This window comes from Takifugu rubripes, unplaced genomic scaffold, assembly GCF_901000725.2.
Source record: "Takifugu rubripes unplaced genomic scaffold, fTakRub1.2, whole genome shotgun sequence".
In the NCBI taxonomy this organism is placed as follows: Eukaryota; Metazoa; Chordata; class Actinopteri; order Tetraodontiformes; family Tetraodontidae; genus Takifugu; species Takifugu rubripes.
Window position 1 is genome coordinate 95,002 of NW_021821634.1, and position 69,422 is coordinate 164,423.

General features: G+C 44.8%; 4 protein-coding genes and 1 long non-coding RNA gene across 11 annotated transcripts in view; 2 read left to right on the forward strand and 3 right to left on the reverse strand.

The window, feature by feature from the left end:
- Positions 1-300, forward strand: part of LOC115248382 (uncharacterized) — a 2,441-nt gene extending 2,141 nt beyond the window's left edge. The window contains exon 3 of the long non-coding RNA XR_003887281.1: positions 1-300. This exon is cut by the window's left edge and continues 364 nt beyond it. This is a non-coding gene — a long non-coding RNA (uncharacterized lncRNA).
- hsf4 (heat shock transcription factor 4) overlaps positions 1-9,098 on the reverse strand; it is a 19,809-nt gene extending 10,711 nt beyond the window's left edge. Inside the window, exons 1-6 of the mRNA XM_029832095.1 lie at positions 8,385-9,098; positions 4,791-4,899; positions 4,583-4,710; positions 4,114-4,313; positions 2,207-2,282; positions 1,995-2,062 (exon numbers count right to left, since the gene is read on the reverse strand). Of these exons, the coding sequence (XP_029687955.1) occupies positions 1,995-2,062; positions 2,207-2,282; positions 4,114-4,313; positions 4,583-4,710; positions 4,791-4,899; positions 8,385-8,510 (707 nt within the window). The 5' untranslated portion in view covers positions 8,511-9,098. The remainder of the gene's footprint in view (positions 1-1,994; positions 2,063-2,206; positions 2,283-4,113; positions 4,314-4,582; positions 4,711-4,790; positions 4,900-8,384) is intronic.
- Positions 9,099-12,307: 3,209 nt separating this feature from the next.
- Positions 12,308-21,337, reverse strand: LOC101063839 (cytochrome P450 2F2-like). Its single transcript, XM_029832109.1, has 11 exons — positions 21,153-21,337; positions 20,059-20,221; positions 19,122-19,286; positions 18,885-19,045; positions 14,766-14,834; positions 14,584-14,688; positions 14,363-14,498; positions 13,509-13,594; positions 13,310-13,411; positions 12,782-12,923; positions 12,308-12,549 (listed from the first exon to the last, which is right to left on the reverse strand). The coding sequence occupies exons 1-11, from the start codon at positions 21,312-21,314 to the stop codon at positions 12,362-12,364; spliced, it is 1,479 nt and encodes a 492-aa protein (XP_029687969.1). The 5' UTR covers positions 21,315-21,337; the 3' UTR covers positions 12,308-12,361.
- Positions 21,338-25,641: 4,304 nt separating this feature from the next.
- Positions 25,642-55,633, reverse strand: LOC101065100 (hydrocephalus-inducing protein-like). Of its 5 annotated transcripts, XM_029832103.1 has the most exons (27): positions 53,767-54,302; positions 53,176-53,295; positions 51,128-51,262; positions 45,557-45,756; positions 45,359-45,483; positions 43,697-43,895; positions 43,138-43,312; positions 41,924-42,023; positions 38,792-38,910; positions 38,300-38,529; positions 38,154-38,221; positions 37,759-37,997; positions 36,714-36,814; positions 36,294-36,429; positions 35,027-35,191; positions 31,585-31,737; positions 30,207-30,445; positions 29,900-30,116; positions 29,687-29,830; positions 29,448-29,591; positions 29,268-29,360; positions 28,656-28,864; positions 28,332-28,461; positions 26,779-26,988; positions 26,190-26,408; positions 25,934-26,108; positions 25,642-25,776 (listed from the first exon to the last, which is right to left on the reverse strand). In XM_029832103.1, the coding sequence occupies exons 1-27, from the start codon at positions 53,794-53,796 to the stop codon at positions 25,766-25,768; spliced, it is 4,086 nt and encodes a 1,361-aa protein (XP_029687963.1). In that variant the 5' UTR covers positions 53,797-54,302; the 3' UTR covers positions 25,642-25,765. The 5 variants fall into 5 exon arrangements, with proteins under 5 accessions (XP_029687963.1, XP_029687962.1, XP_029687964.1 ...); XM_029832102.1 differs by lacking the exons at positions 25,642-25,776; positions 53,767-54,302 and adding an exon at positions 55,418-55,633 and having other exon boundaries at positions 25,783-26,108; XM_029832104.1 differs by lacking the exon at positions 25,642-25,776 and having other exon boundaries at positions 25,783-26,108; positions 26,779-26,910; positions 53,767-54,303.
- A 6,941-nt stretch (positions 55,634-62,574) lies between these two features.
- LOC105418536 (calretinin-like) overlaps positions 62,575-69,422 on the forward strand; it is an 8,537-nt gene continuing 1,689 nt past the window's right edge. Inside the window, exons 1-6 of one of the 3 annotated variants that reach the window (XM_029832100.1) lie at positions 62,575-62,881; positions 62,918-63,004; positions 66,108-66,184; positions 66,262-66,351; positions 66,678-66,758; positions 68,862-69,361. In XM_029832100.1, coding sequence (XP_029687960.1) covers positions 62,695-62,881; positions 62,918-63,004; positions 66,108-66,184; positions 66,262-66,351; positions 66,678-66,758; positions 68,862-68,903 — 564 coding nt within the window. In that variant the 5' untranslated portion in view covers positions 62,575-62,694 and the 3' untranslated portion in view covers positions 68,904-69,361. Of the gene's footprint in view, positions 63,005-66,107; positions 66,185-66,261; positions 66,352-66,677; positions 66,759-68,861; positions 69,362-69,422 lie in introns of those variants that run through there. The other 2 variants (XM_029832099.1, XM_029832098.1) reach the window with 2 other exon arrangements.

A 69,422-nucleotide genomic window follows, 5' to 3' on the forward strand; every position in this document is an offset into this window, starting at 1 on the left:
AGCTTCAGAATTTCTCAAGATTTTACTCAGCAGATATTTTACCAGCAGCGTGTGATTTAGTGACAGTTTTAACAATAAATTAAAGTCAGTGCTGGACTCAGTCACTCCACTTTCAACACCGAACCCTCTGTAGGAAAGACCAGAAGCTAAAGAACGGAAAAGAACAGACAACCATCTCCCACAACTTCAACGTGTAGCTGTGGAAATATGACCAAACCTACTGATTATACGCATAAAATACACGAAACAAAAATGTGAAGAATTTCAAATGAAATTAGGAGGCTCTACAGTTATCTAACCTGTCTCACCAGTATCTAATTTGTTGATGACTTGATTTGAAAATCGACCCCTTTGTATCAATTTTACAGTCTCCAGAAAACAGCTGTTTTCTATATTCTGAGGCATATCAAGTGAACGTCAGCTAGATAGCTTTAACATTTAGATAAATGTTCTAAATACTTTAAATGAGTGATGACTTGGGTATCAGATTGAACTTTTTATAACAAGAAATACTAAATTAAGGATGAATGCATTACAAAAGTAAGATGAGAATGTAACTTACTCTCAAGTTCAACAGCCTACCACAAACTCTGATCTTTTATTTGTCATTGTCAAAATTGTAATTATAGCCTACTATAGCACTTAAATTCATTAAAATAAATCACGGACAACTTTAAATAAAATTCATCTTTAAAATCTCGACTTCAAAAGGCCCTAAACAGTTAACATGACTCTCGTCTTGACTCTGATTATTCTTATCTATCTATTCTTATTCTATCTAGGAGAGAAGAGAACTGCTCCCTTGGGCTGCCTGCTGTAGCTTCTTTTCTTTTTCCTTTCCTTTCTAGGTATTAAACTGCAAATAGTAAATGAAAAGGGACCAACAGTAAAAATAAGACATTTATTACAGTGTTATTTAGCAAATAAATTGCTGCGAGTGTTCATTTATGCAGCCTAATGTAACCCTAACCATTAATCAATCATGTCAACATAGGCCACGTTCACATTTCAAAAAACAAACTTTAAATGGTCGATCCAGAGATCCAACTCTGGTTGATCCAGAGTGCACAAACCAGGTGCTCTGGCTCCACCAGGGTCTATCTGCTGCCTCTTCTGTTGTTCCTGAATCCTGCATTCACCTGATGCAGTTTTTTTCTGTCCTTTATGTCTTTTTGTTCTCTCACTCTTTGTCATGATTGCAGTCACTGGTTGCTATTCCCAGGTTAGCATAAATGCATTGTTTATTCACAATGTTGGCTTTGTTCAGTCACATGGTCAATCCTGTTCATATTTTAATTTTCTAAAAGAACCAGGTTAAAGCTCCTTCCAGGGTGGAGAACAAGTGCACGCTGAGTGGGGATGAACTTCACTGTACCCACGTTTAAATGCTTGTTAGAGGTGCAAGTTTTCCTGTTCAAAATACCCTGGTCATATGATTATGTTGTGAGTTTTGTTTCCATAAACACTCATAAAATAATCTTTCCCCCTGATTTGCGTAGAATAAACCCACAGGCTTCAACAACAGTGTCAGACCGGACAAAGGAAAGGATGGTCTGACAATGTTGGTGAATCCTGCCTGTGGGTTTATGCTACGCAAATCAGGGGGAAAGAACCCATGCATGACTGTAATTTAAGCATCTTTTACCTTTGCCAGGTGGCACATTGACTTTGGAACATGTGTTTCCCTCTCAGCACAAAGCTGAACCAGCACTTTATCCATACAGGCTGTCACAGTACTACTGCCTTTACTGGCTGTGAATGTGTGTGTGTGTGTGTGTGTGTGTGTGTGTGTGTGTGTGTGTGTGTGGGTGTGTGTGTGTGTGTGTGTGTGTGTGAATGTGTGCCTGACTGATTCAGCACTTGTTTCCATTCACACAGCTTTTTGAGTTAGATTGTTCCATCTGTCAGCTGAGCAAGCCCTTCCCTCAGGCCAACTCTGGCACTGTTTGTCTCACCTGTTTGTGTGTGTTTTGTGTGTGTGCACGTGTACTCACAATTTTCTCTTTATGCACACAGAGCTGGGAGTGTTGGGCTGAATCTGGCTGAACAGAAACTGAATCAGCTGGCAAAGATACAAAAAGACATAGGATGAATCAGCACACACACACACACACACACACACACACACACTCATGAGACCATTGACATAGAACAATCACAAATGGTCATGGGTGCAGATTGTGTATACAGTATATGGTAGGCAGACCTTGTTCATGACCTTCTGTTGCTGTGTGTGGTTTTGTCTCAGTGAAATGACCTCACGCCACAGAACCTCATTCTGCCTGCAGGGAGTAAAAACAGCATTAATGAGAAAGGGATTAAAAAGGGCGTTAATGAGAAAGGGATTTAAAAAGGCATTAATGAGATCAATGAGAAAGGGAGTAAAAACGGCATTAATGAGAAAGGGATTAAAAGGCATTAATGAGAAAGGGATTAAAAAGGCATTAATGAGAAAGGGATTAAAAAAGGCATTAATGAGAAAGGGATTAAAAATGCATTAATGAGAAAGGGATTAAAAACAGCATTAATGAGAAAGGGATTAAAAAGGCATTAATGAGAAAGGGATTAAAAAGGCATTAATGAGAAAGGGATTAAAAAAGCATTAATGAGAAAGGGATTAAAAAGGGCGTTAATGAGAAAGGGATTAAAAAGGCATTAATGAGAAAGGGATTAAAAAGGCATTAATGAGATCAATGAGAAAGGGAGTAAAAACGGCATTAATGAGAAAGGGATTAAAAAGGGCGTTAATGAGAAAGGGATTTAAAAAGGCATTAATGAGATCAATGAGAAAGGGAGTAAAAACGGCATTAATGAGAAAGGGATTAAAAAAGGCATTAATGAGAAAGGGATTAAAAAGGCATTAATGAGAAAGGGATTAAAAAGGCATTAATGAGAAAGGGATTAAAAAGGCATTAATGAGAAAGGGATTAAAAAGGCATTAATGAGAAAGGGATTAAAAAAGCATTAATGAGAAAGGGATTAAAAAGGCATTAATGAGAAAGGGATTAAAAAAGCATTAATGAGAAAGGGATTAAAAAGGCATTAATGAGAAAGGGATTAAAAAGGGCGTTAATGAGAAAGGGATTTAAAAAGGCATTAATGAGATCAATGAGAAAGGGAGTAAAAACGGCATTAATGAGAAAGGGATTAAAAAGGCATTAATGAGAAAGGGATTAAAAAAGGCATTAATGGGAAAGGGATTAAAAAGGCATTAATGAGAAAGGGATTAAAAACAGCATTAATGAGAAAGGGATTAAAAAGGCATTAATGAGAAAGGGATTAAAAACAGCATTAATGAGGAAGGGATTAAAAAGGCATTAATGAGAAAGGGATTAAAAAAGCATGAATGAGAAAGGGATTAAAAAGGCATTAATGAGAAAGGGATTAAAAAGGCATTAATGAGAAAGGGATTAAAAAGGGTGTTAATGAGAAAGGGATTTAAAAAGGCATTAATGAGATCAATGAGAAAGGGAGTAAAAACGGCATTAATGAGAAAGGGATTAAAAGGCATTAATGAGAAAGGGATTAAAAAGGCATTAATGAGAAAGGGATTAAAAAAGGCATTAATGGGAAAGGGATTAAAAAGGCATTAATGAGAAAGGGATTAAAAACAGCATTAATGAGAAAGGGATTAAAAAGGCATTAATGAGAAAGGGATTAAAAACAGCATTAATGAGAAAGGGATTAAAAAGGCATTAATGAGAAAGGGATTAAAAAAGCATTAATGAGAAAGGGATTAAAAAGGCATTAATGAGAAAGGGATTAAAAAAGCATTAATGAGAAAGGGATTAAAAAGGCATTCATGAGAAAGGGATTAAAAACAGCATTAATGAGAAAGGGATTAAAAAGGCATTAATGAGAAAGGGACTAGAGCAAATACGGAGTGATGAGCTGAGGTTAAATGGTGCAATTTATCCACAAACTCCTCTTTCATGAATCCCCATTAAACACAATACAAACTTTAGCAAACTATTTCTCAAAAATGAAAGTTTATTTAATATAAAATGAGGTTTGTTTGAATGTAAATGTGAAATGTAGAAGGTCAAACAATCACTTCAGCCCGACTTGTGATGTTAGTTCTGCTTCAAACGTGTGCACGTGCTGTCTACTCACTGTTTCATATCCTGCACCTGACATTCCATGTTGTCTTGTTGTGTTCTGAGGAGCTGAACTTCATACAGTAATTTGCTCAAGTCCTCCTGGCGCACTTTGGTCTCTTCACTCTTCACCAGGGAAACCTGAGAAGCCAAATTGCAGCCTTGTAGTGTCAAAGTCCACATTCCCGTGTTGTTGTGTGCACTGAGACTGAAAAGCTGTCATAACAAGAGTCAACGTGGGACCAGATTTGTGGCTTTTTTTAGTCCTAAAGGATAACAGCGTTACAAATCTTTGTAAATCTTCCGGCGCCAATATTCCTAGAGTTGAAAAAGACCTGGAATTTGTCTTTTTATTTGTCTGACTTCACATGAAAAGCCTTACATTAATGAAGTCATTACAACTTTGTGGCCTTTCCAAATTAAAAAAAAAGATTCTACAGTAAAACAATGACCATCACTTTGCCTTTTGTACGTCAGATCCATACCTTTCTTTTGATGTGCTCCAGCATGTGTTCGTGTCCTTGGAGAAAATATAGATGTTGGAACTCTGTATCATCCCTCTCAGGCTTCACCAGACCACTCTGCTCAATGTTTACCACCTTACGGAAGCCATCTAAAGGCACATCCGGCACATTCAACAAACCTGAAATACTGCACACTCAGTGCACGTTTCTGAGGACAGAAAATACTCACACATGTTGAGCTGTCGCACAAAACTGGCCATGTTGTTGTGTTTGAAATACTTTGGTAGAACCTCCTTAGCGAAGCGTCCTTGATCAAAAACATGGAAACTCGTCCCAGACTGAAAGAGATTACTTTGTCTTAAGTTCTCATTCATTTCTGAATGTCATACAGTACTTAAATGCATTTATTTAACAATGATTTCCTGATTTATTTAGACCCAAATTTGCTTGGTTTGCCAGTTACATATTTTCTATATGACTAACAGAATTAAGACAAGAGTTAACTCGAACAAAACTTGTGTTCTTCATGTAAAGTTGTGTGCATCAAGACTGAGAAGCTGCTGCAGCTCTGATAAAGGAGACGGAACACACAACAACTGCTGCTTGGATCCTTTGGTCGTCCAACATTTATGGGAGAGTAGCTGAAGATCAACCAGAAATTCCAAAGGTAACTGGAAGAAGGCTCAAAGAATCAAAACTTGCTTTCAAAGAGAACAACATCAGCATCATCAAGTCAAAGTGAATTCCAGCCAAAGTGTACTTAAGTAAGATACTGAAGCCAACAAAACTGAATGAAACCTAACTGCTTTTATTTAAAGTCTGTCACCAGTAGATGAAGGTGAGTGTTGGTGAATGTTGAAACACTCCAAGTGGTCAAAGATGCCTCCATAAATACATTCAATTTAACAAGATGATCCCACAGCTGCCTCAACCCTTTCAGAATAACGGAGAGGAGCCGTGTGCAGCTTTCTCTCGCGTAGTGCCAGAGGTAAACACCAGTTACTGCACTCCTGAGACTGTCTGAGGCTAGATCAAACACGCTAACCCACATTGTGACAGAGGTGCATCACACTACACGGCCATGCCTGTGTATGCATGCCCCCTGAGGTCTGCAATATTTGGCGAGTGCAACTATACGTCCTTGAGCCCAGCATGCTTCCTCAGCACAATAAGGCTGGAAGAGTGTGTTTCAGCACAGTACATTTGGTTAAACAGGCACAGAAACACAAAAAAGGGTCATTACAATTAGTCGGTCAACAAATCTTCATCTAAAATTGTGAATCTACATCTGCCGGGGTGGACAGTTCTCAGCCTGGACCCAATAAAAACCCAAAGACTTTAAAGTGTTTCGTGCTGCAGAAACCATGTATAAACAACAGCTAGAACCATGGCTTTGGACTATGTGTGTGTCATATATGAACGTGATGTGTCAGAGGTGTCCATGATGTGTATGTATGTTTGTGGGCATGTGGGTTAGGGTTAGAGGACATGAGGATTAGGGGGCGTGACGGTTAGGGGACGTGAGGGTCAGGGGACGTGAGGGTTAGGGGACGTGAGGGTTAGGGTTGGGGACGTGAGGATTAGGGGACATGAGGGTTAGGGTTAGAGGGTTAGGGTAGGGTTAGGGTTAGAGGGTTGGGTTAGGGGTTAAGGTTAGGGTTAGAGGACGTGAGGATTAGGGGGCGTGAGGGTTAGGGGACGTGAGGGTCAGGGGACGTGAGGGTTAGGGGACGTGAGGATTAGGGGGCGTGAGGGTTAGGGGACGTGAGGGTCAGGGGACGTGAGGGTTAGGGGACGTGAGGATTAGGGGGCGTGAGGGTTCGGGTTAGAGGGGTAGGGTAGGGTTAGGGTTAGAGGGTTGGGTTAGGGTTAGAGGGTTAGGGGACGTGAGGGTTAGGGGGCGTGAGGGTTAGGGGGCGTGAGGGTTAGGGTAGGGTTAGGGTTAGAGGGTTAGGGTTAGGGGTTAGGGTTAGAGGGTTAGGGGACGTGAGGGTCAGGGGACGTGAGGGTTAGGGGGCGTGAGGGTCAGGGGGCGTGAGGGTTAGGGGGCGTGAGGGTCAGGGGACGTGAGGGTTAGGGGGCGTGAGGGTTAGGGTTAGAGGGGTAGGGTAGGGTTAGGGTTAGAGGGTTGGGTTAGGGGTTAGGGTTAGAGGGTTAGGGGACGTGAGGGTCAGGGGACGTGAGGGTTAGGGGGCGTGAGGGTCAGGGGACGTGAGGGTTAGGGGGCGTGAGGGTTAGGGTAGGGTTAGGGTTAGAGGGTTGGGTTAGGGGTTAGGGGACATGAGGGTTAGGGTTAGAGGGTTGGGTTAGGGTTAGAGGGGTAGGGTAGGGTTAGGATTAGTAGGGTTAGGGTTAGAGGGTTAGGGTTAGAGGGTTAGGTTAGGGTTAGTAGGGTTAGAGGGGTAGGGTAGGGTTAGAGGGGTAGGGTAGGGTTAGTAGGATTAGGGTAGGGTTAGGATTAGTAGGATTAGGGTAGGGTTAGGGTTAGAGGGTTAGGGTTAGTAGGGTTAGAGGGTTAGGTTAGGGTTAGAGGGTTAGGGTTAGTAGGGTTAGAGGGGTAGGGTAGGGTTAGAGGGGTAGGGTTAGGGTTAGTAGGATTAGTTAGGGTTGGTAGGATTAGGGTAGGGTTAGAGTTAGAGGGTTAGGGTTAGTAGGGTTAGAGGGTTAGGGTTAGAGGGTTAGGGTAGGGTTTTAGGGTTAGGGTTAGGAGGGTTAGGTTAGGGTTAGAGGGTTAGGGTAGGGTTAGGGTTAGAGGGGTAGGGTTAGGGTAGGGTTAGAGGGTTGGGGTAGGGTTAGAGGGGTAGGGTAGGGTTAGTAGGATTAGGGTAGGGTTAGGATTAGTAGGATTAGGGTTAGGGTTAGAGGGTTAGGGTTAGGAGGGTTAGGTTAGGGTTAGAGGGTTAGGGTAGGGTTAGGGTTAGAGGGGTAGGGTTAGGTGACGTGACTGCAGCCTCTGTCTTTCTCTATTTATTTGAGAAAGACTAATGTGGACATGATGCTGCCACATGCATTCACATTACGTCTCAACATTTTCTCCATTTTTAAGCCGTCCCTGTTTTATGAATGTTATTGGAGAACTGTGAAAGCTTCACAATAAAACTTAACAATAATTTTTTTATTAAGAAATCTAAGCTCAACAGCTGGGATATACTAGTTGTTACGAATGAAGAGACAAATGGACAGACAAAAAAAGCAGATTAAGAAGTAGAGCTCTTCTCTGTGACAATCTTCCTTGAACAGAAAACCACAACACTGGAATATGACGAGTTGCATTTGTTACTTCAAGAAATAATGAGATAAATTCAAAAAGATTACAGACAAAGGCCCCAGGTAGAAAGTTACATTTGTCCTAATCACAGAATCCAAAAGGTCCTCAGCTTCAACAGCTGCCATACTGTCAGCTACTGCTCCTCAACATTAGGGCTCACTCACTTCTTCCTATTTTACATTTTATAGCATCTTTCCACCCATTTCCTGTGTGTTTGCCATTTAGTTAGCTTAATGAAGTTATTATCTTGTGTTTGCCCCCGATTGTTGGCTGATTATTGGTTTAAAAAGCACTTGGATTAATATGCAGAAGAGTGTGCTTTATAATGTTAATATTGCTCATCATCTTAGTTTAATCGTGATTAAAATTCAATTAATTGTCCAGCCGTATTGCACTTTGATCTTTGCTTTATGTTGCTTTATGTTGACATATGTTTTTTCAAACTATGGGACTAATCACACAGACACACACACACAGACACACACAGAGACACACACACACACAGATCAGTTCCAGCAGGCCATAACCATCTACATTTAACAGTTTGTAACTCACAGCACTCCAGCAGATAAGGTGGTTGGTCTCCGGATCCTCTACCAGGGTCCAGAGCTTGGTCAGAAAGGCTGGAACATTGCTGGTGTAGTTGCTGTCTACACCCATAGCCCCTGGAGACTCCTGCATACTCACACCTATATGACAACTCAGAAAACCAAGTGTGTGCTTGTTGATTGTCAGTTTAGTCCATGTTAGAGAAGCTCCACCTCTGATAAAGTATCACTGATATTTCCAATTTGTTTCCAGTCCCTTTGATTCCATTGTAGCCTGTCAATCTTTGGTCGATGTTCTGTTAATGTCACCAGTTTCTCAGCCCCTTGTCTTTTAATCTGGACTGTCCTTTTTCTTCTGTATTGCTCTGTCGGTCTTTCCTGCAGTAACAGTCATCCAAATGAATGTCACCACGTAACACCTACATCAGCACATGCGCGCGCGCACACACACACACACACACACACACACACTTGCTGTGCCCCCCTTGTCCATGGCCTCCATCAACACAAAAGCAACAAAACAAATCCATTGTCAAAGCACTGAAGACCTTTGGGTTAAACCACACTGTGCAACCAACAATGCAGCACGAATACCTGATTATTATGAATGGAGCACTAAAGGAGACACAAACTCTAAATATATTTAATGTTTTCGTGGTATCTATGATTGACACTTGGTACTATGTTAGACTGCTACACTCTAGTGTGTACTATGTTTGAGTGTTGCTGTAAGTGTTTAAAGCCACCAGTAAAGAGCAAATCTAGTTACTCGTCTCATGTCAGTTTCTAAATAAAATGATTGAAATCCAGAGTCTCAAAAGAAATCCATTAATGCAGTGACATTAAACCACAAGAGACCAGCGTGTTTCCCGAGTCCAAATTAAAATGTACACACTGCTAAACCAGAAATAAGAGGAAAACAAGAAGCCATGTCTCAAACCCAAACCCTAACCCTAACCCTAACCCTATTGGTATTTCTATTGTTACCCTTGAACCTGAAGTAGAAGGAGTAAGCTAATTTAATAACCTGTTTTTAAATGAAACTATTGGCTATACATGCCCAGTAGATGTGTCCCTTTGGGTCTTAGCCATCTAAGACTCAAACATTTATAAAACAGTTACCAATAATTAAAATATTAAATAAAACTTTAAAAAAAAACAATCTCAAGTCAGAAGGAAGGGTGTAGCTGAGTCTATCGGGGAATTGGGCTGAGAAATAGAGGGTTCTTGGTTGAAGCCACACACAAAAGTTAGAAAGTGTCCCAATAGCATGGGGAGGTTCCAGGAAACCTTCACAGCGATGCAGAGGTGCTCTTAAGCAAGATACCAACTCCCAAATGCTCACATGAAACTCCACAATAAGCTGTAGACTCCCGCCAAGAGTGTCCCCTGTCTTTGCCTGCATGTAGCTGAGATAGGCTCTCAGTCCCCTCCCCATGGCCCCCAAAGTGATATAGTGGTCAAGATGAAGAAATAGGAAAAAGTCTGTGCTCATGGCAGATCATATTTGGCACATTATAATTTTCACAAAGGTTTTTAAAATGTTTATTTCAGCTTCAAACTCTTTGTAACATTTACTTGTGTCTGAATTTCTCCACAAACCACCATTGTTAGTGCAGGGTTAGGGTTAGGGTTAGGGTTAACCCTCTCTCCCAGAGTAGTTTAGTCATATTTTGAGCCCGCTTATTATTGTGCATACAATGCAAGTAGCACCCACAAAATGCCTACTAATGACATTTTTACTTTGCCCACGCAAATTAGTGCTGAAATGCCTCCCCCTTCCTTTTGAGCACCATCCAGCCCGGTCCAGGAAGCCCCAAGTGCTCCACTCACTGCTGAACAGCCAATGCAGCTGGGGCCTGCCAGGTTAACGTTGGAGTAATAACACCGAAGAATCCCGGCAGGTGAGTGCCTATACTGTGGCCAAACTGCTCACTTCATTTTGGTTTGTTCGGTTTGGTCAAAAAGGTGGGCCTGTCAGTAGCACTGGGGGCACTGGTGGGACAGGAATCCATGGTAGACATGGTAGCCCAGGACAGCCTTCTGGATGAGGAATTGGCTGTTCAAGCTGGATGCTCGCTGGAACCTTTGCCATCACCCTGCACCACCACCGCCTTGGATGGCAGAATCACTGCTCAGGTCACACACAGGACGGTCCCAGTCACACTCCTCCCTTCTGGTAACCATTTGGAACAGATTTCATTCCTCATCATTCCAGCATTCAAGACCCCGATGGTACTAATTTACCCTTGGTTACGCTGCCATAACTGGATTGACTGGATACAGGGTTAGGTGGTGAGTTGGAGTTCGCACTGTCATTCGCTCTGTCTCAGATATGCACTGACTTCTCGAGGTTCGGTCACTCCACGTGCCCCACCAGCACCTCCCGATCTCTCAAAAGTGCCCGAACAATGCCATGATCTTGGTGTGGTATTCAGCAAGAAAAAGGCACTCTCCTTTCCTCCCCTTTGACCCTATGACTGTGCTATTGAGTTTCTGACAGGCACTTCTCAGTCGGTTATTTAACTTTTCACGTCCTGAGAGGGAGGCAATGGAAAAGTACATCGCCGAGTCCATAGCAGCAGGGATTATTTGACCGTCCTCTTCTCCTCTTGGGGCGGGGTTAAGTCCCTCTGACCATGCATTGATGATAGAGGCCTGAATAGCATCACCATCAAAAACGAATACCCACTACTACTAATATTCTCTCCGTTCAAGCCTCTTCAGGGAGCCCCGCTCTTTACCAAGCTGGATCTTCAAAACGCCTACCACTTGGTCCGGATTCAGAGGGATGATTATTGGAAGACAACAATACTCCTTTAAGGCATTTCTTGGTCATACCATTCAGACTCACCAACAGCCCAGCCATGTTTCAGGCCCTGGTAAATGACATCCTCAACCGGTTTGTGTTATTATATACATTCATTCATGGAGGAGCATGTGGGTCATGTGTGGCAGGTCTTGACAAGATTTTTGGAAAATGATTAGTTACTGTAAGTTATTTGTCAAGGCCGAAAAGTGATTTCCATACTGTTTCTGTCCCTTATTATCCAGGGTTGTAGTGTGAAGGCAGACCCGGAGAAGATCAGAGCCATGGAGGCCGATCCAGCATGGGTTACAATCAATATTGTTCCAAGGTGCTGTACAGTGACCCAGGGACTGACACCAACAAACAGAGGCAGCTAAAAACAACTCTTTAACAGGAAGAAACCTTGAGCAGGCCCAGGCTCATATGGTTGTAGTAGTTTGATTGTGGTTGCAGTACCAGCTTTTACCACAAACTTACATACTGCTCCTTCAAATGAGAATGTGTTTACTTAAGAGAGGACATGTGTGTATAATTAGCTGCAATCCAAAGTCTTGAGAAGTGCGAGACATGCAGTCTAAAGTGCTCCGGTATATCAACACAATTAGAAAATACTAATGTCACAAAAACACACCTTCTGAAGTGAAGTTCCTTTGTCAACAAAATAAATTGGATCATACCGTTTGTGACATTTCCATATCCATGTAGTTTTGAAGAATGACTTACACCAGAATTATACCTGCACTTTATTTGCATCCGTCAACTTGCTAAAACAGAATACCTGCACCTCCCACTCAGGTATTCCTCATGAATAGTTATGGAATTCTCAGACTTCTCCAATGAAAAAAAACATCTAATTTTATAGTTTTACTCTTTTTCAGGACCTGCCTGGTATGAGTATGTGTGTTGTGCTCTGCCCTTCCTACTCCTAATGGACTCAATTACCCTCATATGTCTCGACCAATTATAATTCCATAGTTGGAATCCTGTAAAACTTTAATTAGTGACAAGTGAACTTTGGCTGTACAAAACCTAGAGCTTGATATTGACTATATAATGCAGTTCTAACTATTCCTTACAGAAACACCACAGTCAGATACTACAAAAGAGAGAGACCTTGTCTTGTGTAGTTCCTGAAACATGTTTATTTGCTGTCCCAGCAAGGTTAGTTTGGCTATTTAACATCGTGATCTAACTTGGACCTTCAAACTGTACGGTTTTGGGGTCTGGGTGACTCCAAAAACAGGAGTTAGATCTGGTTCTTCTGCATCCTCAGGCCAGATGAATCTAAATTTTCTAAGAAGTGACACCAGGATGATGAAAAGCTCCATACGTGCCAGACCTTCCCCAAGACATACCCGAGGACCTGCAGGTCATTCAGTGAAAAGGAAAATTATCATCCACTCACCACTGTGTTGACGGCAAGCTAAGCAAATTATGTTGGTCCATAAACTATTAGACCATCAGAGGTTAAGAGAATTAGACCCAATTCCAAAATGTAAAGAGACAAGACCATAATACATGGTTATGAATACTTGACATAAATACTAGTTAGTTACCTTTGCCTACTAAGTTAATCTTGTCACTGCCTCACTTACCAGTAGAGAAAGGCATAAAAGCTTCTGGTTGTACAAACTCTCCGTTCTCATTGAGGAAGTTTTCAGGGTTGAATTCATGAGAAGATTTCCACTGTCCCTTTTCGTTCAGCACCGACGAAAGATTAGGGATGATTAAGGTTCCCTGAAGAAACAGAACCAAAAATGTCTATGTAGATGGAAAGAGTTGGACAAGATCCATTTGAGATCCTCTTTCGAGTGGTCTTGATGAGAGCACTTCTGTGTAAAGTCCTTTGCCCAATCATTTTATCTGTAGCCTCTCTCACTGATTTTTGACGTCAGTACTGCTTGTGCTGAATCTTCATGTTTTAGAAGGTTTGTACTGAACTTATTTAAAGGATTTCAACATTTACTTGTTAACAGATTTAATGGGGTGTGCAACAAATTAAAGTCTTTAGGATTCAATCCATTACCTTTAACATTTATACACATATAACTCAGTTGTAGGTTAATGAGTCTGAGGGTGATATTCATGTCTATTTCTACATTCTACAAAAAAAACAAACTTACTTTGGGTATGGAGTATCCCATGAGTTCTGTGTCTCTGGTAGTGCAGTGGAAAACACTCAGTGGAACAGTGTTAGCTGTCCTCTGGATCTCATGAATAACAGCCTACATTCACAGAAGAAGCAGATGGATGAATGTAGAAATGCAATATCTCATTAAGGAAATATCAAAAAGATCACCATGATTTGCTTCATCATCATACCTGCACATAGGGCATCTGCACTCTGTCTTCAAAACTGACTTCATTTTTACCCTGCATAACTTTGTCAATTTCTTGCTGACAATACTCTGAGGAATACAGGGACACAATATACATAAGGGTCCCAGTAACAAACGACAGCTTTGCTAAATGCTATTAAAGCTACAATGCTGTTCAGTGCGGTAGCACTTTCTTTGGACTCATAGGCAAGCTAATGCTATTGTAACAGCAGTGTTAACAAACAGCTCATAACTCATAAAAGGAATAGACAGAAACCACATTAGGAGCAAACAATAAGGCGAGATATTTCATTTGTTGTATAGTTCAAATAGGCCAAACAACTATACGAAAAATCGTGTTTATTTACTGTAAATGGATTGTGAAAAAATTGTGATCACAAAATTTAGATTGCCACAATGATAAAACGATATAGTACGAAGTAAACTCAGAAACACGACTGGATGCACTGCAGTTTGCCAAGAGACAATCCCTACACAGACCCCCTATAGGCAATGCAGACAGGGAACAGGACAGAAGACTATTCAGCTCTAACCCTCATTATTGGGAGATTTGGCACAAATCACAGTTGGGACCATATTAAGATATATAATAAATGTGCTCATTTTTGTTCTTTCTTTCTTTTTCAGTCTTTTTGAAGTCTTTAAGACTGCAAAGCAGAAAATGCAGGAAACAGTTTAGCCTAGCTTTAATTTGTTTAGTATATTTAATTTTGGGTTCTAGTGAACTGGCCATCTAGTACTGTAGATACTATGGCTAGTATTATTCCCCAATACTATACATCCCAGTGGAAGATTATATCTTGCGTACTAAAAAAAAAAGAATGGAATTCTACATACCTTGTATATGTGGATACTTCATGAGGTAAAGCAACCCAGAAAGCAGGGTGTTAGCTGTTGTGTCAGTCCCAGCAAAATGAAGATCCAAGATAATAGCACATAACTGGTCTTCAGAAAAGAAGGCCTCATCGCCCCTCTTTTTATTCAGAGAAAAATAGTGAATTAACAAAAACTGTACATAATTCATATCTCACTAGACAGGACGGCAACACAAAACTCACCTTTTCCAGCTCATCCATGTAGGCATCAACAAAATGTCGTGGTTTGCCCGGAACTCTTGTCTTTTTGGTTTCAACAAACATCTCCAAATATCTTTCATGGGACATCTTTTAAATAAAGTTTTCCAGTTATTTATTGTGAAGTTGGATATTAAGAGTCCTTACAATGACAAAGTGTACAGTACCTTGAACATCTCAAAGCCTCTCTTGAAAGGTAGAGGTAAGTAGCGCACAGCAGGAAATGAGTCATAAAGCTGCATGGAAGAAAACGTTTTTCAAATTGATTCAATACGATAGTAAAGGTTAATAGAATGTGGAATAGTATAGCAGCTAAGATAAATATTGTTGTTCAGGGTAATGAACACTCATCATTGCAGTGAAGTTGAGCGTCGACCAGACCCTTACAATTTTATGCAAAGCCTGTCCTGAGGCTTCTGTGTGTGTGTGTGTGTGTGTGTGTGTGTGTGCGTGCGCGCGCGCACGTGCGTGTGTGTGTTCAGTCTTGATACACGATCAAGCATATGAACTTTAACCTGGCTCAACAATGCATGTCTGAGTTACTGTACTTTCTTTTTTTGTGCCAAGACCTTCAAATTCACCAGGTTGCCATGGTTAGGTTGTTGAATGAAAATTCAAAATCTGGGCAATTTAACACCAGCCATATCTCTAGCTTACAAAACAATTTTTTACACACGTGCGCCAAGTTTCACACATTTAGGTGAATGCTGCCAACAGGCTGCTCTCTGGAATCTACAGTATCTGATGTTCATACATTTGGGTTAGGGTTAGGGTTAGATGGTTAGAGGGTTAGGGTTAGGGTAGGTTAGAGGGTTAGGGTTAGAGGGTTAGGGTTAGAGGGTTAGGCTTAGAGGGTTAGGGTTAGGGTTAGAGGGTTAGGGTTAGAGGGTTAGAGGGTTAGGGTTAGAGGGTTAGAGGGTTAGGGTTAGAGGGTTAGGGTTAGGGTTAGAGGGTTAGGGTTAGAGGGTTAGGCTTAGAGGGTTAGGGTTAGGGTTAGAGGGTTAGAGGGTTAGGGTTAGAGGGTTAGGGTTAGAGGGTTAGGGTTAGGGTTAGGGTTAGAGGGTTAGGGTTAAGGTTCAGGGTTTGGGATAAAACTTTTTTTTGCACTGGCCTACTGATCGGGAAAGTAGGGGAGTGCGGAGGGTGAGGGCCCCCCCGGGGGGGGAAGCAATATAAATAAAAATAAATTAGAAATAAAATAGAGAAAACGAAGTTATGTAATAAAAGCAGGGTAGAAGATAAATGAGTCGATCCATAGGTAGATAAGAGACTGGTTCGGCTTGTAAGAATATTAAGTTGTTTAAATTGGCTGACTGGGAAAGATAAGTTCTATGGGTGTTCATTGAGGCCATGTGGTGTCTTTGTGCCTAATCTGTTGATCCATATGCGTTCCGCTCTCCTCCTCTGTCCCACTGTCCAGCAGTTATTGGTTTCCAGCCCCGAGATAATAAGGTGGCTGACTGGATGCTCTTGGAAGTGCCGGACAAGGGTGGTGCCAAGTCGACTTCCTGCTATATTGTAAAGGTGCTGTGTTAGACGGGTATGTATGGAATTTTGTGTTTCACCTATATAATGTTTATTGCAGAGGGTGCATGTGATGATGTAGACTACGTTGGTGGAATGGATGGAAGTGAGGCCTAGCGTGGGGAACCCTGTACCAGTGTATGTGTTTTGAATGAATTTTCTGTTTCGGTAGTGTTGGCTATGTCTGGGTCGGGGTGTGATGAATTGGTCCGGGAATTTGGATGTGGTGAGTATGGAATGGAGGTTTCTGTTTTTTCTGTGTGCTAGGATGATCTTGTGGTTATAGAAGGCCGGATGTTGGTGTAGTATGGTTGAAAAGTTTTGTTTAATGGTGTACTGTAGGGTTGTGGTTCTATGTGAAAAAGTAGAAATGAATGGTATGATTTGTGGTTTTTGTGGGAAGGCTGAGGTCTGTGGGTCCGGGACTCCCCCTGAATTGCCCTCTATGTTTGTGGGTGTGTTAGGGTTAGGGTTAGGGGTAGGAGGGGGGTTGGGGTGAGGGTTGGGGTTAGGGTTAGGGTTAGGGGGGTTGGGGTTAGGGTTAGGGCTGGGGGTAGGGTTAGGGTTAGGGTTAGGGTTAGGGTTTGGAAAAGTGCTGGGTTTGGGGTTAGGGTAGGGCTTGGGGGTAGGGTTAGGGAAAAGGTTGGGGTTAGGGTTAGGAGGGGTATTGGGGTTAGGGTGGGGAAGAAGGTGGGGGTTGGGGTTAGGGTTAGGGAGAAGGTTGGGGTTAGGGTAAAGAGGGGTGTTGGGGTTAGGGTTAGGGTTGGGGTTAGGGTTTGGAGGAAGGTGAAGGTTGAGGTTAGGGTTAGGGAGAAGGTTGGGGTTAGGGTAAAGAGGGGGGTTGGGGTTAGGGTTAGGGTTGGGGTTAGGGTTTGGAGGAAGGTGAAGGTTGGGGTTAGGAGTGGTGTTGGGCTTGGGGGTAGGGTTAGGGAGAGGGTTGGGGTTAGGGTTAGGAGGGGGGTTGGGGTTAGGGTTAGGGTTAGGGAGAAGGTTGGGGTTAGGGTAAAGAGGGGTGTTGGGGTTAGGGTTGGGGTTAGGGTTTGGAGGAAGGTGAAGGTTGGGGTTAGGGTTAGGGAGAAGGTTGGGGTTAGGGTAAAGAGGGGTGTTGGGGTTGGGGTTAGGGTTAGGGTTGGGGTTAGGGTTTGGAGGAAGGTGAAGGTTGGGGTTAGGAGTGGTGTTGGGGTTGGGCTTGGGGGTAGGGTTAGGGAGAGGGTTGGGGTTAGGGTTAGGAGGGGGGTTGGGGTTAGGGTTAGGGTTAGGGAGAAGGTTGGGGTTAGGGTAAAGAGGGGTGTTGGGTTGGGGTTAGGGTTGGGGTTAGGGTTTGGAGGAAGGTGAAGGTTGGGGTTAGGAGTGGTGTTGGGGTTGGGCTTGGGGGTAGGGTTGGGGGTTAGGGTTAGGGTTAGGGAGAAGGTTGGGGTTAGGGTAAAGAGGGGTGTTGGGGTTGGGGTTAGGGTTAGGGTTGGGGTTAGGGTTTGGAGGAAGGTGAAGGTTGGGGTTAGGGTTAGGGAGAAGGTTGGGGTTAGGGTAAAGAGGGGTGTTGGGGTTGGGGTTAGGGTTGGGGTTAGGGTTTGGAGGAAGGTGAAGGTTGGGGTTAGGAGTGGTGTTGGGGTTGGGCTTGGGGGTAGGGTTAGGGTTAGGGAGAGGGTTGGGGTTAGGGTTAGGAGGGGGGGGTTGGGGTTAGGGTTAGGGTTGCGAGGAGGGTGGGGGTTAGGGTTAGGGTTGGGATTGGGGTTGGGGTCAGGAAGAGAGGTGAGGTTAGGTTTATGGGAAGGGATTGTGATGAGGTCAGTGACTGAGTGTAGTGGTAGGGATATAGGTGTTGTAGTAAGGTGTCCAGAATGAGTGGGAGCGAGAGAGGCCAGTGTGTCGTACTTGATGCTACGAAGGAGGCGTTTTGAGTAGGGTTAGGGTTAGGGTTAGAGGGTTAGAGGGTTAGAGGGTTAGGGTTAGAGGGTTAGAGTTAGGGTTAGGGTTAGAGGGTTAGAGGGTTAGGGTTAGGCTTAGAGGGTTAGGGTAAGAGAGGGTTTGGGTTAGGGTTAGAGGGTTAGGATTAGGGGGTTAGAGGGTTAGGGTTAGGGTTAGGGGGTTAGGGTTCGGGTTAGCCGTTCTTTAGGGTTAGGGTTAAGGTTAGAGGGTTAGAGGGTCTAGGGTTAGGGTTACCCGTTCTTTAGGGTTAGGGTTAGATGGTTAGAGGGTTTGGGTTAGGGTTAGCCGTTCTTTAGGGTTAGGGTTAGCCGTTCTTTAGGGTTAGGGTTAGCCGTTCTATAGGGTTAGAGGGTTAGAGGGTTAGGGTTAGGGTTAGAGGGTTTGGGTTAGGGTTTGCCGTTCTTTAGGGTTAGGGTTAGGGTTAGCCGTTCTTTAGGGTTAGGGTTAGAGGGTTAAGGTTAGGGTTAGGGTTAGAGGGTTAAGGTTAGGGTTCGGGTTAGGGTTAGAGGGTTAGAAGGTTTGGGTTAGGGTTAGGGTTAGCCGTTCTTTAGGGGCCTGACATCCAAAACCAGGGACCGTTCACGCAGTACATTTGCCTGACACCTCCTGATTTGCTATCAGCGGCCTGTAGGCCAACTTTAAGAAGAATCGACATTCTGCTCCATTTGTGCTAACTTCCTTGGGATGGACATTTGTGTCAGAAGTGGACACCCTGGACAACTCGCCAGTTCCTTGTAGGATGTTGGCTTTTCATATCAAACCAGCCTTTTCAGTTCAAACCAGAAATTTCTATTTCATCATGTCATGTAGAAGCCCCATAATAAACATATCCTCACCAGACTCCAGGGCCCATTAATAATTTGAGAAGTCTCTCGAAAAAAATTGGTAAAAAACTTCATGGAATCATCTTCATTGTCAAATCGCTTAGCAAACAGGACTTGAAAGATGATGTTGGAAGCTGCTTTGTGGAAAAGTGTTTCTGGATTAATGGGCTCCCCTAGAAAAACAAAAGATTGCAAAGATTACTCTGGTGTCGAGTATGTGCAGCGATGGTGGTTTTAGGTTCCAGTTACCGTCACTCTGCTCCAGGAACTCCATCACTCGACGCGTCTCTCCAAGAATTCTGTCCTCCATAGACTGTTTTCCTAAACCAAAGTTTCTGAGAGTCATCAGAGTGAAGCGTCGGTGCTCCCTCCAGCCAGAATTGTAGGGTGACAGCACCACTCCAGGAGCCTGAGCTGCAAGAACATTTGGAACATTCAACACTGTTGATGAGCTGCTCAGCAAACTGGCAGGAGAAGAATTCAGCTAAATAATCTGCTGACATGTTTACCCGTCTGTCTGCCCGTCTGTCTGCCTGCCTGCCTGTCTGCCTGCCCGTCTGCCTGCCTGCCTGCCTGCCTGCCTGCCCGCCTGCCTGTCTGTCTGTCTGTCTGTCTGTCTGCGTGCCTGCCCGTCTGTCTGCCTGCCTGCCTGTCTGCCTGCCTGTCTGCCTGCCTGTCTGTCTGCCTGCCCGCCTGCCTGTCTGTCTGTCTGTCTGTCTGTCTGTCTGCGTGCCTGCCCGTCTGTCTGCCTGCCTGCCTGTCTGCCTGCCTGTCTGCCTGCCTGTCTGTCTGCCCGTCTGCCTGCCTGTCTGTCTGCCTGCCTGCCTGTCTGCCTGCCTGTCTGTCTGCCTGCCTACCCGTCTGTCTGCCTGTCTGTCTGCCTGTCTGTCTGCCCGTCTGCCTGCCTGCCCGTCTGCCTGCCTGTCTGTCTGCCTGCCCGTCTGTCTGCCTGTCTGCCTGTCTGCCTGCCTACCAAAGATCTTATGATGCTTTAATGTGTTTATAAAAGTGGAGATTATTTAATGGTCTCAAATGTTCTCCAGACCTTTAAGGGGCTGAAACTCTTATAATCTACCAGAAGAATCAGCCTATAGGAAAGTGTAACATAACTATTATATATATTATATATATATTATTATTATTTCTATATCAAACCCCTGCAGAGAGACAGGAGAGCTTCTCCAACCTTTTGTGTGCGCAGCGTGGCGGACAAACAGATCTTCTGCTCTGTCTGAGAAGTCCGCTGACTTGTTGACTAAAGCTCGCTTTAAAGCAGAAACGCCGTTGATGACGACTGCGGGCCTCGAACCAAGAAAGAGGCCGTAGACGTTACCGTAGCGCTTGGCCAGCTAAAGAGACAGAACACACGTTACACACACGCACACACACACTCCCACATATGTGTGTGTGTGTGCGCAGCTGGAAGATGAAATAATTTGGAAAAGACAAAAACTGTGAGATCAGGAGAGTGTGAGGACCATGGAGAAACTATGATGCACCCCCACCAAGGTCGTTCAGTTAGATCCTGAGTGTGTTGAGGGTTATTAACCAGGTGACATTAGAAGCCGTTGGTTTTTCTACTTACAGGTGATTTTTCAGGTGATTTAGTGTTTGCTTCAACACTGTCAGAATTTCTTTGAATGATTCTTCTCAGACTGTGAAACCTGGCCATTCTTTACCCCCCCCCCCCCCCGAGGCTGATGGATCTACCCCCATAAATGACAAAGATCTGCTTGGAGAACAAAGTGCTCTTTTTGAGACTTGTTTCCAGCATCTTCAGGCTTCTCTAAATATTCTTTTGCAGGTTTCTAGAAAGACAGGAGGATTCTGGATAATGGAACTGCTTTGAAAATGGCATCAGTTCATAAGAACTGTGAGCAGATGATGCTAACAGGCTAATGAAGGTCTACTGATAAATTGGTCACCTGAGACCTCAGACCTCTGGGAGCTTTTATTCTCTCCTTTTTTACTCTACAATCACTCAGCTTGGACTTGCTGAGCTGTTGCTTCCCTTGTCTCCAACCCTAACCCTGGAGGTGGCTTTACTAGTAGGGTTAGGGTTAGTCAGCTTTGGGGGTTTGTTGATTTGAGAAAGCCACCATTCACTTATCAAATGTACATCAATAATATTTTGACTAACATCATGTTTCTCATGGGAGAGCTGTTGGTAACCCTAATTTAACTCATTTAACAGTAACAAAATACATTGGATATCATTTTTAAATCATATGCAATCATTTTAACAGACTAAAACAATAACTTTTTATTTTGGTACTTAACCCTTTCCAGGTCTGCAATGGGGTTATCCAATTGTATCTCCAGCAGGTTTCCGAACAGTGGGATGGGTGGAGGACCTGGAGGAAAGTTTTTGGGCCTCTGGATCTGAAAGAAGACCCACAACCCAAAGGCTGCCGCCAGGAGGAGAGCCAAGGAGACCAACATGTTGTGGTGGTGGGTTTGATGTTCTCCCACCATATATTGGGGACAAGCAGACACAACCTTTGCACAGCCATGTGATGTCGATCACCTTATATCATCACAAATCATTAACTATGCCCCTATCTATCCTATCAATGAACGTTGCAACAGGCATTCACAAAGACTCCTAAAACTAAATGTATTTCTTAGTGATTTCATTCCAAGAAAAGTTTTAGAATTCCTTGAATTTTAAGATTTTCTTTGAATTTTCTCTTTGTAAGAGAATAGGGTTAGGGTTAGGGTTAGGGCTAGGAAGACAGAAGGTATAGATTAGCCTATGGTCATCTAAAGGTAAATGTTTTACACTTACACAGGCTACTAATTTACATGTGGCCAATCTAAAGTGCCTTGAGTACTTGACAATGGCAGCAGCACAAATGCGACTCCAAACCTTTTCAAGATCAGAAATTCCAAGTGTGATCATCTTAATGTCTGCATTGCCATGGATACTTTCAGAATGACAAGTAGAATGATTAATGTTTGCATATAATGCTTTTTTTCTTTGTGGTCTTTATTTCTTAACGCACTTTAAGGTGTGCTCTGTTGTATGGAAACATGCTATACAACTACTTAATGACATTTGCTGTAGACCCAGACTGAACTACTTATCACTCCTGACCAGAACCTTGTGACCTGCTTTAACTGATGTTCTATCACCTCGGGACAGCAGGAGACAACCGGACCATCCCGTGACACCCCATCCCCTGTTATCTTATATGTTCCTTTTGTATGTATCATGCTTTGTTTCATCATGTGACGCTTACACTTACTGTAATCTTACATGTTGGTGTGCTAGTATAAGAATAAACCTCACCAGGGCCACACTGGTAGCTCACACTGCAGACTACATCGTGAGTGAGGTCAAGAATGACATTTTGGGGGTAAAAAGCAATAATATCCGGCTGTAATATCGGAACTTTCAGAAATATAGTTTTATATATATTGATAGTACTCAGAACATATAAAGTAAATGATGTCGATTACTTTCATATCCATGTTACAGCGACAATGCCTGATAAGTCAGCAGACAGAAAACATGTAGGTGATACTAAATAGTTTTGTGTCCAACGGTCCACTTTTGATCCTGTCCCTGGCCTCAGGCCTAACCCTAACCCTAACCCTAACCCTCTCTTGTGTTGCAGACAAGTTTGAGAATAGAAGTGAAAGTAGTAAAAGGTTTCTCTGTTTCGCCAGCAGGCTCAATAAAATGCTAGTTAGCTAAGACAAATGACTTCGCTAATATTTGTGATATTAGCATTGATCCACTACTGGATGGGTCATGCATCAACATGCAGCCATGTTCGGTCCCGTTACTCTGATGGTGCTCACAGTCAAAATTAACTCGCCAGAACCTGGATAAAAAATATTAACTGAAACCCTAACCCTAATATAAATAAGTGTATTTAAAAAGTCCTTTTCAGTAAGTTTATGGAGCAACAAACCACTTACTGGCTGAGATCTCTTTAACTATATAAGCCTATGGGAAAAAAAGCAAGTGACCAATACCTGAAAACAACAACAGAAAAAACAAATAAAAACAAACTTCTCGCATAAGCCCCTATAGACCCTCAGATATGTAACCATATCTGGTACACTGATATTTGTGAACATTATTTAACAGCTGTTCCTGCCCACGATGGTCCACCCAGCCATCTCCCACCGTCTCCACTCCACTGGATGAACCCAGGTCATCCCGTGACCACAGCCACAGCCCCCCCCCATCCGACCAAGCCATTAGAGATCCATGGACCTCCTGCACCACCACGATCCCCCCACACCAGCAAGGCCAAGCTGTCCAAGGCCTACTAGCTTATGGAAGAGATAATTGGGTACTGGGGAATTTCAAATTTTTCGAAGTGATTCTTGGAGATTGCTGATCTGCCTCCATCTGATAGCGCTACACGTTAGGCCATTCTGATACCGCTGATGCTGGAGTAACCCTTTGCCACAGACCTTTTTCATTCTCCAGTTTTAACTGCTGATCCCCTCTTTGAACCACAACCTTACTGTGGTGTAGGGGTTTGTGTGCCCGAATGAGCCTGGGAGCTAGAATGTCCAGGGCTATTATGCTCCTGTTAGGGCCTCCCGTGACAAATGGGTCCTAGGTGATGGGGGAGACTAAGAGTGGCTGGTCAACTCACCATGAAGATGACACAGTCAAAGTCCTTTATGGCAGCTGGATTGGCTTTACCGGGGGCCCCGCTCTGGAGCCAGGCCTGGAGTTGGGGGGCTTCTTCTGGTGGCTGGGTCTGTGCCCATCGGACCCGGCCGGGTGCAGTCCAAAATAGGGACGTGGGCGGTGGCGGACTAGTGACCCCTCTTACTCATAGCTCCCCAGCTCAGCCGCCATGTTTTGGAGTTCACCCCAGTGAACAAGAGGGTCGTATCCCTGCACCTTCGGATCGGGGACAGGTCTCTTGCTGTTGATTGTGTCTACGCGCCAGACAGCAGCACAGAGTACCCGGCCTTCTTGGAGTCCTTGGGGGGGGGGGGTTGATAGTGCCCTGATTGGGGACCCCAAAGTTCTACTGGGGGACTTCAATGCCCATGTGGGCAATGACAGTGACACTTGGAGGGGTGTGATTGGGAGGAATGGCCTCCCTGACCTGAATCTGTGTGGTGTTTTTGTTACTGACAGTTATGGTGTGTTCATCACCGTTTGCCCATAACAAACACCATGTACATGCATAAGGGTGTCCATCAATGCACGTGGCACCAGGACACCCTGGGCAGTAGGTTGATGATCGACATTGTTGTCATTTCATCTGACCTCTGGCCGTATGTAACAAGAGAAGGGCTGAGCTGTTAACCGATCACCACCTTGTGGTGAGCTGGATGCACTGGTGGGGGAGAAGGCTGCACAGGCCTGGCAGACCCAAACATATTGTGAGGGTCTGTTGGGAATGTCTGGCTGAGCCCTCTGCCAGGGAGATCTAAAACTCCCACATCCGGAAGAGCTTCACCCAGATCCCAAGGGAGGCTGGTGACATTTAGTCGGAGTTGACAATGTTCTCTGCCTCCGTTGCGGATGCGGCAGCTTTGAGCTGTGGACGCATGATCGCTGGTGCCAGTCACAGTGGCAGGCCCCGAACACGGTGGTGGACACCGGAAGTAAGGGACTCCGTCAAGCTGAAGGAGTTCTGTCGGGCCATATTGGCCCCTAGAACTCCGCAAACAGATGAATACCGGGAGGCCAAGCAGGCTGCAGCACGGGCTGTCTGGAAGGTGAAAACTCGGGTCTAGGAGGAGTTCAGGGAAGCCAAGGAGAAAGACTATCGGTCAGCCTCGAAAAGATTCTGGCTAAGCATTAGGTGCCTTAAGAGGGGCAAGCAGTGCTCTGCCAACCCTCTTCATAGTGCGGGCATAAACTTCTGATCTCAAATGGGGATATTGTCCAACTGTGGAAGGAATGTCTGCAGGGTTGCTGGACACTACCTGAGAGAGGGGGTGAGAAGCTCAATCACTCTGGAGGGGCTCGGAGTAAAGCTCCTTTGTTTCAAGGCAAGTCAGCTGCAGCGGCTCAAGCATCTGTTTTGGATGCCCCCTGAATGCCTCCCTAGGGAGGTGTTCCAGGCATGTCCCACCAGTAAGAGGCCCCGAGGAAGACCCAGGACATGTTGGAGAGACTGTCTCTCGGCCGGCCTCGGAATACTCCTGGAAGACCTGGAGAAAGTGTCTGGGGAGAGGGAAGTCTGGGCATCTCTGCTTAGGCTGCTGCCCCCGTGACCCTGTTTTGGATTAAGCGGGAGGAGACCAGGTCACCGATATTCTACCAACCAACGCCATATTTGCAACACCACGATTTGGCCAGCATGGTTTATGCTTCAAAATCAGAGGTGCTTCCTGGATCCAGTTGTTTTAACAGACCCATGACTGACACTGACCTACTCGCCAATTTAGTGGACGACATTTCTGTAGTGATGTTTCCACATTCAAGTCTCGCAGGCTTCTCCGCCATCCTGTACTCTTGTAATAGATTATATATGAATAAAGTTCAATTGAAAATTTACTGAAGTTTAACTTTAATATTCTATACATGCAATTCAGCAGTCCAAACCAAAAAAAAACAAAACCTAATTGGTTACAGGAGCCACTAGAGCCCAAAATGCTTTTGAAAGAAACAACACACATTCTTCTGGCAGTAACCATGGTAACATGGTAATCTTACATAGTTAACATGATAAAGTAGAGAAGGGGGAGATGTTTGCCATGGGAGCATGAGGATAATCAGAAATGCCAGTTAGCCGTTGGTGTTCTTTGGCTACTAGAAATGTGATCCCAAAGCTACATCTTGAAAGTCTTGAAGAATCTTTAATTTTGCTTTTCTCACCATGTATTGTCAGAAAGTACGTTTGGACACAATGTCTGATTAGAAGGTCCGCTCCTATCCCATAACTGCTGCTGCGTCACTGACGTTAGCAACGTGCTACAAGAGAATGACACCATTTCACTGTCTGCACTAGTTCAGTCAGCAGTTTATGTTGTATATACGAGTTCAATGTCTCTCTAATACACGAGTCATTATTCTTCCAAAGGGGAACATATGTTGGGCTGTGTGTATGTGTGTGTCTGCTCCAGCGTACACAGAGTGTGTGACAGGTTCAGCCTGACTGTTGGGGGGACGCCCTCCCCAGTCAGCGTGATGTTCTGTGCTGGGAGAGTCGCCACTTTCAGCTGAGCCTGCTTCTTAAATATCCCGGGAACACCTGGCAAATAGAACACACGTAGACGTTGTTCTGCACTGGCGTCTATGTGACCCTGGAAACATACAAAAGGAAACAGGTCAATAGGGTTAGGGTTAGGGTTCACCAATGAACCACCAACTCTAGCTGCACTCACCCTGTCGGGGATGAACAGAGGCTGGCCCGGTCTGATCCGGTTTCTGACTCTGCATTTGCAGGGTTCCTGCAGAAGAGGGTCCTGCCTGACCCCTTCATGGATCTTTCTGTGACTCTCTTCTGCCTCATCCCCTCTTTGAGGATGTCCAATGCAAAATTCAAAGCCTACTTTTCCAGTATTTGTCAAGGTAACTTCTGCTTCAGCTTCTTTATTAAACAGCTGAACGAATAGGATGAGAAACCAAATCAACACGACACTTGGCACTATATATTTATACAAAAGATGCTCATTTGATTGGACAGGAGATATTCTTCGAGTGCTAATAGAGACTGCAACAGTACTGGTACTTTATAGACAATATCATGCTGATGTACAGGTGTTCTAGTCACCAATAAATAATTCATTAGCAACAGTGTGTCGCTACCTCTCTCTTCTTGTATATTGCTATTAACTTTTTGTATAAAAGCAATATCACACTGGAGGTCATGCTAAATATTAGCACAGGTGTGTGGGAGGAGACCATCTAGCACAATAGAGGGACGGATAGACAGATCAATCCATCTAGATATCTAATATAACGCTATCATACCTGTAGGCCAAAGTCCACATGGGGGGAGTCAAGACTGTAGCTGATGACTGTGGCTTCTCCCACCAATCTGATTCCATATGTGGGGCCTCCTTCGATGTGGCAACGGGCCAACACGTCTTTCCTGGTGTTTTCCTGAGCGTAGAAGGACACCGTCACCTGCTGCCCTTTCCCAGGTTGTAGATGGCCACAATAAGGCACAATGTCAAATACCTATAGACAGAAAAAACCCAGATACCAACATCTTTTCTCTGAAATTACAGGAAGGAGCCTCGTGGATAAGAAGGGAAAGATCTTTTACTACGAGAAGTCCAGCTGAATTCTCCAAACCCTACTGCTGGGAATCTATTGTCTTTATTTGCAAAATAAACAATCTGACCAAATGAAATTGAAATTTTAAAAGCTTGTAGAAGGACCTTTACTGTTTGGGAGACTCCTGCCTCCCAGAAGATGCTGGCATGTGGTTCTCAGAGCTTTTATAGCAGATCCTAAACTCCCATCAGTCACTGTTGATGTGGAGGCGTCCCAATTTAAAGCTGAACTCTCCCAGGATGGGCCATCCAGCGAGACGCCTCATGTCGTCGTCGTTTAACTTTCCTTTATGTATCTTGAGGGCCTGTGCATGTGCATGTGCATGTGCATGTGCATGTGCATGTGCATGTGCCTGCAGTGGTATGTGTGAATGTGCATATTTAAAATGATCCTGACCAGTGAGCCCATCTACCATTGCTGATATGAACAGCCAGCACTTGGAGGGAACATCTAGTTTATATCTGGTGGTGGTTTTAGCTCCAAGAACAGAGAAGCGAGAGGCAGAGCAGCACCAGCAGTGTACAACACACAGTAGCAGCATGGAGCTTTCAGAGATGACCAGATAAACACGGGGATTAAATACTATCAATAAAAAGGGGAGAGGGTCATGTGAGCACAGCTGGTCTGGAACTGCCTGCTGCGAGTGGTCTGTCTGAACGAGACCCGCAGACTTTGCATCACATATGTCCAACAATCCCTGATTCTCACCTCTCGTCTCATCAGGTTGCACTGGTGCCTCAACACCTGATGCGGACCTTGTTGACCTGATGACTGAGCAGATGTGACTCCTGACTCTTTTGCATCACTCATCATCATGATTAAAGTTTAAATCAGCATTGAATCGGTTGTAAGGGCCGTGCTGGTCCCTCTGCCAAGATTAAAGCCCCTGACTGCTCTGGCGATGCCAAAGCCCATGCTCCCATGCTCCAGTCAGCTCAGTATTATCTACTGAGCTGACCAGCTGTAGGCCAGTCCTACCACTCCTTGGCTCTGATCATGGCAGCACAAGAGTGAAGCTGGGATCTACCACACCAGGTAAGATCCAAGATGCAGGCTGTGCAAGAGCCCCTGAGACATTCCAGCACATAAAAGCAGGGTAGAAGATGCTCACAGGAAAAGTGTAGAGGAACATCTGTACCAACTGTGGAGGTTAAAGTGGTCCACAGCTCCAACGGTGGTGGTGAACAACCATGCTAAGATCCTGAGAGACTTCCAGATATACACACAAACCCCAGTCTACTCACTTTTCCAGTGCTTTGTGTAAAGTGATCTTCATCTTCATCAAGCTGGATGGTCACAGAAGACCTGCACGTCTCTTCGCTCTCATTTTTGGAACCGTTTTCCTCCTCTGCTGCCTTTAGCATCTTTATCTCTCTATAAATAATAATTATAAATATGACGACATTAGAAATATGATACAAGAGAGGTTCATATATATCAAACAGCATCACAGATTCTATCATAGTTCATACACCAAAAAAGAAAAAGCTGTATTTTTACACTCTGTTTGCATATTTTATACACATAAAAACGTATGTGCCGCCAGACTTTGAGCAGTGTGGAGTTACCTGTTGTCATTGAGCTCCTTCAGGAAAGTCCAGCGGTAGGTGACGGCCAGAGGGGAGCAGTTCCTCATCACGATCTGTCTCTGAGTCTCCGAGTTGTTCAGCACGTAGCCAAAATCAACCATAGTGGAGGAGAAGTGCAGGTTGGGGAAGTGAAGCTCAGCGTGCAGCTTCACTGGCTCAGAGTATCCCAAGTACTGGACAAGAAGAACCTGGAAGTGGTGATAGGACTCTGACTCCTTTTGTGATGGTGAACGTTTATTAACTGCAAGTATGAGCAAACTACCGAGTTAACTTGGGGTTAGGGTTAGTTAGCGTTCCCTCCCTGCAACAAACAACTGCAAACAGGAAATGGAAAACAGACCATTCTGAAGGGATAAACGTAAGAGCGCGCATTCATTCACCCCTTGAAAACATGAAAATCAACTCCACTCAATGACGTGTGTAACTATGGTCAAACGGAGACATTTTTAAAAATGTTAGCTGTAAAGGAAAAATGAAGAATTGTACATATACAGGCCAGTAAAGTCTAAAGGTGGAAGGGTTAACTGCACCTAAACGCTCATGTTCATAGAAAGATTTCTACATTTCACTGTAGAAAATGCAGAGAGCTACCTCATCCAAAACTTGTGAGACCAAATCCAGACAGTCTGGAGGATTAAAGCATATCCACATCACAGTCTGCTCCCCCACACCCAAAGAAGCAGTCTGGAAAAAGAAGCAATTTCCTAGATGTGTGCCTGGTTCTTCTGATTGGAACCTGCTTGTGGATCATTGTTCACATATGAATGTTACTTTGGTTGTGGCTGAACTGCAGGCTCCTGGAGATTCACACAGAGAGAAGGGCTTCACCAGACACAGCTCCAAGGACAAGGACTGGGATGATACATTGTTCAGGACCAGCTTCTCGTACATGGGCTTCAGATTCTGGCCCAGGACCTGGAGAGTGATGAAACAATAGAAAAACAAGACATTTCAAAGGAGAGCTAAGAGCAGCAAGTCCTGCATCCCTGTCGCCTGCAGTTTTTACCAACCTTTTCCATGTAGAAATTCACCTTTTCAGGAAAAATGTTCAGGAGAGACGACCTAAAACTACAGGTAACATCCACAGAGTGAATGTGCTCATAGGAACTGTGGCCATCCACCATGGTGCGACAGATCAGACGCTCATGCACGACCTGGGGAGACAACATGGCGACGGGCTTACAGATATCCAACAGCCTCAGTGTCTCATCAAAGTGTCTCACCTTGGGGCTGTCTGATGACCCCATTAGAACCAGATCACATGAGGAACCTGGGAAAAGCTCCACCCGAGATGGAACGAGACGGAACACTGGCTTCCCTCTCAAATGAAGCGCAGATCTACGGCCCCTAATCTCTGGCTTGGAATCAGGGCCCCAGTATAACCGGCGAGTTTGCTGGCCGTGGTTAGTCAGTCTGAAGTTGTAGTGGCATGACCCAGGGCTTCAACAACAACATGGACCGCAAGAAATGACGAGTTAGATTGTCAACATTGTAACATTATTGTCGTTTATTACCATATTTTCTCAGTACCTTAAATGTGTGCCAAGATCAATACTGGGAGCAAAAGGTTTATCACTCATAACTGGGGAGCCGATGCCCGTGGCAGACAGGGCAATTGTGTGTGTTTGCCCATGTTGGACCGACACTTTTAGCAAGTCCTTGAACTTCAGTGTGTCGTTAAGGTGAGCCACAACCTTTAGCTCCAACTGGGTCCATGGTGAAATGTCTCCTTCTGCCGGCTCTACTCGCCATAAGGACTTTGTGCAACTCTGTAAAAACCAAATGTGAAGAGGTCAAAGCTACTTAAATCCATCATCACAGTGGTGCACCAGAAGGTACGGGCGGTGCCACTCGTGCTCTAGTGATCGGAGTAATGCCGGACACAATATACTCTCTATGATTAATAGAAATGCTTGTTTCCAGTGCTTGTATCAGCGGTGTAGAGGCCAGTATCGTCTCCACTTCCAGACATGCTGAGCTTTATGTACCTACACAAACACTCTTGGTAATACATCCTGTTGTCGTACAAGGGTACTTATATAATCTATATAAAATGCTTTACATTTACCTATAACTCTCCCTACAATCTACGATCAGCAACCATGTTTATATCGGCATTTCTTTCCTCAGATTTGAGGTCAGGTTTCTCTAAACTAAACTAAAGGAAAGGATGCTCCATCATTTGTGCCCTCACTCCAGTTTTGACGCCGGATGTTTGTCGAACTCCTGTACGCCATATTCTCCGACATTAAGCCTCAGAAATGAGTGTCGTGAACATTTGGTATATTTATTGGAAAACTGTTACTGTTCTCATATGAACTAAAGGTGTTAACGGACTCACCAAATGTCTTTAAAGTTGTCAGAAAAACAAAACAAATTTAAACTCAGTATCTGTATTTTGCTCCGAATGAGCTGTCATGTGTTAGAGAGAGGTTAAGGGTTAGGGTTAGGGTTAGGGGGTTAGGGTTAGAGGGTTAGAGTTAGGGGGTAGGGGGTTAGAGGGTTAGAGTTAGGGGGTAGGGGGTTAGAGTTAGGGGGTAGGGGGTTAGAGGGTTAGAGGGTTAGAGGGTTAGAGTTAGAGTTAGGGTTAGGTTAGGGTCAGAGGGTAGGGGGTTAGGGTTAAAGGTTAGGGGTTAGAGGGTTAGGGTTCAAGTTAGGGGGTAGGGGGTTAGGGTCACGCTCATACCAGGGTTAGGGTTAGGGTTAAAGGTTAGGGTTAGGGCTAGAGTTAGGGGGTTAGGGTTAGAATTAGGTTTAAAGGTTAGGGTTAGAGTTAGGTTAGGGTTAGGGGGTAGAGGGTTAGGGTTAGAGTTAGGGGGTTAGGGTTAGGACTAGAGTTATGGGTTAGGGGGTTAGGGTTAGAATTAGGTTTAAAGGTTAGGGTTAGAGTTAGGGGTTAGGCTCATACCAGGGATGCAGTGAAGCGTGCTGGAATAGGTGACTTGTTTGACAGCTCAAGGGTTCTTATCTTGTCCTTAAGAACCAGAACTTTGCCAAAGTCCAGAAGTTGATTCTGACTTTCAACTATTGGCCCCTGCCCAATACATGACACGATGACCTCCTGGAGGATGACAGAAAGTCAAGAAACATGAACATTCTAGAAGAGTGTTTAGTTTAACCTGAAGTTACATTCATGTGTTTAAAAGGTCTCATGTTTAACTTTGGTTTTATAATATAGCAACACACACACACACACACACACACACACTTTTCTGTCTTTTTTGGGACCCTCATTGACATATGACATGACCCATTTTTCTGCCCTAACCTCTTAACTAACCCTAACCCTAAAACATGACCCAAACCCAGTTCTTCTTAATCTCCAGACGACCCTACTCCATGTATTTCTTGCTAACCCTAACCCAATTTCAACCAAATAACTTACCATTCTTACATTCTGTTGTTTAATCAGTGGTGTTTGAATATTATTCACTACATTTAAAACAATTATTCTTAATTCATCTAACTTTCTTATTCACCAATATTGACCTCCTTTCACCTTAACCCATGTAACATTTCCTAACCATAACCTTCCCCGTGCTATACCCAACCCTTACCATTATCCTAACCCTCACAATCATCTATTTTTCCCCTGATTTCCACGATTATTCCTATTAATCTTCAGACATCATGATTCCTGCTATTTTATGCTAACCCAAAACTCCCCCACCCAATGCCTAACCAAGCATTATGCTTTATTCTTTTAAATGGGCTTCTTCACTGATAAAGTTCTAGCTATCAGAGAGAAAGCTAACCAGGCCATCCCAACAACTGGACCATCACCAGATGTGCCGACTGTGGGAACATACAGGTTCTCCAACGAGCCCTTAAACTCCTTCAGCCCTATATATTTTTCTGAGGCGTCTTCGCTAATTCAGAAATCCAAGACCACCACGTGTCCTTTAGATCCCATCCCAACACACCTGATGTGTTGGGATGGGATCCAATGATAGGCAGTTCTGTCCTGGACCAGATCAATGGTTCTTTAGTGACAGGTTATGGACCCCGGTCCTACAAGGTGGCAGTGATTAAGCCGTTGCTTATAAAACCATCACTGGATCCTGATGTCTGAGCAAATTATAGGCCAATATCCAACCTTCCTTTGATCTCTAAAGTTCTAGAGAAGGTGGTGGTGACTCAGTTACTGGAGCACCTGCAGAGGAACAGCCTGTTTGAGATGTTTCAGTCAGGCTTTAGAGCTCATCACAGCACAGAAACAGCACTTCTTAAAGTCACTAATGATCTTCTCATAGCTTCAGATCATGGACTGGTCTCTATGCTGGTTCTGCTGGACCTCAGTGCTGCTTTTGATCCAGTTGATCACAGCATCCTGTTACAGAGACTGGAACATGTGATTGGGATTAAAGGGACAGCACTAGACTGGTTTAGATCATATTTATCTGATAGATACCAGTTTGCTCATGTCCATGGAGTTCCCTCTTCCCTCCTCATACAGTAGGGTTAGCCATGGTGTTCCCTCTTCATACAGCAGGGTTAGCCATGGTGTTCCCTCTTCATACAGCAGGGTTAGCCATGGTGTTCCCTCCTCATACAGTAGGGTTAGCCATGGAGTTCCCTCCTCATACAGTAGGGTTAGCCATGGAGCCATGGAGTTCCCTCCTCATACAGCAGGGTTAGCCATGGAGTTCCCTCCTCATACAGTAGGGTTAGCCATGGAGTTCCCTCCTCATACAGTAGGGTTAGCCATGGAGTTCCCTCCTCATACAGTAGGGTTAGCCATGGAGTTCCCTCCTCATACAGTAGGGTTAGCCATGGAGTTCCCTCCTCATACAGTAGGGTTAGCCATGGAGTTCCCTCTTCATACAGTAGGGTTAGCCATGGAGTTCCCTCTTCATACAGCAGGGTTAGCCATGGAGTTCCCTCCTCATACAGCAGGGTTAGCCATGGAGTTCCCTCCTCATACAGCAGGGTTAGCCATGGAGTTCCGTCCTCATACAGCAGGGTTAGCCATGGTGTTCCCTCTTCATACAGCAGGGTTAGCCATGGTGTTCCCTCCTCATACAGCAGGGTTAGCCATGGAGTTCCCTCCTCATACAGCAGGGTTAGCCATGGAGTTCCGTCCTCATACAGCAGGGTTAGCCATGGTGTTCCCTCCTCATACAGCAGGGTTAGCCATGGAGTTCCCTCGTCATACAGTAGGGTTAGCCATGGAGTTCCCTCCTCATACAGTAGGGTTAGCCATGGTGTTCCCTCTTCATACAGCAGGGTTAGCCATGGCGTTCCCTCCTCATACAGCAGGGTTAGCCATGGAGTTCCCTCGTCATACAGTAGGGTTAGCCATGGTGTTCCCTCTTCATACAGTAGGGTTAGCCATGGAGTTCCCTCCTCATACAGCAGGGTTAGCCATGGTGTTCCCCTCTCATACAGTAGGGTTAGCCATGGTGTTCCCCTCTTCATACAGCAGGTTAGCCATGGAGTTCCCCTCCTCATACAGCAGGGTTTAGCCATGTGATTCCCTCTTCATACAGCAGGGTTAGCCATGGGGTTCCCTCTTCATACAGCAGGGTTAGCCATGGAGTTCCCTCTTCATACAGCAGGGTTAGCCATGGAGTTCCCTCCTCATACAGCAGGGTTAGCCATGGTGTTCCCTCTTCATACAGTAGGGTTAGCCATGGTGTTCCCTTCATACAGTAGGGTTAGCCATGGTGTTCCCTCTTCATACAGTAGGGTTAGCCATGGAGTTCCCTCCTCATACAGTAGGGTTAGCCATGGTGTTCCCTCCTCATACAGTAGGGTTAGCCATGGAGTTCCCTCCTCATACAGCAGGGTTAGCCATGGAGTTCCCTCCTCATACAGTAGGGTTAGCCATGGAGTTCCCTCGTCATACAGTAGGGTTAGCCATGGTGTTCCCTCTTCATACAGTAGGGTTAGCCATGGAGTTCCCTCCTCATACAGTAGGGTTAGCCATGGTGTTCCCTCCTCATACAGTAGGGTTAGCCATGGTGTTCCCTCCTCATACAGTAGGGTTAGCCATGGTGTTCCCTCTTCATACAGTAGGGTTAGCCATGGAGTTCCCTCCTCATACAGTAGGGTTAGCCATGGTGTTCCCTCTTCATACAGTAGGGTTAGCCATGGTGTTCCCTCTTCATACAGTAGGGTTCCCTCTTCATACAGTAGGGTTAGCCATGGTGTTCCCTCTTCATACAGTAGGGTTAGCCATATTCCTCAAACAGTGCTTTGAAGTTGGCAGGACCGAATAAAATGTCCTCTTTGCAAAAATGTTGTTACTTTGTTAGTAGGATCAGTATTTTGCCACTCAATATGTAGTTTCTCTCTCTCTCACACACACACACACACACACACACACACACACACACACACACACTCACCAAAGGTGGCTGGATACTGCCAAAAACAGCGATGCGTAGAGTATGCTGTAGTGTTCCAGTAGCCTTGGCTAGCAAAAGCACAGGAATCTCTAGTGAACTACCAGGACCAATCACTCCTTTCGGCTTTGAAATGTACGACAGCTTTAACTGATCCCCCTCATGAGCCTGAAAAAAAAAAAAAAAAAAAAAAATCATAGACAAATGTCAATAACTGAAGAGTGAAGAGTTCAAATAGTTCAAACTACCTAAAGTAATGGGGGAGAGTTCTAGTTTAGACTTTCATTGTAAACTTAACCCTAACCCTGACCCTGACCCTAACCCTAACCCTAACCCTGACCCTAACCCTGACCCTGACCCTGACCCTAACCCTGACCCTGACCCTAACCCTGACCCTGACCCTGACCCTAACCCTAACCCTGACCCTAACCCTGACCCCCTAACCCTATCCACCTTGGCCAGGACCTGAGAAAGGTCTGGAAACAGCTCTCATGAGTGGAGTCAGCCTTCCTTCAGAACATAAAGTTCAGATTCCTGGAGCAGAAGAATGTGCGTCTTTGCTAGTAACCCAGCAGTAACTAAAGCCAGAGCTGATCAAGTCAGTTGAGTTATCAGACATAATCAGTGATAATAAGGAATCAGGTGTTGGAGAGATATCAGGCCGAACTGACTCAGCAGAACAGGCTGAGAGAAGATGATCTAATCCTAACCCTAGTGCTAACCCAAACCCTAGTGCTAACCCTAACCCCTACTTACCCTAACCCTAGTGCTAACCCTAACCCTAGTGCTAACCCTAACCCTGTGCTAACCCTAACCCCTACTTACCCTAACCCTAACCCTGTGCTAACCCTAACCCCTACTTACCCTAACCCTAACCCCTATTTACCCTAACCCCTACTTACCCTAACCCCTACTAACCCCACTTACCCTAACCCTCTAATGCCTGGGTGGAAAAGCAGTTTTACTTCAATGGAATTTTATTTTAAATGCCTGCATTTTCTTAAAAATTGGCCCATCTGACTGAAAATGTGCCAACTCTAACCCTAATCCTGTGCTAACCCTAATCCTGTGCTAACCTTAACCCTGTGCTAACCCTAATCCTGTGCTAACCCTAATCCTGTGCTAACTTTAACCCTGTGCTAACCTTAACCCTAACCCTGTGCTAACCCTAACCCTGTGCTAACCCTATCCCTCACATTAGAGAAGCACATGAATGACTTCATCCTGCTCATAATAACAACAACAACAACAATGCCATCATGCTGCCCACCTGCTCCAGCACGCTGCAGCAGGCAGGCAGCTCACTGGTGTTGGTGAGGAGCACTCTCTGTTCACAGGGCTGGTTGAGGAAACATCGTTTAAAGTCCAGCCGGGGGGTGTCCAGGACAACATCGGGAACGCCACATCTGTTGATGGGAGACGAGCAGAGAGGAGGGTTAGTTAAGGTCAAGGTTAAGGTTAGTCCCAAAATGAGATTAGACCTCCGATTCTGCCTGAATCAGTTACTTTAGCTTCATGTGCTGCGGAGGCCACTTTAGTGTTGTTTACGTTGTGGAATACCATGAATAACCAGAACCAAAGGGTTAACCCTAACCCAAACCTGGTTAGGGTTAACCCTAACCCTAACTGTACACATACTGAGGAACGTACACGATGACATCATTGTCTCATCAAAATGAAGGTCTCTGACCTGGCATTGATAGGAAGAGTTCGGATCTCCTCCCCGACACCCTCAACGTCCACCACCAGCGCCAGCCGGTATGTCTTCAGGGTGTTGGCGCACAGCGTCACCTGCACACGTGACACACACTCACAATCTGCTAACCCTGACCCTGACCCTAACCCTAACCCTGACCCTAACCCTGACCCTAACCCTGACCCTGACCCTGACCCTGATCCTAACCCTGACCCTGACCCTAACCCTGACCCTAACCCTGACCCTGACCCTGACCCTGACCCTAACCCTGACCCTGACCCTAACCCTAACCCTGACCCTAACCCTATCTTTAGTTCGTCTGAATATGCTGAAGGGTGGCCACCGTTACACACACACACACACACACACACACGCACACACACACGCATGCACACACACACGACTGATGTCTCCAGCTCAACACAGGAAGACAACCAACCGTTCTCACTCACGTCCACACCTACAGGCAGTTTAGATTTAGCTAGTTCATTTGTCAGCCAAAGCACATGTTCGGATTGTGTGTGTGTGTGTGTGTCTGCGTGTGTGTGCATGCGAGGGGAGGGGGTGGATGCTGAAGCACCAGAAGAACCCCCAGGGGTGCGGGGAGCACGTGCAGTGTCGGGGGTGATTCTATAATGAGCTTCGTTAGCTGAGCTGCCCAGAAGACAGTTGAAAGGTCGTCAGGTCGTGAAATAAGAAGCCAAAGATGTGGAACTTGGGGACGTCTATTTAACCGCCCGTGTTCTAATGTTTTCAGTCAGGCTTTAGGGTTCATCATATAGGATGAACGCCTGCTTCACTTGGAAACGTATAGTAATTAGAAATAAGCACTCCATCAATTCATACTGTGACTAAGACTCATAGTATAGAATATATAGGCAGTCATACATGGTCACAGAGCTCTGCCTTGGACCCTTTGATCCACATTTAATTAAAATCTGTTGAACGTTTTGAGTTATTTGGCTAACAGGCTCTCACATAACCTCGCGAGAGGTAAAAATAAATATCTCATTAAAAAAAAAAGAAATCCAAACTTTACCTGAATTGTAACATGCGACTGTGGCGACACAGAACCTGAACTGGGACTGATGGTGAACTCAGCTGGTCCGACAGAAATCCGTTCAGAGGAAAACTGCGGATGGTTCCTGGAAACGTCAGACAAGTGCTCCTCATAGGACACGCTGGAAGAGCCGCGTCCGTCTCCCAGGACGCGCAGCGTGAAGGTCAAGGTCACACGGGAGGTGTTGAAGACAGAAAAAGATAATGTCTTTGGGAAGCCTGTAGAGAAAAGGGAGGGAGAAGCTCATGGAATATGACAGGGACAGAATAAATCAGGATAAAACAAGTAAAGTAAAATGGAAGCCTCACTACAACTCACAATATTTGGCTGACATGAGCAAAAACGGTGAAGTTATAATGAACACAGGAACTCACCAAAAGCTACAACTCCAAAATTTAGATCTGAGACACTGAGGTCAAAAGTGGGACCGATGACACGTCCCCTGGAAGACAATAAGGCCTCAGAAGGTTTGAATCATCAGTCCATAAAGTGGTGGTTCTGAACACACGGGATGACCTACCTGAAGGTCAACGAGGTGGCGTCAGGGTTCCCCATCACCGTTAACAGCAGCCGCTCAGAGAACGAGCCACAGGTGTGACTGAGGAAGGAGACCTGGACAGTGTGGCAGCCACCAGGGGGCACCACACCTTCATCGGGACGTATGGAGAAACAGCCACCAAAGCCAGTGGCGGGCGTTGGCACTTTGATGGTGAACGTGGCCTCGATTAGTCCAATATTGGACAGCTGCACCTGAAATGAGGAGAAGGACCGACTGATCCCATAAATAGCTCTGATATCATCATCGGAATCTTCCATAGGATGTTTGTCCCTCTTTAGCCCGTGGTTCTCATCCTATATGTGCAATGTTGCAAATATCTCACTTATGGAAACATCTGTGAGTGTTGGAGCTCTTATTCTGAAGATTTTAACACAATGGTCATTACAGGATCACATTATACCTACAAAGGTATAAAAAAAATGCAGTCGGCTCCTGTGGTTTCATTTTTCTTACCTCGTAGCAGTTGTTGCTACCCATGAATATATTTCCCATGTCCATCACACTGTAGTTTGGTTGAAGGTCAGGACCCATGGCGTCCCCCATTATGGTCAGAGCCAATGTGGATTCACGCCCTACAGCCAGACAGTAGAGTCGAAAAGGGATGAAGAGGACATACGCTGCACAACTACCATGTAAAACGTATAGCTAGGACTGAGTTCCTGCGTGGCCTTGAGATAATAACGTATAGGTAGGACTGAGTTCCTGCGTGGCCATGAGATAATAACGTACAGGTAGGACTGAGTTCCTGCGTGGCCATGAGATAATAACGTATAGCTAGGACTGAGTTCCTGCGTGGCCATGAGATAATAACGTACAGCTAGGACTGAGTTCCTGCGTGGCCATGAGATAATAACGTACAGCTAGGATTGAGTTCCTGCGTGGCCTTGAGATAATAACGTACAGCTAGGACTGAGTTCCTGCGTGGCCATGAGATAATAATGTACAGCTAGGACAGAGTTCCTGCGTGGCCATGAGATAATAACGTACAGCTAGGACTGAGTTCCTGCGTGGCCATGAGATAATAACATACAGCTAGGACTGAGTTCCTGCGTGGCCTTGAGATAATAACGTACAGCTAGGATTGAGTTCCTGCGTGGCCATGAGATAATAACGTACAGCTAGGACTGAGTTCCTGCGTGGCCATGAGATAATAACGTACAGCTAGGACTGAGTTCCTGCGTGGCCATGAGATAATAACGTACAGCTAGGACTGAGTTCCTGCGTGGCCATGAGATAATAACATACAGCTAGGACTGAGTTCCTGCGTGGCCTTGAGATAATAACGTACAGCTAGGACTGAGTTCCTGCGTGGCCTTGAGATAATAACGTACAGCTAGGACTGAGTTCCTGCGTGGCCATGAGATAATAACGTACAGCTAGGACTGAGTTCCTGCGTGGCCTTGAGATAATAACGTACAGCTAGGACTGAGTTCCTGCGTGGCCTTGAGATAATAACGTATAGGTAGGACTGAGTTCCTGCGTGGCCTTGAGATAATAACGTACAGCTAGGACTGAGTTCCTGCGTGGCCTTGAGATAATAACGTACAGCTAGGACTGAGTTCCTGCGTGGCCATGAGATATAACGTATAGCTAGGACTGAGTTCCTGCGTGGCCTTGAGATAATAATGTACAGCTAGGACTGAGTTCCTGCGTGGCCTTGAGATAATAACGTATAGCTAGGACTAAGTTCCTGCGTGGCCTTGAGATAATAACGTATAGCTAGGACTAAGTTCCTGCGTGGCCTTGAGATAATAACGTACAGCTAGGACTGAGTTCCTGCGTGGCCATGAGATATAACGTATAGCTAGGACTGAGTTCCTGCGTGGCCTTGATAATAATGTACAGCTAGGACTGAGTTCCTGCGTGGCCTTGAGATAATAACGTATAGCAGGACATAGTTCCTGCGTGGCCATGAGATAATAATGTACAGCTAGGACTGAGTTCCTGCGTGGCCATGAGATAATAACGTACAGCTAGGACTGAGTTCCTGCGTGGCCATGAGATAATAACGTACAGCTAGGACTGAGTTCCTGCGTGGCCATGAGATAATAACGCTACAGCTAGGACTGAGTTCCTGCGTGGCCTGAGATAATAACGTACAGCTAGGACTGAGTTCCTGCGTTGGCCTTGAGATAATAACGTACAGCTAGGACTGAGTTCCTGCGTGGCCTTGAGATAATAACGTACAGCTAGGACTGAGTTCCTGCGTGGCCTTGAGATAATAACGTTACAGCTAGGACTGAGTTCCTGCGTGGCCTTGAGATAATAACGTACAGCTAGGACTGAGTTCCTGCGTGGCCTTGAGATAATAACGTACAGCTAGGACTGAGTTCCTGCGTGGCCTTGAGATAATAACGTACAGCTAGGACTGAGTTCCTGCGTGGCCTTGAGATAATAACGTATAGCTAGGACTGAGTTCCTGCGTGGCCATGAGATAATAACGTAAGATTCCTGCGTGGCCATGAGATAATAACGTATAGCTAGGACTGAGTTCCTGCGTGGCCATGAGATAATAACGTACAGCTAGGACTGAGTTCCTGCGTGGCCTTGAGATAATAACGTATAGCTAGGACTGAGTTCCTGCGTGGCCATGAGATAATAACGTATAGCTAGGACTGAGTTCCTGCGTGGCCATGAGATAATAACGTATAGCTAGGACTTTGTCCCTCTTGTTGCCCCGTTTTCTGCCCTGCCGGCTCCCTGCCTGGCTTTGAGGTCCTGGTTTACAACCTCTGCAGATGTTACCGGGTGGATCACTTTTCCTGTGGGAAATAATCTGTTGATTACTTCTAATTTGGATTTACTTTTACTAAAGACTCCTGTTCGATTAAACGCAGGTTGTGTGTCTGTGCTGCATTTGGTCTAAAAGCACAATGGCCTTGGCTTCATATTGAGTCACACTACCTTGAGACGACCCCTGGAAATGGTCTCAGTCAGTGTCCGTAGGACTTGTGGGTCTGTGGACTGGAACTGGTACCTTAAAGACCAAACTGGTGCAGCTGGTTCCAATTTGGACATTTCAGATCCTTCCACAGCTGTTCAAATCAGACCAGGACTCTGGACCAGGACTCTGGACCAGGACTCTGGACCATGTTTCTGACATGGTGAACAGCACAAGTCAAACTGAGTCTGACATATTGGATTCTGATTCAGGCCACTTCCTAATGTGGTCTGAGCAGCCAGGGCCCGTTTGGGTGGCTTCCTGTCCTCCAATGTTCAACTGCAGGTCAGTAGACCAACCCGGTCCATCTGTGGGATTCCCACCAGTTATTGAGAACTGAAGGAGTCTGTTGGATTTATTCTCTTAAACCAAAAATGCTTTTTGACCTGGACTGAGAACATTCAGGGACGAACCTTCATTTTTGTACAGGTCGATTTCTTTTTAATGATTCAGTTGAACCAAAATTATAAAGCAGTGTATAAACTAATGAGAAATTAGTTCATTTTCATTATTTTTGTTACTTTTGTCCATTTTAAGCTAGATTTGTGACTACAGTTTTATTTCTTTTAAGTGAAGTCTATAGCAACACTGTTAATGTGAATTGAATTCATTAGTGAAACGTTAATTGGTAGGCAGGCACTCACCAGTGATGTCACAGTAGATGGTCTCCTGGTACAGTTTGGCCTCCTCAGGCTTGAAGACAATATTTAACTCTACTGGGATGTTGGGCCACACTTCTCCCTCCTGAGGAGGAGCATCAAACATGTTTAAATCCCAGTTACACTAATGAGCCCTGATTTAGCATCACCACGACAACCTGCCGGTTAGGGTCAGGGTTAGGGTTAGTTGTTAGGGTTAGGGTTAGGGTTAGGCCATTACACCTTAGGGTTAGGGTCAGGGTTAGGGTTAGACAGCAGCCTGATGCTAAGCTGTCATGGCCTTCGTGCATTAATGTGGAATGGCCTAACCCTAACCCTAACACTAACCCTACCCCAAACCCTCTAACCCTAACCTAACCCAACCCTAAAACTGACCTAACGCTAACCTTAACCTAACCCAACCCTAACCCTAACGTGTAATGGCCTAACCCTAATCTAACCCTAACCCTGACCCTAACCCTAACCCAACCCTAACCCTAATGTGTAATGGCCTAACCCTAATCTAACCCTAACCCTAACAACTAACCCTAACCCTGACCCTAACCCTTAACTCTAACATGTAATGGCCTAACCCTAACCCTAACGTGTAATGGCCTAACCCTAACCTAACCCAACCCTAACCCTGACCTAACCCTAACCCTAACGTGTAATGGCCTAACCCTAACCCTAACCCTCTAACCCTAACCTAACCCAACCCTAACCCTGACCTAACCCTAACCCTAACCCTAACCCTTAACTCTAACGTGTAATGGCCTAACCCTAACCCTAACCCTCTAACCCTAACCTAACCCAACCCTAACCCTGACCTAACCCTAACGTGTAATGGCCTAACCCTAACCCTAACCCTCTAACCCTAACCTAACCCTAACCCTAACCCAACCCTAACCCTGACCTAACCCTAACCCTGACCTAACCCTAACCCTAACGTGTAATGGCCTAACCCTAACCCTAACCCTCTAACCCTAACCTAACCCAACCCTAACCCTGACCTAACCCTAACGTGTAATGGCCTAACCCTAACCCTAAAGCAGGACGACGTGGGGCGCCCTCATATTGGATCTATTATTCCAAAAATCCAGTATTTTTCTTTTAACAAAACAATCTGAGGACAGTTGTGAGACTAGAATCACGATACTGCAGAATAGTGATCAATGTTGCAACGATTTGTGGTTAAAGGGCCGAATGTAACGAACACCCACCGCTGGTTCCACCGTGATGCAGCCGTGGGAACAAGACAGGCAGAGATCCTGCTCAGCCGGACCTGTGAAGCCCTGCGAGGCGTCGGGCAGCGCGGAGAGTCTTTGGAATTCTGTGGAGTCGGATTCATTTCTCCTTTCCTGTTGCTCCTCATGCTGCAGAAACTGGGAGCTTCTTCTGGAAATAAGAGCAGAGAAAAATACTGCAGAAACTACAAGTGAGTTTGAAGACGAGTAAATCAGTGAGCAAAGGTTCCCAGATGAAATGTTGGGTTAGGGCAGCGCTTCTCAAATAGTGGGGCGCGCCCCCCTGGGGGGGCTAGGGTTAGAGTTAGGGTTAGGGTTAGAGGGTTAGGGTTAGAGAAGGTTAGGGTTAGAGACGTCCCTCAGCCTGCAAACTCAGCACATCGTTTCGCAAATAACGGACTTTATTCCTCTCTTATTCTTTGTGCTAGTTTTGCTGTTGGTTTTGTATCTGTCATCATCATGCCTGGTGTTGTCCTTCCTGCGGTTCCTCCTGTAGAGATGGAGATGTTGTCCACCACTCAGCGCTCACACAAACCTCATGAGGTTCAGTTCCTGGTTGCTGCTCACTGTTGTCCAGCAGTACCGGAGGGGGACATTATGCTTGTTGATGAGGGACACGGTGCGATTGACAGTAGACAAGGAGATGTACGTCTGTGTCAGGTGCACCAAGTCCGGCTCCAGGTGAACGTCCACTTCCTCAGAAGAGCCATGGAGTCGGATGTGAACATCTTCACCTGGACAACAGAGAACCATCAGCTGACTGAGGAGACACTTTCAACATTCTTTAAGACGCAACACAATGTGACACAATCACGTTTAGATGCAACAGAAGAGAAGATGTGATGTCAGTACATTTGTTAATCTTAATTCTAAAGGATTTTCCTTTTGAGGAATGCCAAATGAGCTTTTTTGTTGGGGTTCTGGGTTGTGTCGGTCTTTGTCCTGCAGGGGGTGGTGTGGAGCACAATAGGTGGCAGCTGGCTCTGCAGGCAGGTGCACCTGAGGGCAATTTACATCCTGCAGCCTATTTAAGCAGGTGGTTCCTGCCCGTCAGCGCCAGAGTGTCTGTTCGTCTTCCTCATCGTGTGCTGGGTGTTTGTTTGGGTTCCCCTGTCGCGTGTTGGTGTTCTGCGTTCTGGAGGGCCGCTCCTGTTTCCGGGTTTCCTGGAGGGCTACCCTTGTGTTTCCCCCCCTGTAAATAAAACCTGTTGACCATTCTACCACTGTGTCCTGGCCTGCGTTTGGGTTCTGTTTTTAACCCCTCCAGGACTGCCGAGCACCAGGGAACACAGGAAACCGGGAACAGGAGCGGCCCTCCAGGGAACAGAACACCAACACATGACGATGGAACCCGAACAAACACCCATCACACGACGAGGAAGACAAACAGACACTCTGGCACTGACAGGCAGGAACCACCTGCTTAAATAGGCAGCAGGATGTAAATTGCCCTCAGGTGCACCTGCCTGCAGAGCCAGCTGCCACCAATTGTGCTCCACACCACCCCCTGCAGGACAAAGACCGACACAACCCAGAACCCCAACATTTTTGCTGGAGTCGGTTCTCAAACCTTAGTGGTTGATCTTTCTAGTTGAAATTATTTTATTTTCACCTTTACTGACAAGAAACTAAACACCATCCTGGCTGATGGAAAAAATCCTACTATAGGTGGTGTCATCACATCCATAGCCTACAGGAACAATAGCGCTTAGATGATACAAAAATAAAGTAAATTAAAGGAAAGCAGTTATTATCTTACAACATCATCGTGCTCAGGAGGTGGCTGACATGTAGGGTTAGCTGAAGCTTATTGAGGAGCTTTTCCCATCACCAACTAGGCTTATTTGGAATTCTGGTTATTCCCAATTAGGGTCTTGGGTGTATGAACACACTCCGGATTGGTCAATAGGGCACATAGAGTATTTACCCACACCCAGGGGTACTTTATAGTGAAAATGATTAGCATCATCTCATTTTTGGTGTCGCCTGGTGACTGGCCTTTATCGTCCCAGTATGATCTGGATATTGACCTTTATAAAATTATATTGTCAAGAACGAGGTGACTGCTGGATGCGTGATGGTTCTCAGAATTAAAAGCTAATAAACAAATGAAAAAGCATTTTTTTGCATGCTTGTAAATAGACTAAAACGCTGCTGAGGGTGTTTCATGGGGCTAATTTTGGTGTCCTTCCCTCACCAGTGTGGTAATGCAGGGTCAGGGCCCGGCTGTGCTCTCCGACTGTCATTGGGCTGAACACGACAGTCACCTGTGTGCTCTCAAACACACCCAGAGTCCCAGCAGGGGGCGTCACTGAGAATGGCCTGAAACACATTTGAAAGCCTTTATTCCAGCCAGGATGTGATGCAGCATCGTTAGTTAGGGTTGAACTCTCACCGCTGTGTCAGCAGGGTGAAGTTGGCCGGGCCGTTGCCAACGTTACGGACCAGATGGGTCATCTCTGTGGAGCCTTTGACAGCACACGTGGGGAAACGGTACTCCGTCTTGAAGTCAAGAACGGCCCGTGGTCCAATGGCAAGAACGGGAACCTCTAAGCTTTCTCTGTCTGTCACAAAAACCAGTGTGTGCTGGTAATCCTGGTGACCACAAGAATCAGGGAAACACAACACGTGTGAGACTTCAAAGTGCTGGTGACCAGCATATACGATGGGTTAGGGTTAGCATATTAGTATATGAGTTAGTATATTAGTACATGAGTTAGTATATTAGCACATTAGTTAGTACATTAGTGCATGAGTTAGTATATTAGTATATGAGTTAGTATATTAGTACATGAGTTAGTACATTAGTACATGAGTTAGTATATTAGTGCATGAGTTAGTATATTAGTATATGAGTTAGTATATTAGCACATTAGTTAGTACATTAGTGCATGAGTTAGTATATTAGTACATGAGTTAGTATATTAGCACATTAGTTAGTACATTAGTGCATGAGTTAGTATATTAGTATATGAGTTAGTATATTAGTACATGAGTTAGTATATTAGTATATGAGTTAGTATATTAGTATATGAGTTAGTATATTAGTACATGAGTTAGTATATTAGTATATGAGTTAGTATATTAGTACATGAGTTAGTATATTAGCACATGAGTTAGAACATTAGTACATGAGTTAGTATATTAGTGCATGAGTTAGTATATTAGCACATGAGTTAGAACATTAGTACATGAGTTAGTATATTAGTGCATGAGTTAGTATATTAGTATATGAGTTAGTATATTAGTACATGAGTTAGTACATTAGTACATGAGTTAGTATATTAGTACATGAGTTAGTATATTAGCACATTAGTTAGTACATTAGTACATGAGTTAGTATATTAGTATATGAGTTAGTATATTAGTACATGAGTTAGTATATTAGCACATTAGTTAGTACATTAGTGCATGAGTTAGTATATTAGTATATGAGTTAGTATATTAGTACATGAGTTAGTACATTAGTACATGAGTTAGTATATTAGTGCATGAGTTAGTATATTAGTATATGAGTTAGTATATTAGTACATGAGTTAGTACATTAGTACATGAGTTAGTATATTAGTACATGAGTTAGTACATTAGTACATGAGTTAGTATATTAGTGCATGAGTTAGTATATTAGTATATGAGTTAGTATATTAGTACATGAGTTAGTACATTAGTACATGAGTTAGTATATTAGTACATGAGTTAGTACATTAGTGCATGAGTTAGTGTATTAGTATATGAGTTAGTACATTAGTACATGAGTTAGTATATTAGTATATGAGTTAGTATATTAGTGCATGAGTTAGTATATTAGTACATGAGTTAGAACATTAGTACATGAGTTAGTATATTAGTATATGAGTTAGTATATTAGTGCATGAGTTAGTATATTAGTATATGAGTTAGTATATTAGTACATGAGTTAGAACATTAGTACATGAGTTAGTATATTAGTATATGAGTTAGTATATTAGTGCATGAGTTAGTATATTAGTATATGAGTTAGAACATTAGTACATGAGTTAGTATATTAGTGCATGAGTTAGTATATTAGTGCATGAGTTAGTATATTAGTGCATGAGTTAGTATATTAGTATATGAGTTAGTATATTAGTACATGAGTTAGAACATTAGTACATGAGTTAGTATATTAGTATATGAGTTAGTATATTAGTGCATGAGTTAGTATATTAGTATATTAGTTAGAACATTAGTACATGAGTTAGTATATTAGTGCATGAGTTAGTATATTAGTGCATGAGTTAGTATATTAGTATATGAGTTAGTATATTAGTACATGAGTTAGTACATTAGTACATGAGTTAGTATATTAGTACATGAGTTAGTACATTAGTGCATGAGTTAGTATATTAGTACATGAGTTAGTACATTAGTGCATGAGTTAGTGTATTAGTATATGAGTTAGTATATTAGTACATTAGTTAGTACATTAGTACATGAGTTAGTACATTAGTACACGAGTTAGTACATTAGTACATGAGTTAGTATATTAGTACACGAGTTAGTACATTAGTACACGAGTTAGTATATTAGTACATGAGTTATTACATTAGTACATTAGTTAGTAAATTAGTACATGAGTTAGTATATTAGTACATGAGTTAGTATATTAGTATATGAGTTAGTATATTAGTATATGAGTTAGTATATTAGTACATTAGTTAGTACATTAGTACATGAGTTAGTACATTAGTACACGAGTTAGTACATTAGTACATGAGTTAGTATATTAGTACACGAGTTAGTACATTAGTACATGAGTCAGTATATTAGTACATGAGTTAGTATATTAGTATATGAGTTAGTATATTAGTATATGAGTTAGTATATTAGTACATTAGTTAGTATATTAGTACATGAGTTAGTATGTTAGTATATGAGTTAGTATGTTAGTATATGAGTTAGTATATTAGTACATTAGTTAGTATATTATTACATTAGTTAGTATATTAGTACACGAGTTAGTATATTAGTACACAAGTTAGTATATTAGTACATGAGTTAGTATATTAGTACATTAGTACATTAGTTAGTATATTAGTACATGAGTTAGTATATTAGTGCATTAGTTAGTATATTAGTATATGAGTTAGTATATTAGTACATGAGTTAGTACATTAGTACACGAGTTAGTACATTAGTACATGAGTTAGTAAATTAGTATATTAGTTAGTATATTAGTAGATGAGTTAGTATATTAGTGCATGAGTTAGTATATTAGTGCATGAGTTAGTATATTAGTGCATGAGTTAGTATATTAGTATATGAGTTAGTATATTAGTACATGAGTTAGAACATTAGTACATGAGTTAGTATATTAGTATATGAGTTAGTATATTAGTGCATGAGTTAGTATATTAGTATATGAGTTAGAACATTAGTACATGAGTTAGTATATTAGTGCATGAGTTAGTATATTAGTGCATGAGTTAGTACATTAGTGCATGAGTTAGTATATTAGTACATGAGTTAGTACATTAGTGCATGAGTTAGTGTATTAGTATATGAGTTAGTATATTAGTACATTAGTTAGTACATTAGTACATGAGTTAGTACATTAGTACACGAGTTAGTACATTAGTACATGAGTTAGTATATTAGTACACGAGTTAGTACATTAGTACATGAGTTATTACATTAGTACATTAGTTAGTAAATTAGTACATGAGTTAGTATATTAGTACATGAGTTAGTATATTAGTATATGAGTTAGTATATTAGTATATGAGTTAGTATATTAGTACATTAGTTAGTACATTAGTACATGAGTTAGTATATTAGTACATGAGTTATTACATTAGTACATGAGTTAGTAAATTAGTACATGAGTTAGTATATTAGTATATGAGTTAGTATATTAGTATATGAGTTAGTATATTAGTACATTAGTTAGTATATTAGTACATGAGTTAGTATGTTAGTATATGAGTTAGTATGTTAGTATATGAGTTAGTATATTAGTACATTAGTTAGTATATTATTACATTAGTTAGTATATTAGTACACGAGTTAGTATATTAGTACACAAGTTAGTATATTAGTACATTAGTACATTAGTTAGTATATTAGTACATGAGTTAGTAGATTAGTGCATTAGTTAGTATATTAGTATATGAGTTAGTATATTAGTACATTAGTTAGTATATTATCACATTAGTTAGTACATTAGTACATGAGTTAGTAAATTAGTATATTAGTTAGTATATTAGTAGATGAGTTAGTATATTAGTGCATTAGTTAGTATATTAGTATATGAGTTAGTATATTAGTACATTAGTTAGTATATTAGCACATTAGTTAGTACATTAGTACATGAGTTAGTATATTAGTATATGAGTTAGTATATTAGTACATTAGTTAGTATATTAGCACATTAGTTAGTACATTAGTACATGAGTTAGTATATTAGTATATGAGTTAGTATATTAGTACATTAGTTAGTATATTAGTATATGAGTTCGTATATTAGTACATGAGTTAGTATATTAGTACATGAGTTAGTATATTAGTACATTAGTTAGTACATTAGTACATGAGTTAGTACATTAGTACATGAGTTAGTATATTAGTACATGAGTTAGTATATTAGTACATTACTTAGTACATTAGTACATGAGTTAGTATATTAGTACATGAGTTAGTATATTAGTGCATTAGTTAGTATATTAGTATATGAGTTAGTATATTAGTATATGAGTTAGTACATTAGTACATGAGTTAGCATATTAGTATATGAGTTAGTATATTAGTACATGAGTTAGTATATTAGTGCATTAGTTAGTATATTAGTATATGAGTTAGTATATTAGTATATGAGTTAGTACATTAGTACATGAGTTAGTACATTAGTACACGAGTTAGTACATTAGTACATGAGTTAGTATATTAGTACATTAGTTAGTACATTAGTTGTTTGCATCCAGGCTGGGTGGAGCTGCGTCCCGCCGCCTTACCTGCAGCTCCTCATCCTGTTAGCTGCCATTTAAAAGCTGCTCTCCTCCCCATGAGAACCCTAACCCTAACCTTAACCCTAACCCTCTCACCCAAACCCTCTAACCCTATCCCTCTAACCCTATCCCTCTAACCCTAACCCTAACCCTCTCACCCTAACCCTCTAACCCTAACCCTCTAACCCTAACCCTAACCCCCTAACCCTCTAACCCTAACCGTAACCCTCTAACCCTAACCCTAACCCTAACCCTCTAACCCTAACCGTAACCTTCTCACCCTAACCCTAACCCTAACCCTCTAACCCTAACCGTAACCTTCTCACCCTAACCCTATAACCCTAACCCTAACCCTCTAACCCTAACCCTAACCCTAACCCTCTAACCCTAACCGAAACCTTCTCACCCTAACCCTATAACCCTAACCGTAACCCTCTAACCCTATCCCTCTAACCCTAACCCTAACCCTCTCACCCTAACCCTCTAACCCTAACCCTCTAACCCTAACCCTCTCACCCTAACCCTCTAACCCTAACCCTAACCCTCTCACCCTAACCCTCTAACCCTAACCCTCTAACCCTAACCCTCTAACCCTAACCCTAACCCTCTAACCCTAACCCTCTCACCCTAACCCTCTAACCCTAACCCTCTAACCCTAACCCTAACCCTCTAACCCTCTCACCCTAACCCTCTAACCCTAACCCTCTAACCCTCTAACCCTAACCCTCTCACCCTAACCCTCTAACCCTAACCCTAACCCTCTAACCCTAACCCTCTAACCCTAACCCTCTCACCCTAACCCTAACCCAAACCTCTAACCCAACCCTCTAACCCTAACCCTCTCACCCTAACCCTCTAACCCTAACCCTCTCACCCTCTTCAGATTCTATCTCCCCCGTCTCCATTTTGGCTGCCTGTCACACGTGTGACACATTTTCTATTTTCGGCCTATTTGAGATGTTGTGTTCTCAACACTATCGTCTGATCCATCACTGAATCGATACCTTGTGTTCTTGGGGGGTGAAGCAGATGGTGTAGGTCGCTGCCATTCCTGGTGCAACTTTCCTACCAGCGTTCTTCGGAGGAACCACCTTGAAGAACTGCGACTCCTGGAACTCTGGCTTCACTTGTCGTGAAACCTGGATGAAAAAACCCAGTTCAGCACATGGTTGAATAAACTGTTACGATCAGGACCGTCTCCAGAGTCTCAGACCAGCACCCAGACCAGCACTCAGACCAGCACCCAGACCAGCACCCAGACCAGCACCCAGACCAGCACCCAGACCAGCACTCAGACCAGCACTCAGACCAACACCCAGACCAGCACCCAGACCAGCACTCAGACCAGCACCCAGACCAGCACTCAGACCAGCACTCAGACCAGCACCCAGACCAGCACTCAGACCAGCACTCAGACCAGCACTCAGACCAGCACCCAGACCAGCACTCAGACCAGCACCCAGACCAGCACCCAGACCAGCACCAGGCTCTTCTGAGAGGACCGTCCTGCTGATGGGACGAAGGAGACGAGGAGACGAGTCCATCATGTCCAGCTGCATTAGTTTAGTTTAGGATGCAGAACTTAATGTGGTGGGTTAGTGTCACACACATATACGTTTACTAGCAGACAGGAGTACACACACACACACACACACACACTCACACACACACTTACACACACTCATACTCTAACCCTAACCCTCTCACCCTAACCCTCTAACCCTAACCCTCTAACCCTAACCCTCTAACTCTAACCCTCTCACCCTAACCCTCTAACCCTAACCCTAACCCTAACCCTCTAACCCTATTAACCCTAACCCTCTCACCCGAACCCTCTAACCCTAACCCTATTAACCCTAACCCTAACCCTCTAACCCTAACCCTCTAACCCTCTAACTCTAACCCTCTCACCCTAACCCTCTAACCCTAACCCTAACCTCTAACCCTAACCCTCTAACCCTAACCCTATTAACCCTAACCCTAACCCTAACCCTAAAACCCTAACCCTCTAACCCTATTAACCCTAACCCTAACCCTTTAACTCTAACCCTCTCACCCTAACCCTCTAACCCTAAACCTCTAACTCTAACCCTAACCCCCTAACCCTAACCCTCTAACCCTAACCCCAACCCTAACTCTAACCCCAACCCTAACCCTAACCCTAAACCTAACCTCTAACCCTAACCCTAACTCTAACTCTAACCCTAACCCTAACCCTCTAACCCTAATCCTCTAACCCTAACCCTAACTCTAACCCTAACCCTAACTCTAACTCTAACCCTAACCCTAATGCTAACCCTAACCCTATAACCCTAACCCTAACCCTCTCACCCTAACCCTCTAACCCTAACCCTCTAACCCTAACCCTAACCCTAACTCTAACCCTAACCCTAACCCTAACCCTATAACCCTAACCCTAACCCTCTCACCCTAACCCTCTAACCCTAACCCTCTAACCCTAACCCTAACCCTAACCCTAACCCTAACCTTAACCCTCTAACCCTAACCCTCTAACCCTAACCCTAACCCTAACCCTAACCCTAACCTTAACCCTCTCACCCTAACCCTATAACCCTAACCCTAACCCTCTCACCCTAACCCTCTAACCCTAACCCTCTAACCCTAACCCTAACCCTAACCCTAACCCTAACCCTAACCTTAACCCTCTCACCCTAACCCTCTAACCCTAACCCTCTCACCCTCTTCAGATTCTATCTCCCCCGTCTCCATTTTGGCTGCCTGTCACACGTGTGACACATTTTCTATTTTCGGCCTATTTGAGATGTTGTGTTCTCAACACTATCGTCTGATCCATCACTGAATCGATACCTTGTGTTCTTGGGGGGTGAAGCAGATGGTGTAGGTCGCTGCCATTCCTGGTGGAACTCATACAGACTCACACACAGACACACTCACACAGACACACACACACACACACACTCACACACACACTGACACACACACACACACACACTCACACACACTCTCACACACACGCACACACACACACTCACTCTCACACACACTCACACTCACACACATTCACACACACCTTATCATTGTTGTGCAGCTGTAGCTGTAGTTTATAAGTGTGTGTTGGTGTGAAGTTCCTGAAGATCAGCTCAGACGGGTCGGGCTGGACCAGCGGCTTCTCCATATCTGACCAAGAAAGCTGGAACATTCACACACATTAGAATTGAACAAAAAACATTTCTGACCTTGCACAATTCCACAGAAATGGTCATTGTGTGCTTCTGCCTCGGACCTGAGGCCTCGGACCTGAGGCCTCGGACCTGAGGCCTGAGGGGAGGGCTGGCCCGAGGCCTGACCTGAGGCCTCGGACCTGAGGCCTCGGACCTGAGGCCTCGGACCTGAGGCCTGAGGGGAGGGCTGGCCCGAGGCCTGACCTGAGGCCTCGGACCTGAGGCCTCGGACCTGAGGCCTGAGGGGTGGCCTGAGGGGAGGCCTGACCTGAGGCCTGGCCTGAGGCCTGAGGGGAGGCCTGACCTGAGGCCTGACCTGAGGCCTGAGGGGAGGGACCCTGGAACAGGCTCAGATTGTGGCCCCTCCAAAAGAAAAACATCAGTGTTTCCACCTTTTGTGCAGGGGTCATTTGTGGTCAATATCTGCCCTGGAGTCTTACCTTGGATTTTGCTTTTTGTTTGGTGTCCATACTTGTTGGCAGGGTCAGAGGTCACAGACAGGACTGGAGGCACTTGTTAAACAAGTGAATATCGTCACAATGTTGCTTTGAATCAAATCTTGTTTATCATGAAAGCTCTTTGAGCCTTTCATCTTTCTACTTGTTTGATCTGATCTTTGAGTGACGTTAGTTAACACATTAGCACATTAGCACATTAGCACTTTGCTATTCACTCCTATCAACACAGAATCTGCAAAAATCTGATTCCCCAGAAACTGAAACATCCACTTGAGCCACATGTTTTGGAGCCACTCGGACCAGAGTCCTGGAAAATGGCAAAATTAGTGCTGGAATAATTAAAATGAGGAATTATGGTAACCTGAGGCCCTTGCATTTCATACACAGCCATATTTCCTGTTTCCTGTGCTAATTTATTCAACGTAAGTTTTGTTATTGTCACATACGGCTGCTTTTCTGTCTTAGGGTTAAGGTTAGGGTTAGGGTTAGGTTAGGTTAGGTTAGGTTAGGTTAGGTTAGGTTAGGTTTAGGTTTAGGTTAGGGTTAGGTTAGGTTAGGTTAGGTTAGGTTAGGTTAGGTTAGGTTTAGGGTTAGGTTTAGGTCAGGTTTAGGTTTAGGTTAGGGTTAGGTTAGGTTAGGTTAGGTTAGGTTAGGGTTAGGGTTAGGTTTAGGTTAGGTTAGGTTTAGGTTTAGGTTAGGGTTAGGTTAGGGTTAGGGTTAGGGTTAGGGTTGGGTGGTTGGGTTTAGGCTTAGGGTGGTTGGGTTAGGGTTAGGGTTAGGTTTAGGTTAGGGTTAGGGTTAGGGTTAGGGTTAGGTTTAGGTTAGGGTTAGGGTTAGGGTTGGGTTTAGGCTTAGGGTGGTTGGGTTAGGGTTAGGGTTAGAGTGGTTGGGTTAGGGTTAGGGTGGTTGGGTTAGGGTTAGGGTTAGGGTGGTTGGGTTAGGGTTAGGGTGGTTGGGTTAGGGTGGTTGGGTTAGGATTAGGGTTAGGGTTAGGGTGGTTGGGTTAGGATTAGGGTTAGGGTTAGGGTTAGGGTTAGGGTTGGGTTTAGGCTTAGGGTGGTTGGGTTAGGGTTAGGGTTAGAGTGGTTGGGTTAGGGTTAGGGTGGTTGGGTTAGGGTTAGGGTGGTTGGGTTAGGGTTAGGGTGGTTGGGTTAGGGTGGTTGGGTTAGGATTAGGGTTAGGGTTAGGGTGGTTGGGTTAGGGTTAGGGTTAGGGTGGTTGGGTTAGGATTAGGGTTAGGGTTAGGGTTAGGGTTAGGGTGGTTGAAACGTTGAGCTTTGATTCTATATTCCTACACCTGAAAGTGTTCTCGAGCATTGGGAAAAAAATCTGGGGTTATTCTGAAAAATTGTCCATTCTAGCCTTTTTGTAAACTAATCGACAGTCTTTCCAGGCTACATGGTAGCTGTCTATTTTACAAGAATGCCACTTCCTTTCTAGTCTTTGCCCTTTCTGCTTGAGGGCCCTGATGTGTGAATTATACCAGGGGGCCACACCTCCTCTGATTTACTATTTTCTTTTTCGGGGGGCAACAGAATCAAGCGTGATTCTCAGTGAGGTTGCTGCACCTTCAGCAATAGAGTCAACCTCAGCAGGGCTAAGATTATAATGATTGATCCCTGGGGAAACGCACGGTGGTCCTGGGATCAGCACACGGTGGTCCTGGGATCAGCACACGGGGGTCCTGGGATCAGCACACGGTGGTCCTGGGATCAGCACACGGGGGTCCTGGGATCAGCACACGGGGGTCCTTGGATCAGCACACGGGGGTCCTGGGATCAGCACACGGGGGTCCTGGGATCAGCACACGGGGGTCCTGGGATCAGCACACGGGGGTCCTTGGATCAGCACACGGTGGTCCTGGGATCAGCACAGGGATCACTTCCTTAAACTTAGCTACAGCATTATCTGAAAGACATCTGCTATAGTGAGACTGCATATTATCTTCATGTTCCATTTAAGTATTTAACAAATATTTTCTGATGGCAAATTCTGTTGCAAATATCCTAAAAGCAACCAAAAAGTCACACCACCCTTTTGAACATAGTTTGAAGCTAAATCGCGACAAAACGTTGCCTTTTTATGCTGCCTGTTGCTCCTTCTTTGCTCCTTCATGACAGCGTTCCTCCCACCATTCTGCAGATTTTACTGCTTTCTATGTGTATAACTCCATATTTGAGGATGACATAATTAAACACATAACTCTCAATTTAACATAACAACATTCATATTTACTGCCATGAGTTGTCTGTGGCTGCCAGACTTAAACTTACCCTAACTAAGCTTCCATTACCGGTACTGAACAACTCTCTGTCTCTCTTATCAAGTTCTTTGTGTTTTTATCAGTGTTTTGTTCCAGACCTGAGTAAACTGGTGCATGAGGGCAAATCCGATAGAGAACTAATCATCCAACACTGATTATTCTTATCTAAGACCCAAACATCACACAGATGTTAAACAGGACAGATGGTTCTTTTCATGCACATCAATAAAGGCTCAAAATCCAAACCTCAGAGTTGCAGGTTGCTGTGAGTGCAGACAGAAAGTTGCTCAGTGTTGCTCTGCAGGTCGTTAGAAAACAAGCAACGAACCGCTGATCTGAGGCGTCACACACCCTCACTGTCTTTGTTGCTCCATGTTGCCATGACAACGAGCTCGGCGTCTCCGGTGGATTGGATGTCTGATTGGCCACCACATCTGAAAGCAGCTGCACATCGGATGGCTGTTTTTTCCTCCTCAGTTTCATCAATCTATGAGGCGAGAAATTAGCTCCACTTCTCTGTCGACCGTTGCTCCGCTGTGGGAGGCTACGGACGTCGGTACCCCGGACGTCGGTATCCCGGACGTCGGTACCCCGGACGTCGGTACCCCGGACGTCGGTACCCCGGACCCCGGACTCCAGACACTCAGCTGCACATGTTGATGCCGAAGCTGCGATCGCGGTGCTCCATCTTTCCATCTGCTACCGCTTTTTCCGGCGGTTTAGGAACTTTTATCAATACAAAAATGCATGAAAACTATACGCATTTAAAACACAATAAGTCATAAAGAAAATGAGTCTCGTTATCAGTAAAATAATTTAACAAATGTATTTATTGTATGGGAAAAAGCAAAATAAACTACTAATTATCATGTCAAAGTGCAGCTTTCTTCAACAGACAATTGACCACGTGTGTCCAAAAGCTAATAGGAGGTGGATCAAGATCCAGTTAGAGGGTTAGGGTTTCCCCTAACTATTAAAGGTTATAATAGTTAGAGGGTTAGGGTTTCCCCTAACTATTAAAGGTTATAATAGTTAGAGGGTTAGGGTTTCCTCTATTAAAGGTTATAATAGTTAGAGGGTTTCCCCTAACTATTAAAGGTTATAATAGTTAGAGGGTTAGGGTTTCCCCTAACTATTAAAGGTTATAATAGTTAGAGGGTTAGGGTTTCCCCTAACTATTAAAGGTTATAATAGTTAGAGGGTTAGGGTTTCCCCTAACTATTAAAGGTTATAACAGTTAGAGGGTTAGGGTTTCCTCTAACTATTAAAGGTTATAACAGTTAGAGGGTTAGGGTTTCCTCTAACTATTAAAGGTTATAACAGTTAGAGGGTTAGGGTTTCCTCTAACTATTAAAGGTTATAACAGTTAGAGGGTTAGGGTTTCCCCTAACTATTAAAGGTTATAATAGTTAGAGGGTTAGGGTTTCCTCTAACTATTAAAGGTTATAATAGTTAGAGGGTTAGGGTTTCCCCTAACTATTAAAGGTTATAACAGTTAGAGGGTTAGGGTTTCCTCTAACTATTAAAGGTTATACAAGACCTGGTGCACCGACTCCGCTACTCTGAGGAGACACTGCTCAGCCAACGTGGAGTTTTTAATGGTTAAATGTAGACCGTTTTATCTGCCTCGGGAATTCACATCCGTCATCATAACAGCAGCTTACATTCCCCCGGATGCTAATGCCACTCTTGCGATGAATGAACTTCATGCGGCTATTAGCCAACAACAGTCCGCCCACCCGGAGGCTGCATTTATTGTTGCGGGTGACTTCAATCATTCAAACTTAAAAACTGTTCTTCCAAAATTCCACCAACATGTTTCCTGCAATACAAGAGGAAACAAAACTCTGGACCATGTCTACACAAACATGGCTGGTGCCTATACGGCAACACCCCTCCCCCACCTAGGACAATCAGACCACCTTTCTTTGTTCCTCACCCCCAAGTACTCACCCCTCATCAACCGCGTCAGGCCATCAATGAAGACCATCAAGGTGTGGCCGGCGGGAGCAGACTCCGTACTCCAGGACAGGTTTCAACACACGGACTGGAGTATGTTTACGCCCCAGGGCAGCTGTGGCTCACACACACACACCGACATTGACAATTTCACCTCCACTGTTCTGGACCACATCACCACCACCATCGACAGCATAACCACCACAAAGCGGATCACCACATACCCCAATCAGAAGCCATGGATGAACAAGGAGGTGCGGCTCCTGCTGAAGGTGCGCAACACCGCCTTCAGATCAGGAGAAGCCCAGGCCTACAGCACAGCCAGGGCTAACCTGAGGAGGGGCATCAAAAAGGCCAAGCACACCTACAAACGCAAGATTGAGGGTCACTTTTCCAGCCCTGACCCCAGGCGTATGTGGCAAGGCATCCAGGCCATCACCGACTACAAACCCAACAACTCCAGCCCCACAGTCATGGACACCACCTTCCTGAACGAGCTTAATACCTTCTATGCTCGCTTCGAAAAGGACGACAAGGACACTGCCACTAGGACCCCTCTCCCAGCAGACCACCAACCCATCACACTATCATCTACCGCCGTCTACACAGCCCTCAGCCGGATCAATCCACGCAAGGCTGCTGGTCCTGATGGCATCCCTGGACGTGTGCTCAGGGCATGCGCAGAACAGCTCGCCGGGATTTTTACGGACATCTTCAATCTGTCCCTCGCCCACGCAGTGGTCCCGTCTTGCTTCAAGGCCACAACTATCGTCCCAGTTCCGAAGCATTCCAGACCAACCTGCCTCAATGACTACCGCCCGGTAGCACTCACCCCCATCATTATGAAGTGCTTCGAGCGACTGGTCCTGGCTCACCTGAAGGACTGCCTCCCAACCACACTCGATCCACACCAGTTTGCCTACCGCAGCAACAGGAGCATAGATGATGCAGTCTCCATAGCACTGCACTCTGTGCTCACACACCTGGACAACACGAACACTTATGCACGATTGCTGTTTGCTGACTTCAGCTCAGCTTTCAACACCGTCGTCCCCTCCAAGCTGATCACCAAACTTGGAGACCTGGGCATCAACCCCTCCCTCTGCAACTGGACTCTGGACTTCCTGACCGACAGACCACAGCGTGTTAGGTCAGATCACAGCTGCTCCACCACCATCACACTCAGCACCGGTGTGCCACAAGGCTGTGTGCTGAGCCCGTTCCTCTACTCTCTATTCACCCACGACTGCAGACCTGTACATGGATCCAACTCCATCATCAAGTTTGCAGACGACACAACGGTGATCGGTCTCATCAGCAACAACGACGAGACAGCCTACAGAGAGGAGGTAGAGCGCCTGACCACATGGTGCGCTAACAATAACTTGGTCCTCAACACCAGCAAGACCAAGGAGCTCATCGTGGACTTCAGGAAAGCAAGAGGAGGCACACAGGACCCCATCCACATCAACGGGATGGCCGTCGAGCGTGTCTCCAGCTTCAAGTTCCTGGGGACCCACATCTCAGAGGACCTGTCCTGGACCACAAACACCTCCAGCATCATCAAGAAGGCTCACCAGCGCCTCTTCTTCCTGAGGACACTGAGGAAGAACCAGCTATCCTCGGCTGTCCTGGTGAACTTCTATCGCTGCGCGATAGAAAGCATCCTGACCAACTGCGTGTCAGTCTGGTATGGAAGCTGCACTATCGCTGAGCACAAGGCCTTGCAGAGGGTGGTGAAAACTGCCCAACGCATCACAAGGACTACACTCCCTGCCATCGGAGATGTCCAGAGGAAGCGCTGCCTGCATCGAGCACGCAGCATACTCAAGGACTCCTCCCACCCCGCCCACAGACTATTTTCCCTCCTGCCCTCTGGGAGGCGCTACAGAACCCTCAGGACTCGGACCAGTAGACTGAGGAACAGCTTCTTCCCCAGAGCGGTGTCCCTGTTGAACTCCTGCTGACCCTTACACACTCCACACCTCACTACACTACAGCAGTTTACACAACAACTCACTAGCTTAGTAACCAATGTAGCTACTGTTTAAACCTGTCCTGCGCACTCATGCACTTTATCATCTGTATACACGTAATTTATAATTTGCACATCTCCTCTATCTTATGTAAATAGCTAAATAGCTCCTGCACTTATAGTCCAAGGCATTTAATGTAAACACCATCTGTAAAATATGTTTATAGCACAACCCGGTAAACAATTGTAAAATAACCGCCATACTGTATTTATTAAGTTATTATCCTCACTTGCTGCTTCTTTTGCACTTCTGGTTAGATGCTAAACTGCATTTTGTTGCTCTGTACCTGTACATGTGCAATAACAATAAAGTTGAATCTAATCTAATCTTATAACAGTTAGAGGGTTAGGGTTTCCTCTAACTATTAAAGGTTATAACAGTTAGAGGGTTAGGGTTTCCCCTAACTATTAAAGGTTATAATAGTTAGAGGGTTAGGGTTTCCTCTAACTATTAAAGGTTATAATAGTTAGAGGGTTAGGGTTTCCCCTAACTATTAAAGGTTATAACAGTTAGAGGGTTAGGGTTTCCTCTAACTATTAAAGGTTATAACAGTTAGAGGGTTAGGGTTTCCTCTAACTATTAAAGGGTTAGGGTTTTAGGGTTTAATATTAACTAATAGTTAGAGGAAACATCTCCCAGTTCCCACTACAGCGGTCTTCTTCCTGTGTGCTGACGTCACTACGTGCGCGAGGGCATTTTCTTCGCAGGTGTCAACCAGCCTTCGGGCCCATTTGCGCCACCTGCCGGGAGGAGTGTGTAGCACCACCGCAACTGCTCACAGTCTAATTTTGTGTTCCTTTACATTTCTGCTATGGCTGAGAAGTGCAACACAAAATAACATTCATGAAACACAAATCTTGAAACTAGTTTTAGATTCTATGAAACTGTCACGGGATATGATAAAACAAAGTTGCAGAACACTTTGATCAAGTCTAAAACAAAATAACAAATTGCAGCTGGATGACTGAAGTCGCCCGTGTGTTATCGTATCGGCAGCGTTGCCACCTAAGAGCAAAACGTTTCTTTTGTTTTGTTGTAAAAAGTAAATGTTGTGTCCTGTGCCTTGTGTTGTTCACCTCTCAGTGTACCACATGTTCTGTGTTGCTTTAGTGAGTTGAACTTTTGTCAGAAACCTTCAATAAACCAGTTCCAAGAGGCTGCTCTACATGAGCGACGGAACATTTTTATGGAGGCAAAACTCCAACAAAATCTGACAGTATTATTATATAGCTGAAGCTTTCTCAGACTTATAATATACATATTGTTACGCTCGAGAGGACTGGCGGTCAAGTGTGGCGGAACCCCAAAGAAGGCAGACAGACACGGGAATTAAAAAAAGTAAACTCTGAAGGTTTAATGAAGCAAAAAAACCAGGAGGGAAGAAACAAAATGAGAGAGGCCGAGACAAACTATAGGTGCGTGATGCGGCAGACGAACCAAGTTCGAGATCCAGGGGCGAGAGTCTGTGGGAGAGTCCAAGTGTCCAGAGGATAGGAGAAATCCGTCCGAGGAAGGGGAAGAGGAAGAGGTCAGAGGAAGAGGGGCTAGGAAGGTTGCAGAGGAGTCTCTGGAAGACGCAGGGAGTCGCTGGGGAGCCTGGAGAGATGCTGGGTCCACGGGACGTGTTGCCAAAAACATCAGTAAGATCAAGCACTGGCCTGAGTGCATAGGGGCCTTTTATGGGTGCAGAGTCGTTTGGGCGGATTGGGTGCAGCTGCAGGAGAGGGCCCAGGTGGTGGTGGTTGAGCTGATTGCCCAGGAGGAGGTGGGGCCAGAGTAGGAGTCACAACACATATAATAACATAATAGAAATCATTTGGCCTATTTGTTATTAAATTTTACTTACCAGAGTAGTTTTGTGTGTTGACATGCTTGAAACTGTGTTTAATCACAACACAAACTGGACAGACACACATACAGCCTGCAGCCTTTGCAGACTTGGTTGTGTCTTATTCGTGGATCTGACTGCTCTGACTGTTCTGTTCTGACTGTTCTGACTGCTCTGACTGTTCTGTTGTGACTGCTCTGACTGTTCTGTTCTGACTGTTGTGACTGCTCTGACTGTTCTGTTGTGACTGCTCTGACTGTTCTGACTGTTCTGTTGTGACTGTTGTGACTGTTCTGTTCTGACTGCTCTGACTGTTCTGTTCTGACTGTTCTGACTGCTCTGACTGTTCTGTTCTGACTGCTCTGACTGTTCTGTTCTGACTGTTCTGTTGTGACTGCTCTGACTGTTCTGTTCTGGCTGTTCTGACTGCTCTGACTGTTCTGTTGTGACTGTTCTGACTGCTCTGACTGTTCTGTTCTGACTGTTCTGTTCTGACTGTTCTGTTGTGACTGTTCTGGCTGTTCTGTTCTGGCTGTTCTGTTCTGACTGTTCTGTTGTGACTGTTCTGACTGTTCTGTTCTGACTGCTCTGACTGTTCTGTTCTGACTGTTCTGACTGTTCTGTTCTGACTGTTCTGACTGCTCTGACTGTTCTGTTCTGACTGCTCTGACTGCTCTGACTGTTCTGTTCTGACTGTTCTGACTGTTCTGTTGTGACCGCTCTGACTGTGGGAGGCAGGTCTGCACGCTCTCACTCCTACATTAAAAGCAGCAGATCATCACACTGTTGAACACAGAAGCTCCCAGCAGCCGGTCAGAGGCATCATGGCAGGTGCAGCTCAGCAGCCGGTCAGAGGCATCATGGCAGGTGCAGCTCAGCAGCCGGTCAGAGGCATCATGGCAGGTGCAGCTCAGCAGCCGGTCAGAGGCATCATGGCAGGTGCAGCTCAGCAGCCGGTCAGAGGCATCATGGCAGGTGCAGCTCAGCAGCCGGTCAGAGGCATCATGGCAGGTGCAGCTCAGCAGCCGGTCAGAGGCATCATGGCAGGTGCAGCTCAGCAGCCTCTGGACCTGCAGACGACCCCCATCACGGCCTCCCAGTTCCTGCATATCTGGGATCACTTCGACTCTGATGGTAGGAACGGGTAGTTTTCTCTCATACCACAGAATGATGAACATCCAACAACCATCTAGAACATGTTTGGACTCTATTTCAGCATGCATTTGATTTGATGCCATGCAAGCAATAAAGAACTAATAATAAAATAAAAATACGATGAAATAAATATGAAAATGAAAAGCAGCAGAGCAGTGAAACAGATTTAACAGCCATCTGTTCTACTTTTTCTAAATGAAAATACACATTTACACATATTTCCAGTTAAATGTGTCTCAAAACTTTTTTAAAGTTTGTGAGATTTTGTTGTGTGTAGCTGGACAGACACATTATCAGAAGTATAAAATGTTATGAAGTGACACTTTACTTCCTGAAGGTCCAAGAAGGTGCAGAAAGAGTCTGCAGAGGGCTGTCGGGTGGCCTGGCTGCTCCACAGGAGTGCCAATATGCAAATGCCACAATTTTACATGTGCTTTGTGAAGAAAAGTCACTTTGCAAATCAAATACAAGCACGGGCATCTTGTGCCTGCACGTTGTCTTAGCAACAAATAGACATTTATCGAAATCGTTCATGTTTCTGTTATAAATGCTGCTTTGTTTGTGCCATAAACATCATGAGCTCAGTTGCTGAAAGAGGCAAACTATCATCTCCTTAATCTGAGGAGGATAAACCAGGAGCGTACGAGGTCCCTCTATACATCACACAGCTGGAATCGATGCATTAAGGTCTCCAAAATCAGTCAGATGCTTGTGATTGTTGTGTTTAATTAAACACAGTTCTTCTCCCCATCAGCTGCGACGCCCTCATACATGGACAAAATCTGGATCCATCCCATCGTCGATATGACACAGCATAAAATGAGCATGTAATTAAATGGTTAAAGTCACATTGAGTCAAACAGCCACAGCTAAGGAAAAGGGTTAATAGTTTAGGGTTAGTAGTGCTTAGTGATCCCTGATCCCGGTCAGTGAGTGGAGAGTTGACCAGGCTGTTAAAGCCAAGGGCAGGTGTGGATGATTGGCTGGAGATCAGCTACAGGTGTGGGTCAATCAGCAGGTCGGGGGGGCGGGGGGGGTCTGGAAGCTGCACTGCCCAGCATGAGGACGGACAGACAAGGGAAACACAGATGGAAGGGGGGGGGGGGCACTCTAAGATGGGGGGGGATGACACTCGGGACTCCGAACACCGTTTGGTTTCAGGTCCAACCATTCGACTGAATGGCGACGTGCCTCTTCACTGAGCAAATGAAAACCTTCTCTTGGTCAGGGTTAGGGTTAGGGTCAGGATTAGGGTCAGGGTTAGGGTCAGGATTAGGGTCAGGGTCAGGATTAGGGTCAGGGTTAGGGTCAGGATTAGGGTTAGGGTCAGGGTTAGGGTTAGGGTCAGGATTAGGGTCAGGGTTAGGGTCAGGGTTAGGGTCAGGATTAGGGTCAGGGTCAGGATTAGGGTCAGGATTAGGGTCAGGGTTAGGGTCAGGATTAGGGTCAGGGTCAGGATTAGGGTCAGGGTTAGGGTCAGGATTAGGGTTAGGGTCAGGGTTAGGGTCAGGATTAGGGTCAGGGTTAGGGTCAGGGTTAGGGTTAGGGTCAGGGTTAGGGTCAGGGTAAGGTTGGTCAGGGTTAGGGTCAGGGTTAGGGTCAGGGTAAGGGTTAGGGTCAGGGTTAGGGTCAGGGTTATGGTCAGGGTAAGGTTGGTCAGGGTCAGGGTTAGAGTCAGAGTCAGGGTCAGGGTCAGGGTCAGGGTCAGGGTTAGGGTTAGGGTTAGGGTCAGGGTCAGGGTCAGGGTTAGGGTTAGAGTCAGGGTCAGGGTTAGAGTCAGAGTCAGGGTCAGGGTCAGGGTCAGGGTTAGGGTTAGGGTTAGGGTCAGGGTCAGGGTCAGGGTCAGGGTTAGGGTTAGAGTCAGGGTCAGGGTTAGAGTCAGAGTCAGGGTCAGGGTCAGGGTCAGGGTTAGGGTTAGGGTCAGGGTCAGGGTCAGGGTTAGGGTTAGAGTCAGGGTCAGGGTTAGAGTCAGAGTCAGGGTCAGGGTCAGGGTCAGGGTTAGGGTCATATATAATATAATATAATATAATATAATATAATATAATATAATATAATATAATATAATATGTAAGAGCCGACCCCCGTCTCAATACGAAGCCCGTGCTGTGTGTTGTCACTGTTTCCTGGTTTTCCCGGCGCTCCATTTCCAGGCTGCCTCCCAGTTGGCCTCCATCCGTCTCTACACACCTGAACTCATCTCCACACGATCATCGAACCCTGCTGGGCTACTCTTCCGTCTCTGTTTGTCCCTCAGTGGGAACAAGCCCACCCAAACTCTACTTGTCTTTTGGTTATTCCTGTTTTGGGGACCTTTTGCTACTTGTTCCTGTTCCTTGAGCTGCCCAACAGGCAGTCACCACAGACATGTCTCCTTTCTCTCCCAGGTTGCAGATTAGGGTTAGGGTTAGTTAGGGTTAGGGTTAGTTCCCTTAAATACAGCCAGGAAGCTCCTGACTTTGGTTGTGTTGGTCTCTTCTTTAAGCCCCCTCATTTTTGTCAGGATCAGGCTTTATATTGTTTGCCAAGATGATGAATAATTACTAAATATTTGTTTCTTAAAAAGGGATGCGGGTGTGATCCTCCTGCACCTGATAGGGAGCTGGTTCTGCAGTAGCCTGACTAAAACAGAACTGCATGGCCCACTGTCCTCCTGGGAACCTGCAGTAACCTTGCATGGAGAGCAAATATCTACTGGGATGATATGGTGCTCTCAACTGGATCAAAAGCAGCACTGAGGTCCAGCAGAACCAGCATAGAGACCAGTCCATGATCTGAAGCTATGAGAAGATCATTAGTAACTTTAAGAAGTGCTGTTTCTGTGCTGTGATGAGCTCTAAAGCCTGACTGAAACATCTCAAACAGGCTGTTCCTCTGCAGGTGCTCCAGTAACTGAGTCACCACCACCTTCTCTAGAACTTTAGAGATCAAAGGAAGGTTGGATATCGGCCTATAGTTTGCTAACATGTCAGGATCCAGTAGTAGCTGAGTGCAGCTAGGACTATGAAACCCTTTTACTTCATGTTTTCGTGTAGATGTTCTCTAATGTGCCTATCAGCATTTTGGTCTGCCTGTATGTTTACAGGCAACGGCTACATTGAGGAGAAAGAACTTGAGAGCTTCTTCAAAGAGTTGGAAGTGGCTTGGAGAGGAGCAGACATTGTGAGTTTCAGAACAAGTAACAACAAAGTTCCACATGCAGATCACCCAGGCTTCACCATGACTTTTCCTTTCATGAGGACCCATCAAACCCCATGTTGAAAGAAAGGGTGAAGGACTTTGTGCAGCAGTTTGACAAAAACAAAGATGGACGGATCGAGATGTCGGAGGTATGACCTGACTCTGCCCAAATAATGTCAGAATAACTGTTGCTATAAGATGTTGTTGCTAAAGCATTCCAGTGTAAAGTTCACACAGTTGTTTATCATAAGATTTTAAGTTGAAATATTAATAAATGCATCGTAATACCAATGAATGTATTCTAAATAATAATAATTAATAATTGCAGTGTTTATGATACTCAAGCTTTGGCTCTTTATTGTTGGAGTTTTTCATGTCAAGGTCCCATATCATATTGTTATATTTGTTTTTACACAAATTATATAATTATAATGCCACTATATCAAATTATTTCTTATTCTTATTCTTTGTCAAGCTGGCAGAGATTCTCCCAAATGAAGAGAACTTCTTGCTGTGCTTCAGACAGTTTGTGAAGTCCGGCACTGAGTTCATGAAGGTAAGTGTGGCTATGGGTTAGGGTTAGGGTTAGGGTTATAGGGTTAGGGTTAGGGGTTAGGGTTGGGGTTAGCGGTTAGGGTTATAGGGTTAGGGTTGGGGTTAGGGTTATAGGGTTAGGGTTAGGGGTTAGAGGGTTAGGGTTGGGGTTAGGGTTATAGGGTTAGGGTTAGGGTTAGGGGGTAGAGGGTTAGGGTTAGGGGTTAGAGGGTTAGGGTTAGAGGGTTAGAGGGTTAGGGTTAGGGGTTAGGGTTGGGGTTAGCGGTTAGGGTTATAGGGTTATAGGGTTAGGGTTGGGGTTAGGGTTATAGGGTTAGGGTTAGGGGTTAGAGGGTTAGGGTTGGGGTTAGGGTTATAGGGTTAGGGTTAGGGTTAGGGGTTAGAGGGTTAGGGTTAGGGGTTAGGGTTGGGTTAGGGTCAGGGGTTAGAGGGTTGGGGTTAGGGTTATAGGGTTAGGGTTAGGGGTGAGAGGGTTAGGGTTAGGGTTGGGGTTAGGGTTATAGGGTTAGGGTTAGGGGTTAGAGGGTTAGGGTTAGGGTTAGAGGGTTAGGGTTGGGGTTAGGGTTATAGGGTTAGGGTTAGGGGTTAGAGGGTTAGGGTTAGGGGTTAGGGTTGGGTTAGGGTTGGGGTTAGGGTTATAGGGTTAGAGGTGAGAGGGTTAGGGGTTAGGTTTATAGGGTTAGGGGTTAGAGGGTTGGGGTTAGGGTTATAGGGTTAGGGGTGAGAGGGTTAGGGGTTAGGGTTGGGGTTAGGGTTATAGGGTTAGGGGTTAGAGGGTTAGGGGTTAGGGTTGGGGTTAGGGTTATAGGGTTAGGGTTAGAGGGTTAGGGGTGAGAGGGTTAGGGTTTAGGCTTGGGGTTAGGGTTAGGGTTAGAGGGTTAGGGGTTAGAGGGTTAGGGTTGGGGTTAGGGTTATAGGGTTAGGGTTAGGGGTTGGGGTTGGGGTTAGGCTTAGAGGGTTAGGGGTTGGGGTTAGGGGTTAGGATTAGGGCTAGGGTTGGGGTTAGAGGGTTAGGGTTAGGGTTGGGGTTAGGCTTATAGGGTTAGGGTTAGGGTTGGGGTTAGGGTTAGGGTTAGGTTAGAGGGTTAGGGTTAGGGTTAGGAAAGGGTTAGGGTTAGGAAAGGGTTAGGGTTAGTGTGGCACGTGTTTCCATTCTTTTTTCCATTTGGATTTCTAATCATCATCATCATCATCAAGCCTCTCTCTAGTTGCACACTCATAATAGTCACTCTTGATTCTGTTGCCCCCCTGAAGACGAAACTAGTAAATCAGAGGAGGTGTATCCCCTGGTATAATTCACACATTAGGACGCACGAGCAAGAAGTGTGAAGACTGGAAAGGAAGTGGTATTCTTGTAAAATAGACAGCTATCATGTAGCCTGGAAAGACTGTCTATTAGGTTACAAAAAGGCCCTTTGCAAGGCTAGAACAGCTTATTTTTCTTCTTTAATTGAGGATAATAAGAACAACCCCAGGTTTCTTTTCAGCACTGTGGCCAAATTAACTAAGAGTCACAGTGTTTTAGATCCACGTATCCCTTCTTCCCTTAGTGGTGAAGACTTCATGAGCTTCTTCACTGATAAAGTTCTAGCTATCAGAGAAAAAGCTAACCAGGCCATCCCAACAACTGGATCATCACCAGATGTGCTGACTGGGGGAACATACAGGGTCTCCAACAAGCCCTTAAACACCTTCAGCCCTATATATTTTTCTGAGGTGTCATCACTAATTCAGAAATCCAAGACCACCACGTGTCTTTTAGATCCCATCCCAACACACCTGTTGAAGGATGTTTTACCATAACCCTGTCTAACCCTAACCCTAACCCTAACCCTGATAGGCAGTTCTATCCTGGACCAGATCAATGGTTCTTTAGTGTCAGGTTATGTACCCTGGTCCTACAAGGTGGCAGTGATTAAGCCGTTGCTTAAAAAACCATCACTGGATCCTGATGTACCGTATTAGCAAATTATAGGGCGATATCTAACCTTCCTTTTATCCCCCCCAAGACCCTGGTCCTGCTCCAGGTTTCTTCCTTTTACAGGACAGTTTTTCCTGCCACTGCTGCCTGTTGTTGATTTGTTGTCCTGCCGATTTCTTCCAGATATGGCGACGACATTCTACAGTTCACAATGGCTGCACTTAAGCAAAGTAATTAAAGGTAGTCTCTTAAAATGTGTCACTTTTATTCATCATCTTTATTAATAGAGTGAATAGAACTAAGAAATAAAACATAACAATAACATTAAAGCACTAAAACAAGAACAAAGTCTCATCCTGGGTTAAAAACCAAGGAATAAAAGTGTTTTTTAGGATGAGTGAAGGTTTTTTTGATGAGTTGTGGGAGGTGGTTCCAGAATTTAGGACTGGCAGCAGGAAAGGCTCCGCCCCCTCTGAGCTCCTGGTTAGACTTCTAACTCTCCATGAGGTACCGTCCCCTCGTGAGGTACCGCCCCCTCATGAGGTACCGCCCCCTCTGAGCTCCTGGTTAGACTTCTAACTCTCCATGAGGTACCGTCCCCTCGTGAGGTACCGCCCCCTCATGAGGTACCGCCCCCTCTGAGCTCCTGGTTAGACTTCTAACTCTCCATGAGGTACCGCCCCCTCTGAGCTCCTGGTTAGACTTCTAACCCTCCATGAGGTACCGGGCAGGAGTTTAGGGACG

What these genes read in the sequence shown, in the direction of transcription:
- LOC101063839 (XM_029832109.1), bottom strand. Translation starts at nt 21,314, where the DNA reads ATGTTGGTCTCCTTGGCTCTCCTCCTGGCGGCAGCCTTTGGGTTGTGG. An exon ending in GAGGCTTTGAGATGTTCAAG is followed by an intron (nt 14,689 to 14,765) that starts GTACTGTACACT and finishes TTTATTTAAAAG; the next exon opens with ATGTCCCATGAAAGATATTT. An exon ending in TTTTATGCCTTTCTCTACTG is followed by an intron (nt 12,550 to 12,781) that starts GTAAGTGAGGCA and finishes AATGACCTGCAG; the next exon opens with GTCCTCGGGTATGTCTTGGG.
- LOC101065100 (XM_029832101.1), bottom strand. Translation starts at nt 53,796, where the DNA reads ATGGACACCAAACAAAAAGCAAAATCCAAG. An exon ending in CAGGAACTGAACCTCATGAG is followed by an intron (nt 43,313 to 43,696) that starts GTTTGTGTGAGC and finishes TCTTATTTCCAG; the next exon opens with AAGAAGCTCCCAGTTTCTGC. An exon ending in GCAGTTCAGCCACAACCAAA is followed by an intron (nt 29,361 to 29,447) that starts GTAACATTCATA and finishes TTCTTTTTCCAG; the next exon opens with ACTGCTTCTTTGGGTGTGGG.